Source organism: Apodemus sylvaticus, chromosome 8 (assembly GCF_947179515.1).
Source record: "Apodemus sylvaticus chromosome 8, mApoSyl1.1, whole genome shotgun sequence".
Taxonomy (NCBI): domain Eukaryota; kingdom Metazoa; phylum Chordata; class Mammalia; order Rodentia; family Muridae; genus Apodemus; species Apodemus sylvaticus.
In genome coordinates, this window is record NC_067479.1 from 76,496,569 (window position 1) to 76,557,516 (window position 60,948).

The window sequence follows — 60,948 nt, forward strand, 5'->3', positions numbered from 1 at the left end:
TTGAAGCCTTCTTGATCATGATGAATGATTGTTTTGATGTGTTTTTGGACTCAGTTGGCAAGAATTTTATTGAGTATTTTCGCATCGATATTCATAAGGGAAATTGGCCTGAAGTTCTCTTTCTTTGTTGGATCTTTGTGTGGTTTTGGTATCAGTGTAATTGTGGCTTGGTAGAAAGAGTTGGGTAGTGTTCCTTCTGTTTCTATTTTGTGGAATAGTTTGAAGAGTATTGGTGTTAGGTCTTCTTTGAGGGTCTGATAGCATTCTGCACTAAAACCATCTGGTTCCGTGGTTTTTGTGGTTGGGCAACTTTATATAACCCCTTTTATTTCTTTAGGAGTTATGGAACTGTTTAAATGATCTATGTGATGTTGATTTAATTTTGGTGTTTGAATCGGCAACCAACAAATTGGGAAAAGATCTTCACCAATCCTACATCAGATAGAGGGCTAATATCCAATATATATAAAGAACTCAAGAAGTTAGACTCCAGAAAACCGAACAACCCTATTAAAAAATGGAGTACAGAGTTAAACAAGGAATTCTCACCTGAAGAAATTCGGATGGCGGAGAAGCATCTTAAAAAATGCTCAACTTCATTAATCATTAGGGAAATGCAAATCAAAACAACCCTAAGATTTCATCTTACACCAGTCAGAATGGCTAAGATTAAAAATTCAGGAGACAGTAGGTGTTGGAGAGGGTGTGGAGAAAGAGGAACACTCCTCCACTGCTGGTGGGGTTGCAAATTGGTACAACCACTCTGGAAATCAGTCTGGCGGTTCCTCCGAAAACTGGGCACCTCACTTCCAGAAGATCCTGCTATACCACTCCTGGGCATATACCCAGAGGATTCCCCACCATGTAATAAGGATACATGCTCTACTATGTTCATAGCAGCCCTATTTATAATTGCCAGATGCTGGAAAGAACCCAGGTATCCCTGAACAGAGGAGTGGATGCAAAAATTGTGGTATATCTACACAATGGAGTACTATTCAGCCATTAGAAACAATGAATTCATGATATTCTTAGGCAAATGGATGGAGCTAGAGAATATCATACTAAGTGAGGTAACCCAGACTCAAAAGGTGAATCATGGTATGCACTCACTAATAAGTGGTTATTAACCTAGAAAACTGGAATACCCAAAACATAATCCACACATCAAATGAGGTACAAGAAGAAAGGAGGAGTGGCCCCTGGTTCTGGAAAGACTCAGTGAAACAGTATTCGGCAAAACCAGAACGGGGAAGTGGGAAGGGGTGGGTGGGAGGACAGGGGAAGAGAAGGGGGCTTACGGGACTTGCGGGGAGTGGGGGGCTAGAAAAGGGGAAACCATTTGAAATGTAAATAAATTATACCGAATAAAAAAATAACAAAAAAAAATTTTGGTGTTTGATATCTGTCCACGAAATTGTCCATTTCCTCCAGATTCTCCAGTTGTGTTGAGTATAGGCTTTTGTAGTAGGATCTGATGATTTTTTGAATTTCCTCAGTTTCTTTTTTTTTTAATTTTTTAAAAAATTTTATTCGATATATTTTTTATTTACATTTCAAATGATTTCCCCTTTTCTGCTCCCCCACTCCCCGAAAGTCACATAAGCCCCCTTCCCTCCCTCTGTTCTCCCACCCATCACTTCCCACTTCCCTGTTCTGGTTTTGTCTTATACTGCTACACTGAGTCTTTCCAGAACTAGGGGCCACTCCTCCGTTCTTCTTGTACCTCATTTGACGTGTGAATTTCCTCAGTTCCTGTTGTTATATCTCCCTTTTCATTTCTAATTTTGTTAATTTGGATACTGTCTCTGTGCCCTTTGGTTAGTCTGGCTAAGGGTTTATCTATCTTGTTGGTTTTATCAAAGAACCAGCTCCTGGTTTTGTTGATTCTTTATATGGTTCTCTTTGTTTCTACTTGATTGATTTTAGCCTTGAGTTTGATGATTTCCTGTCTTCTACTCCTCCTGGGTGAATTAGCTTCTTTTTATTCCAGGGCTTTCAGGTGTGCCATTAAGCTGCTGGTGTTGCCTGTCCTGTCTGTCTGGGAGCAAATATGGTGGCTGGGAGCCCCTCCAAGTGCTATTTACTCTGCAGGGCAAACAACCCATGACAGGCCTGGCATATAGACAAACCGCAGAGCTGACCAGGTCTTGGGCACCGGCAGAAGCCTGGCGGTCTGTGTCTCATGTGATGTTAAACTCGGGATATCTCTGTGTACTTGGTGCTGCCTGTCCTGTCTGTCTGGGAGTGAAGATGGTGTTAGGAACTATTTATGTCCTTCTTAAAGTCTTCTATCATCATCATGAGATGTGATTTTAAATTATAGTCTTGCTTTTCTGGTGTGTTGTGGTATCCAGGGCTTGCTGTCGTGGAAGTACTGGATTCTGATGATTTCAAGTAGCCATGGTTTCTGTTGCTTAAGTTTTTTCCCTTGCCTCTCGCTGTCTGGTTATCTTTGGTGTTAACTGGTCTTGCTGTCTCTGACTGTGGCTTGTCTCTCTTCCAAGCCTGTGTGTCAGTACTCCTTGGATACCAGTTCTTTCCTGAAAGATTTGGGTATGGAGAGCTGTGGCACAGGGTCAGCTTCAGGGGCAGAGAGAAACCAGAAAGATCCTGTGTGTCTGGCTGTTCCTTGGTTTCTGTGACCTGATGGTTCTTGGTGGTTCCTTCTTGGGCCAGGAAGTTGAACAGAAGTGGTGGTGTTACCTGTGATCACAGGTGTGCCAGCATTCCTGGGAGACCACCTCTCTCCTTATGGTATTTGTGTATGGAGTGCTGTGGCACAGGACCAATTCTGGGCACAGACCCGCTGGGAGGTTTTTTAAATGATTATTGGAGGAGACTCTACAACCACTAATTTACAAAACTGTGCAATTTCTAATGACAATTTATAGACATCTTCCTTATACCCACAAATAACTGTAGTCTTCACCTATCATCAAGGACACTTATCTTGCTATATGCTCCGGAGTGGTACAGCAGGGTCCTCTGGAAGTATCATTCCCGATTTTCTGAGGAATCGCCAGACTGACTTCTAGAGTGGTAGTACCAGCTTGCAACCCCACCAGCAGTTGAGGAGTGTTCCTGTTTCTCCACATCCTCACCAGCACCTGTTTTCTCCTGAGTTTTTGATCTTAGCCATTCTGACTGGTGTGAGGTGAAATTTCGGGGTTAATTTGATTTGCATTTCCCTGATAACTAAGGATGTTGAAAATTTCTTTAGGTGCTTCTCAGCCATTTGATATTCCTCAGTTTAAAAATTCTTTGTTTAGCTCTGTACCCCATTTTTAAGGGGGATATTTGGCTGTCTGGAGTCTATCTTTTTGAGTTCTTTGTATATCTTGGATATAAGTTGGATGTAGTATTGGTAAAGATCTTTCCCCAATTTGTTGGTTGCCATTTTTGTCCTTTTGACAATGTCCTTTGCCTTACAGAAACTTTGTAGTTTTATGAGGTCCCATTTGTCAATTCTTGATCTTAGAGCATAAGCTATTGGTGTTCTGTTGAGGAAAATTTCCCCTGTGACCATGACCTCAAGGGTCTTCCCCAGTTTCTTTTCTATTAGTTTCAGTGTGTCTGGTTTTGTGTGGAGGTTCTTGATCCACTTGGACTTGAGCTTAGTATAAGGAGATAAGAATGTTTCAATTTGCATTCTTTTGCATGATGACCTCCAGTTGGTCCAGCACCATTTGTTAAAAAGGCTATCTTTTTTTCCACTGGATGGTTGTAGCTTCTTTATCAAAGATGAAGTGACCATAATTCTGTGGGTTCATTTCTGGGTCTTCAATTCTGTTCCATTGATCTACTTGCCTGTCACTGTACCAATACCACACAGTTTTTAACACTATTGCTCTGTAGTACTGCTTGAGGTTGGGGATACTGATTCCTTTACTGTTGAGAATACTTTTAGCTATCCTGGCTTTCCCAGCATGTAATAAGGATACATACTCCACTATGTTCATAGCAGCCCTATTTATAATAGCCAGAAGTTGTAAAGAACCCAGATGTCCCTCAATGGAGGAATGGATACAGAAAATGTGGTATATATACTACAATGGAGTACTATTCAGCCATTAGAAACAATAAATTCATGAAATTCTTAGACAAATGGATGGAACTGGAGAATATCATCCTCTGTGAGGTAACCCAGTCTCAAAAGAACACTCATGGTATGCACTCACTGATTAACGGATATTAGCCTAGAAGCTTGGAATACCCAAGACACAATGCACATATCAAATGATGCCCAAGAAGAAGGAAGGCGTGGCCCCTGGAAAGGCTCAGTGCAGCAGTGTAGGGGAATACCAGGACAGAGAAGTGGGAAGGGGTGGATTGGGGTATAGGGGGAGGAAAGAGGGCTTATGGGACTTTTGGGGAGGGGGGATCTAGAAAAGGGAAAAATCACTTGAAATGTAAACAAAGAATATATCGAATAAAAGATAATATTAAAAAAAACCCGGCAACTTATTTTACAACAGATGGAAACTACTAGAGGAAACTCCAATCAATCAACATTATTCAGAGTTGTGGAGTTAAGACCTCGTAGATAAATCCTCAAAATACTCCTGTATCTGTACAGGAACAGTAGGGCAGGCTTTGTATAAACACTGGGGGCTGCACAGCCACAAAGCATCTCCTACAGGAGACAGACTGCGTGAGAAACCAAGGATTGCTGGTGTTGACAATGCCAGCCAATTGTGAATTTTGAGAGCCATCAGCACCTGGAGGGTTGCCTTATTTATGGAAAGCTGCCTGGAGATACGCTGTTCAAGATACTTAAACAAAATAAATATCAGTATGACAGTTCCTCCCATCATAGCATAAGTAGCTTTCCATGAGGAGTCAAAAAGCCTCTTAATATTGCCCCATACTTATGGGACCATTAAAGGCAGTCTGGTTTCTGGTTGAGCTAGATTTAAAACCTTGGTGACCCAGCAGGAGATAATCCTCCAAGGGACAATAGGCTTTTTGCCATGCTCCTAGATGCTAGATTCCTGACAAGAGGCTGCAGCTCTCCACTCCATAGGTCTGTGGCCATCAGTTACATAAGAGCAATGCCCCAAGCCCCTCCATAAGTAGAAGATGTGACCAAAGATCATGTAGCTGCAAGACAGATCTCCATTTTAATGAATTACCTGAAGGCCTGAAGGGCTTGGCCAATTAAGTTCTCCTTCCTAGACATTTCTCCCTGCAAAAGTTATTTAGCCTCAGGCCCACCCAGAGAAAGCTGGGTACAGTTTTACTTATCTTTCCACCATGAAAATAAATGCTTTAAAACCATGGACTGCCTCTTCTCATTGGGATCTGCTGTGGGGAGCAATGGAACAGGCCTTTGTCTAAAGAGCCACATCTAGCCTCCTGAAGAAGGCCTCTCAGTGCTCCCAGCCACAGTCTCCACCAAGCCAACTGCCTGCAGAAAGCCAAGGACTCTCTTGTCCCCATGGGACCCAGCCAGAGCTCTCTTCCCACATTTTCCTTCCTCCCCAGGCTCGATCCACCTCTGCAGGCCCCCACTCTGTTCTCAACTCTCCTGAGAACCTAACATTGTCAGCCTCCATGCAGGCCTGGGGACACCAGAGTTGGCCCGGCTGTCCCCAGGGAACTGAGACTGTACTTCCCCACCCCTGGAGCAGGGTTCTGTGGCTTCTCACAGCCCAATGCCTGCCCAGAACTAGCGAGGTCATGGGCTTCTAAAAAGAATCTATTACTGCCACTTTGCTAGACCAGCATAATTATTTGCTTCATCCTCAATTTTATCCTTATATTTACAGGTAAATATAACTCCTACTCTTCATAAATAAGCCACTCTTTACATCAAATGGAGACCATCAAAACCAGATACAATGAAAATCATAAGCAGATACAATGCAGAGATGAACAGCTCATGGAGAGTCCAAATGGATTCATATGTATCACTGTTCTTCATATATGGCTCAGATAATAACATGGAAGAAGGAGCAGATCAATTGTAAGAGACCAAATACCAGGAACTCTGTTGTGAGCCAGCATCTTGAAATAGCTGAATAAATAAAAGCAGGACACTGGCACTATTTATGAACATGTTAGTGTGGAAAGAAGAAAATTCTGTGGAGTCCTACCTCTAGACAAAGAACTACAGGCAAATAATGCCTGCTGAGAGAATCCAGCCTCTCCATCAATAAACTACCTTATTGTTTGCCCAATGCAGAATGGTCAGCTTTGAAATCACACACATGAAAACAACAAAATGGACTCATAAGATTGTATACAAACATATCTATGTGACAAGGATAAAAAACAGAGGTTTTCATATTGTAAACATAGGGAGCATGAGAGGGGTTAAATAATGGGTGACTGGGAGTGAATGGAAGAACAAAAGGGAGGGTGAAAAGTAATGTAATCCTATTTTAATAAAAATACAATTAAAATATTAAAAAACCTCTCATGGCATATTATTCTTTTTTTTTGTTGTTTTTTTTGTTTTTTTTTTATTCAATATAATTTATTTACATTTCAAATGATTTCCCCTTTTCTAGCTGCCCCACTCCCCGAAAGTCCCGTAAGCCCCCTTCTCTTCCCTTGTCCTCCCATCCACCCCTTCCCACTTCCCCGTTCTGGTTTTGCTGAATACTGTTTCACTGAGTCTTTCCAGAACCAGGGGCCACTCCTCCTTTCTTCTTGTACCTCATTTGATGTGTGGATTATGTTTTGGGTATTCCCGTTTTCTAGGTTAATATCCACTAATTAGTGAGTGCATACCATGATTCACCTTTTGAGTCTGGGTTACCTCACTTAGTATGATATTCTCTAGCTCCATCCATTTGCCTAAGAATTTCATGAATTCATTGTTTCTAATGGCTGAATAGTACTCCATTGTGTAGATATACCACATTTTTTGCATCCACTCTTCTGTTGAGGGATACCTGGGTTCTTTCCAGCATCTGGCAATTATAAATAGGGCTGCTATGAACATAGTAGAACATGTATCCTTATTACATGGTGGGGAGTCTTCTGGGTATATGCCCAGGAGTGGTATAGCAGGATCTTCTGGAAGTGAGGTGCCCAGTTTTCGGAGGAACCGCCAGACTGATTTCCAGAGTGGTTGTACCAATTTGCAACCCCACCAGCAGTGGAGGAGTGTTCCTCTTTCTCCACACCCTCTCCAACACCTGCTGTCTCCTGAATTTTTAATCTTAGCCATTCTGACTGGTGTAAGATGAAATCTTAGAGTTGTTTTGATTTGCATTTCCCTAATGACTAATGAAGTTGAGCATTTTTTAAGATGCTTCTCCGCCATCCGAAGTTCTTCAGGTGAGAATTCTTTGTTTAACTCTGTACCCCATTTTTTAATAGGGTTGTTTGGTTTTCTGGAGTCTAACTTCTTGAGTTCTTTATATATATTGGATATTAGCCCTCTATCTGATGTAGGATTGGTGAAGATCTTTTCCCAATTTGTTGGTTGCCGATCTGTCCTCTTGATGGTGTCCTTTGCCTTACAGAAACTCTGTAACCTTATGAGGTCCCATTTGTCAATTCTTGCTCTTAGAGCATACGCTATTGGTGTTCTGTTCAGAAACTTTCTCCCTGTACCGATGTCCTCAAGGGTCTTCCCCAGTTTCTTTTCTATTAGCTTCAGAGTGTCTGGCTTTATGTGGAGGTCCTTGATCCATTTGGAGTTGAGCTTAGTACAAGGAGACAAGGATGGATCAATTCGCATTCTTCTGCATGCTGACCTCCAGTTGAACCAGCACCATTTGTTGAAAAGGCTATCTTTTTTCCATTGGATGTTTTCAGCCTCTTTGTCGAGGATCAAGTGGCCATAGGTGTGTGGGTTCATTTCTGGATCTTCAATCCTGTTCCATTGATCCTCCTGTCTGTCACTGTACCAATACCATGCAGTTTTTAACACTATTGCTCTGTAGTATTGCTTGAGGTCAGGGATACTGATTCCCCCAGATTTTCTTTTGTTGCTGAGAATAGTTTTAGCTATCCTGGGTTTTTTGTTGTTCCAGATGAATTTGATAATTGCTCTTTCTAACTCTGTGAAGAATTGAGTTGGGATTTTGATGGGTATTGCATTGAATCTGTATAGTGCTTTAGGCAGAATGGCCATTTTAACTATATTGATTCTACCGATCCATGAGCATGGGAGGTTTTCCCATTTTTTGAGGTCTTCTTCCATTTCCTTCTTCAGAGTCTTGAAGTTCTTGTCATACAGATCTTTCACATGTTTGGTAAGAGTCACCCCAGGATACTTTATACTGTTTGAGGCTATTGTGAAGGGGGTCATTTCCCTAATTTCTTTCTCAGCCTGCTTATCCTTTGAGTATAGGAAGGCCACTGATTTGCTGGAGTTGATTTTATAACCTGCCACTTTGCTGAAGTTGTTTATCAGCTGTAGGAGCTCTCTAGTGGAGTTCTTTGGGTCACTTAGGTAGACGATCATGTCGTCTGCAAATAATGATAGTTTGACTTCTTCCTTTCCAATTTGTATCCCTTTGACCTCCTTATGTTGTCGAATTGCCCGCGCTAGTACCTCAAGTACAATATTGAAAAGATAAGGAGAAAGGGGGCAGCCTTGTCTGGTCCCTGATTTCAGTGGGATTGCTTCAAGTTTCTCTCCATTTAGTTTGATGCTGGCTACCGGTTTGCTGTATATTGCTTTTACTATGTTTAGGTATGGGCCTTGAATTCCTGTTCTCTCCAAGACTTTAAGCATGAAGGGATGCTGAATTTTGTCAAATGCTTTTTCAGCATCCAATGAAATGACCATGTGGTTTTGTTCTTTGAGTTTGTTTATGTAGTGGATTGTATTGATGGATTTCCGTATATTGAACCAACCCTGCATTCCCCGGATAAAGCCTACTTGATCATGGTGGATGATCGTTTTGATGTGTTCTTGGATTCGGTTGGCAAGAATTTTATTGAGTATTTTTGCATCGATGTTCATAAGGGAAATTGGTCTGAAGTTCTATTTCTTTGTTGGATCTTTGTGTGGCTTTGGTATCAGCATAATTGTGGCTTCGTAGAAGGAATTGGGTAGTGTTCCTTCTGTTTCTATTTTGTGGAATAGTTTGAAGAGTATTGGTGTTAACTCTTCTTTGAAGGTCTGGTAGAATTCTGCACTGAAGCCATCTGGTCCTGTGCTTTTTTTGGTTGGAAGACTTTCTATGACTCCTTCTATTTCTTAAGGCATTATGGGACTGTTTAGATGGTCTAGTTGGTCCTGATTTAATTTTGGTATTTGGTATCTGTCAAGGAAATTGTCCATTTCCTCCAGATTCTCCAGTTGTGTTGAGTACAGGCTCTTGTAGTAGGATCTGATGATTTTTTGGATTTCCTCAGTTTCCGGTGTTATATCTCCCTTTTCATTTCTAAGTTTGTTAATTTGGATACTTTCTCTGTGCCCTTTGGTCAGTCTGGCTAAGGGTTTATCTATCTTGTTGATTTTCTCAAAGAACCAGCTCCTGGTTTTGTTGATTTTTTGTATGGTTCTCTTTGTTTCTACTTGATTGATTTCGGCCCTGAGTTTGATGATTTCCTGCCTTCTACTCCTCCTGGGTGAAATAGCTTCTTTTTGTTCTAGGGCTTTCAGGTGTGTCATTAACCTGGTAATGTATCCTCTCTCCATTTTCTTTTTGGAGGCACTCAGGGCTATGAGTTTTCCTCTTAGCACTGCTTTCATTGTGTCCCATAGATTTGGGTATGTTGTGTTTTCATTTTCATTGTGTTCTAAAAAGTCTTTAATTTCTTTCTTTATTTCTTCATTGACCAAGGTATCATTGAGTAGAGTGTTGTTCAGTTTCCACGTGCATGTGGGTTTTCTGTTGTTTCTGTTGCTATTGAAGACCACTTTTACTCCATAGTGATCAGATAGGAGGCATGGGATTAGTTCTATCTTCTTATATTTGTTGAGGTCTGTCTTGTGACCAATTATATGGTCGATTTTGGAGAAGGTACCATGAGGTGCTGAGAAAAAGGTATATTCTTTTGTTTTAGGATAGAATGTTCTATATATATCTGTTAAATCTAATTGGTCCAAAGCTTCAATTAGTTTCATTGTGTCCCTGTTTAGTTTCTGTTTTCCTGATCGGTCCATTGAGGAAAGTGCAGTGTTGAAGTCACCCACAATTATTGTGTTAGGTGCAATGTGTGCTTTTAGTTTTTTTTTTTTTTTTATGTTTTTTTTTTATTTGATATAATTTATTTACATTTCAAATGATTTCCCCTTTTCTAGCCCCCCCCCACTCCCCGAAAGTCCCGTAAGCCCCCTTCTCTTCCCCTGTCCTCCCTCCCACCACTTCCCAGTTCCCCGTTCTGGTTTTGCCAAATACTGTTTCACTGAGTCTTTCCAGAACCAGGGACCACTCCTGCTTTCTTCTTGTATCTCATTTGATGTGTGGATTATGTTTTGGGTATTCCAGTTTTCTAGGTTAATAACCACTTATTAGTGAGTGCATACCATGATTCACCTTTTGAGTCTGGGTTACCTCACTTAGTATGATGTTCTCTAGCTCCATCCATTTGCCTAAGAATTTCATGAATTCATTGTTTCTAATGGCTGAATAGTACTCCATTGTGTAGATATACCACATTTTTTGTATCCACTCTTCTGTTGAGGGATACCTGGGTTCTTTCCAGCATCTGGCAATTATAAATAGGGCTGCTATGAACATAGTAGAGCATGTATCCTTATTACATGGTGGGGAATCCTCTGGGTATATGCCCAGGAGTGGTATAGCAGGATCTTCTGGAAGTGAGGTGCCCAGTTTTCGGAGGAACCGCCAGACTGATTTCCAGAGTGGTTGTACCAATTTGCAACCCCACCAGCAGTGGAGGAGTGTTCCTCTTTCTCCGCACCCTCTCCAACACCTGCTGTCTCCTGAATTTTTAATCTTAGCCATTCTGACTGGTGTAAGATGAAATCTTAGGGTTGTTTTGATTTGCATTTCCCTAATGACTAATGAAGTGGAGCATTTTTTAAGATGCTTCTCCGCCATCCGAAGTTCTTCAGGTGAGAATTCTTTGTTTAACTCTGTACCCCATTTTTTAATAGGGTTGTTCGGTTTTCTGGAGTCTAACTTCTTGAGTTCTTTATATATATTGGATATTAGCCCTCTATCTGATGTAGGATTGGTGAAGATCTTTTCCCAATTTGTTGGTTGCCGATCTGTCCTCTTGATGGTGTCCTTTGCCTTACAGAAACTCTGTAACCTTATGAGGTCCCATTTGTCAATTCTTGCTCTTAGAGCATACGCTATTGGTGTTCTGTTCAGAAACTTTCTCCCTGTACCGATGTCCTCAAGGGTCTTCCCCAGTTTCTTTTCTATTAGCTTCAGAGTGTCTGGCTTTATGTGGAGGTCCTTGATCCATTTGGATTTGAGCTTAGTACAAGGAGACAAGGATGGATCAATTCGCATTCTTCTGCATGCTGACCTCCAGTTGAACCAGCACCATTTGTTGAAAAGGCTATCTTTTTTCCATTGGATGTTTTCAGCCTCTTTGTCGAGGATCAAGTGGCCATAGGTGTGTGGGTTCATTTCTGGATCTTCAATCCTGTTCCATTGATCCTCCTGCCTGTCACTGTACCAATACCATGCAGTTTTTAACACTATTGCTCTGTAGTATTGCTTGAGGTCAGGGATACTGATTCCCCCAGATTTTCTTTTGTTGCTTAGAATAGTTTTAGCTATCCTGGGTTTTTTGTTGTTCCAGATGAATTTGATAATTGCTCTTTCTAACTCTGTGAAGAATTGAGTTGGGATTTTGATGGGTATTGCATTGAATCTGTATAGTGCTTTAGGCAAAATGGCCATTTTAACTATATTGATTCTACCGATCCATGAGCATGGGAGGTTTTCCCATTTTTTGAGGTCTTCTTCCATTTCCTTCTTCAGAGTCTTGAAGTTCTTGCCATACAGATCTTTCGCATGTTTGGTAAGAGTCACCCCAAGATACTTTATACTGTTTGTGGCTATTGTGAAGGGGGTCATTTCCCTAATTTCTTTCTCAGCCTGCTTATCCTTTGAGTATAGGAAGGCCACTGATTTGCTTGAGTTGATTTTGTAACCTGCCACTTTGCTGAAGTTGTTTATCAGCTGTAGGAGCTCTCTAGTGGAGTTCTTTGGGTCACTTAGGTAGACGATCATGTCGTCTGCAAATAATGATAGTTTGACTTCCTCCTTTCCAATTTGTATCCCTTTGACCTCCTTATGTTGTCGAATTGCCCGAGCTAGTACCTCAAGTACAATATTGAAAAGATAAGGAGAAAGGGGGCAGCCTTGTCTGGTCCCTGATTTCAGTGGGATTGCTTCAAGTTTCTCTCCGTTTAGTTTGATGCTGGCTACCGGTTTGCTGTATATTGCTTTTACTATGTTTAGGTATGGGCCTTGAATTCCTGTTCTCTCCAAGACTTTAAGCATGAAAGGATGCTGAATTTTGTCAAATGCTTTTTCAGCATCCAATGAAATGACCATGTGGTTTTGTTCTTTGAGTTTGTTTATGTAGTGGATTGTATTGATGGATTTCCGTATATTGAACCAACCCTGCATTCCCGGGATAAAGCCTACTTGATCATGGTGGATGATCGTTTTGATGTGTTCTTGGATTCGGTTGGCAAGAATTTTGTTGAGTATTTTTGCATCGATGTTCATAAGGGAAATTGGTCTGAAGTTCTCTTTCTTTGTTGGATCTTTGTGTGGCTTTGGTATCAGCGTAATTGTGGCTTCGTAGAAGGAATTGGGTAGTGTTCCTTCTGTTTCTATTTTGTGGAATAGTTTGAAGAGTATTGGTGTTAACTCTTCTTTGAAGGTCTGGTAGAATTCTGCACTGAAACCATCTGGTCCTGTGCTTTTTTTGGTTGGAAGACTTTCTATGACTCCTTCTATTTCTTTAGGCTTTATGGGACTGTTTAGATGGTCTAGTTGGTCCTGATTTAATTTTGGTATTTGGTATCTGTCAAGGAAATTGTCCATTTCCTCCAGATTCTCCAGTTGTGTTGAGTACAGGCTCTTGTAGTAGGATCTGATGATTTTTTGGATTTCCTCAGTTTCCGTTGTTATGTCTCCCTTTTCATTTCTAAGTTTGTTAATTTGGATACTTTCTCTGTGCCCTTTGGTCAGTCTGGCTAAGGGTTTATCTATCGTGTTGATTTTCTCAAAGAACCAGCTCCTAGTTTTGTTGATTTTTTGTATGGTTCTCTTTGTTTCTACTTGATTGATTTCGGCCCTGAGTTTGATGATTTCCTGCCTTCTACTCCTCCTGGGTGAAATAGCTTCTTTTTGTTCTAGGGCTTTCAGGTGTGTCATTAAGTTGGTAATGTATGCTCTCTCCATTTTCTTTTTGGAGGCACTCAGGGCTATGAGTTTTCCTCTTAGCACTGCTTTCATTGTGTCCCATAGATTTGGGTATGTTTTGTTTTCATTTTCATTGTGTTCTAAAAAGTCTTTAATTTCTTTCTTTATTTCTTCCTTGACCAAGGTGTCATTGAGTAGAGTATTGTTCAATCTCCATGTGTTTGTGGGTTTTCTGTTGTTTCTGTTGCTATTGAAGACCACTTTTATTCCATAGTGATCAGATAGGAGGCATGGGATTAGTTCTATCTTTTTATATTTGTTGAGGTCTGTCTTGTGACCAATTATATGGTCGATTTTGGAGAAGGTACCATGAGGTGCTGAAAAAAAGGTATATTCTTTTGTTTTAGGATAGAATGTTCTATATATATCAGTTAAATCTAATTGGTCCAAAGCTTCAATTAGTTTCATTGTGTCCTTGTTTAGTTTCTGTTTTCCTGATCGGTCCATTGAGGAAAGTGCAGTGTTGAAGTCACCCACAATTATTGTGTTAGGTGCAATGTGTGCTTTGAGTTTTAATAAAGTTTCTTTTATGAAAGAGGGTGCCCTTGCATTTGGAGCATAGATGTTCAGGATTGAGAGTTCTTCTTGTTGTATTTTTCCTTTGACCAGCAAGAAGTGTCCCTCAGAGTCTCTTTTGATGACTTTGGGTTGAAAGTCAATTTTATCTGATATTAAAATGGCTACTCCAGCTTGTTTCCTGAGACCATTTGCTTGTAAAATTGTCTTCCAGCCTTTTACTCTAAGATAGTGTTCGTCTTTGACCCTGAGGTGTGTTTCCTGTAAGCAGCAAAATGTAGGGTCCTGTTTACGTATCCATTCAGTTAGTCTGTGTCTTTTTATTGGGGCATTAAGTCCATTGATGTTAAGAGATATTAAAGAATAGTGATTGTTACTTCCTATCATTTTTGACGTTATTTTTTAAATTTGAATGCTTAACTTCTTTTGGGTTTGATGAAAGGTTACTATCTTGCTTTTTCCAGGGTGAAGTTTCCCTCCTTGTATTGGTGTTGTCCTCCTATTATCCTTTTTAGGGCCGGGTTTGTGGATAGATATTGGGTAAACTTGGTTTTGTCATGAAATATCTTAGTTTCTCCATCTATGGTGATTGAGAGTTTTGCTGGATATAGTCGTTTTGGTTGGCATTTGTGTTCTCTTAGAGTCTGCATGAGATCTGCCCAGGACCTTCTAGCCTTCATAGTCTCCAGTGAAAAGTCTGCTGTGATTCTGATAGGTCTTCCTTTATATGTTACTTGGCCTTTTTCTCTTACTGCCTTTAGCATTCTTTCTTTGTTTAGAACATTTGGTGTTTTGATTATTATGTGACGGGAAGTATTTCTGTTCTGGTCCAGTCTGTTTGGAGTTCTGTAGGCTTCTTGTATATTCATGGGCATCTCTCTCTTTAGGTTAGGGAAGTTTTCTTCCATAATTTTATTGAAGATATTTGCTGGCCCTTTAAGTTGTAAATCTTCACTCTCATCTATGCCTATAATCCTTAGGTTTGGTCTTCTCATTGTGTCCTGGATTTCCTGGATATTTTGGGTTACAAGCTTTTTGCATTTTGCATTTTCTTTAACTGTTGAGTCCATGGTTTCTATGGAATCTTCAGCATCTGAGATTCTTTCTTCTATCTCTTGTATTCTGTTGTTGATATTTGCATCTCTGTCCCCTGATTTCTTCCCAAGGCTTTCTATCTCCAAAGTTGTCTCCCTTTGAGTTTTCTTAGTTGTTTCTACTTCTGATTTTAGATCCTGGATGGTTTTGCTTAGCTCCTTCACTTGCATGTTTGTGTTTTCCTGTAATTCTTTAAGAGATTTTTGTGTTTCCTCTTTCATGAGCTCAGGCTGTTGACCAAAGTTCTCCTGTATTTCTTTAAGAGATTTTTGTGTTTCCTCTTTCATGACCTCAGCCTGTTGACCAAAGTTCTCCTGTATTTCTTTAAGTGTTTTTTGCATTTCCTCCTTGTTGGCTTTTGTATTCTCCTGGATTTCTTTCAATGATTTTTGTGTTTCCCTTGCAAGGGCTTCTAACTTTTGATCCATTTTCTCCTGAATTTCTTTAAGTATGTCCTTCATGTGTTCCTGTACCAGCATCATGACCAGTGATTTTAAATCCAAATCTTGTTTTACTGGTGTGATGGGGTATCCAGGACATGTTGGTAGAGGAGAATTGGGTTCAGATGTTGCCATATTGCCTTGATTTCTGTTAGTGACGTTCCTGCGTTTGCCTTTTGCCATCTAGTTCTCACTGGTGTTAGTTTGTCTTGTCAGTGCTGGACTCACCAGTGCAAGCTGCCCCTTCCCAGTTGGCCTCTGGTGCACAGCTTATCTCCTGCACTGCTTGTAGACAGGGTGCTGCTGCCCAGGCTGTTCAGATCCCAAAGCAGGCACCCGAAGGCTCCCGCTGGGGTCCGCTGGATTCACTGGAGCACACTGACTTCTCCCAGCTGGCCGCCCGGAAACCCAGTTAGCCACTTGCAGGACTTGGAGATGTGGTGCTGCCGCCCAGGCTGATCTGGGCAGCAGAACTCCCAACCGGGTTGGTGCACACAAGGCTAGCCTAGCTGCTCAGGCCCTGAGTCTAGGCAAAAGCCTGGCAGGCCAATGTTGGTGCAAAGTTCCCCTCAGCTGTGGGTGTTAATTGGATGTGTCAGGTGGCTAGGATGGTGGCGTGCGCGAGTTCCCTGAGAGTGCTGGGAGAGTCTGCTGGGCTAACAACCTCCTGGCTGTGTCAGCACACAGGTGGCCCAACGAGCAGCCCAGGGCCTGGGGGCAGTCCAGGGCCTGACCGTCTGAGACCCCTGCTATGCCCGCCTCGGGCTATGCCTGTTAGCTGGTTTGGTTTTGCCTGCTAGGTCTCTCTGGCTTCCCGTAGGCAAAATGGCGGTGGTGCGCAAACTGGCCCGGATAAACAACCTCCTGGCTGGGTCGGCACACAGATGGCCCACCGAGCAGTCCTGGGCCTGGGGGCAGTCCAGGGCCTGACCGTCTGAGACCCCTGCTATGTCCGCCTTGGGCTATGCCTGTTAGCTGGTTTGGTTTTGCCTGCTAGGTCTCTCTGGCTTCCCGTAGGCAAAATGGCGGCGGTGCGCGCTGGCCCAGGCAAACAAGCTCCTGGCTGGGTCGGCACACAGATGGCCCGCCGAGCAGCCCAGGACCTGGGGGCAGTCCAGGGCCTGTCCGTCTGAGACCCCTGCTATGTCCGCCTCGGGCTATGCCTGTTAGCCGGTTTGGTTTTGCCTGCTAGGTCTCCCTGGCTTCCCTTAGGCAAAATGGTGGTGGTGCGCGCTCTGGCCCGGGAGGAAAAAAACCTCCTGGCCGGGTTTGCACCCCGGTGGACCCCCGATCAGCCCAGGGCCTGGGTGCAGGCCAACGCCCGTCGGGCTTAGACCCCCGCGATGTTGGTCTCGGGTTATATTTGCGTACCTCAGTCTGATTTCTCTGGCGACCGAGAACCAATATGGAGCCCTCGTAACTGATTGGCGGAAGGCAGAGTTCTGATGTGGCTTCTGTGTGGTGAAAGGCACCGTAAATCCGCCGCTGCTTGCAGCCTGGCTGGCCAGCGATGGCCAGTGGTCATGGGCGCCGGGTCTGCCTGGACCCTGTCCGCTTGGTTCTACTGCTGATGGCCCTTCCTCTGGACCAGCCCCAGACGTTAGTCTTTAAACCAACCTTATTTGAGGCTGGTATCCTGGTGATTTTTCCACTAGCTGGCTCAGAAAGGAATTAACCTTTCTTAACCACTATTGCATATTATTCTTTAAACACCAAATATGTAGAACAGGAGAGGATATTGAAAGCAGCTAGAGGAAAACCATAGACACATACAAAGGAAAACCAATGAGAATAACAGTTTGTTAATAGAAACATTAAAAGCCAAGAGAGCCTGGATGAAGGCACTTTAAACTTAGACCAACATAGACAATGGTACTAAGCAAAACTATCTCTAATAGTTAAAAAATAAACAAAAGCTTTCCATGATACAAACAGGCTACAAACTTTCTTGTATACTAAAGCCATTTCAATGAAGAATACTGGAAGCAATAATTCTAAGTGAAGAGAGAAATGAATATAAGAGATATTATAGAAAGAAAACAAATGAGGCTATAAGTACTGAAACATAAAATAGGACTTAGAGCATAAACAGTGAACAACAAAAAATAAGTATAATCAATACATACAGACAGGGAAACATAACAGCAACCAAAGAAATTATGAATATTCTAAATTATATAAAACCTAGAAAGAACAATTCTCAAATTCATCTGGAATAACAAAAAACCCAGGATAGCTAAAACTATTCTCAACAGTAAAAGAACTTCTGGGGGAATCAGTATCCCCGACCTCAAGCAGTACTACAGAGCAATTGTGTTAAAAACTGCATGGCATTGGTACAGTGACAGGCAAGTAGATCAATAGAATAGAATTGAAGACCTGGAAATGAACCCACAGAATTATGGTCACTTGATCTCTGACAAGGGAGCTACAACCATCCAGTGGAAAAAAGATAGCCTTTTCAACAAATGGTGCTGGTTCAACTGGAGGTCAGCATGCAAAAGAATGCAAATTAATCCACTCTTATCTCCTTGTACTAAGCTCAAGTGCAAGTGGATCAAGAACCTCCACATAAAACCAGACACACTGAAACTAACAGAAAAGAAACTGGGGAAAACCCTTGAGGACATGGACACAGGGGAAAAGTTCCTCAATAGAACACCAATAGCTTAGCTCTAAGATCAAGAATTGACAAATGGGACCTCATAAAATTATAAAGTTTCTGTAAGGCAAACGATATTGTCAAAAACAACAAATTGGGAAAAGATCTTTACCAACACTGCATCTGACAGAGGGTTTATATCCAAGATATACAAAGAACTCACGAAGGTGGAGAAAGAAGAACACTCCTCCACTGCTGGTGGGGTTGCAAGCTGGTACTACCATTCTAGAAATCAGTCTGGCGGTTCCTCAGAAAACTGGGAATGATACTTCCAGAGAACCCTGCTATACCACTCCTGGGCATATACCCAGAGGATTTCCCAGCATGTAATAAGGATACATGCTCCACTATGTTCATAGCAGCCCTATTTATAATAGCCAGAAGCTGGAAAGAACCCAGATGTCCATCAACAGAGGAATGGATACAGAAAATGTGGTATATATACACAATGGAGTACTATTCAGCCATTAGAAACAATGAATTCATGAAATTCTTAGACAAAGAGCTGGAACTGGAGAACATCATCCTAAGTGAGGTAACCCAGTCTCTAAAGAACACTCCTGGTATGCACTCACTGATAAGCGGATATTAGCCTAGAAGCTTGGAATACCCAAGACACAATTCACATATCAAATGATGCCCAAGAAGAAGGAAGGCATGGCCCCTGGTCCTGGAAAGGCTTAGTACAGCAGTGTAGGGGAATACCAGGACAGGGAAGTGGGAAGGGGTGGATGGGGGAACAGGGGGTGGGAAGAGGGCTTATGGGACTTTCGGGGAGGGGGAATCCAGGAAAGGGGAAATCATTTGAAATGTAAATAGAGAATATATCAAATAAAAAAAAGAAAATCTAAAGGAAATGAATTAATATTTTGCTTCACTTAAACCACCAATGTTAAATCAAGAGGAGATCAACAACTTTTCATACCTATAACATATGAAGATTTCAAAACACTAATTAAAAGACCATCTGACTAAGAAAAGCCAAGTCCCAAGTGTATCTTCAGTAAAATTTAAGAAGATTTACAAACAAAAGTAATTAGAGAATCTAGAATACTTTCTTTTTTAAAATTAAATTTATTTATTCACTTTACATCTTAGTATCAGTCCCCCTCTGCTCTCAGTACCCCCTTATGCAAATCCTCTACCCATTCTACCCTGTCATTCCCTCCTTTGTTGATGGGGAAACATGCTCTGGGTGTTAAATCCTGCCTCTAGTATATCAAGTTGCTGTGGTAGTGGGAATTCTTTCCCACTATTGTTGTTGAGAGACTTGCATGAAGATCAACCTACTCATATGCTACATATGTGCAGGGGGTTTAGGTCCAGCCTTTTTGGTCACACACTCTTTGCTTGGTGATTCAGTCTCTGGGAACCATCATGGTCCAGGTTAGTTTATTCTGTTGGTCTTCATATGGAGTCCTTCTGGAAGAGCACTTTCAAACACCTTTTATAAAGTTATTTTTTTCCCAATGTAAAATTCAAAACAACAAAACCTCCAAATTATTGGTAGTAAGCATAAATGCAAAAATTTTAAAAATAAAATAGTTACAACAAAATTTAGGTATATATAATAAAGATCAACCAACAATCAAGCTGGATTTATCCTAAAGATGAAGGGATAATTCAGCATATGTAAGTCAATAAATGGGCTTAAAAACAAACAAACAAGCAAACACACAACTCCAAACAACAATAACAAATGATCACCTCAATAAATGCACAAAAGGCCTTGGACAATATCCAAAATGCTTTCTTGCTAAAATTCCAAAAGAGTGTGGAGGAAACATATCTCAACATAATTAAGGCTGTATCGAACAAACCCACAGCCATACCATCCTAAATGGAGAAAACCTTGAAGCAATTCCGCAAAAGTTAGGAATGTTACAGAGCTGTCCACTATCTATACGTGATTTCAATACAATGCTCTAAGCCCTAGCGAGAACACTAAGCCAAGAGAGGAAATTAAATGAATACAAGCAGGAAGAGAAGTCAAACTCTCCTTAGAGACGAGGTGACATTGCACATAAAAAGTCCAAAAATTCCACCAGAAAACTTCTAAAAATAACATTTTCAGAATCATGGCAGGTTATAAAAATCAATGTACAGAATCAGTAGCTTTTCTATATACCAATAATAAACATACTAAAAATATAAGGTTATGGAATGCCATTCACTAGATCTTCAAAAAATAATCTAGGACTGAACTTAACGATGAAGGTAAAAGACCCCTACAATGTAAAGTTTAAATTTGTAAAGTAAAAGGTCAAGACAGTAGAAGACTGAAGGGCCTCTTGCATTCATGGATTGATGGAATTAGTATTGTGAGAATGGCCATTCTATCAAAAGCAATTTTCACATTCAGTTCAATCCCAATCGAACAGGAAGAGGAAAAAGAACATAAAATTCGTATGGAACCACAAGAGATCCAGGACAATTAATGCAATCCTGAACTAAACAAATAAGATTGGAGGTACTAGCATATTAGATTTAAAGGTGTATTACAGAGACATATCAATAAAAAATGGTACCAGCACAAAAACAGACATGTAGAGCAATGGAATAAACTATATGCCCTCAATGAATGGAATGCTGTCAATTTTGTATTTGATATACATGTGAAGAACCTACACTTGAAAAAAATAGCATCATCATCAAATGGTGCTGGGATTACTGGGTGTTCTTTGAAGAGTAAATTAGACCCACATCTATCTCCCTGCACAAAAATAAATTCCAATTTGATCAAATACCTCATTGGTTGCCTTCCACAACCTGAAAATCCCAGTTACCTGAGACACTACTTATTTATATATATCACTGACCATGGAGAAACTGAGCTGTTGACCAACTAGAAGTTTCACTCTTTTTTTAAAAACAGTTTTCCTTACTTTATTAAACCATACTAATATTCTTTCAAGTACCAACATACAGCCAAAGGATGCTACAGTGAGAGAATCTTATTTTTATGCAAGGGACATCACGAGGTGCTCTTTAGTGATGCTTCTTATCACCATTCTGGGAATCCAGAAAATACTCAGCCCCTAAAGCCACCACAAACGCAGCAAACTCCCATTTGAATCCTTTTAATATTATGTTCGTGAAGGTGACATTGCCTGCAAAGCCACCCAGGTATCTCCAAGCCTCATTGTGAGCCCACTGATCCTGCGGTCCTCAGAAGTTTCACTCTTACTGACTAGCTTGCACCTGTAGTGCTGGAAGACACTTTGCATGCTATTGGACAAGAAAAGCCATCATCAATTTCAGCCGGATGCAAACTCTGTAGCCTACAAAAGCAACATACAAATGATATACCCTGGTGCAATATTGGCAGAAATCTTAAGGGAGCAGCATTTTTTATTGTATTTAAGGTCTATTCCATAAAATGGCACCTATACCTGACAGTGCTAAATTATTCACAAATCTGAGACTGGGTAGACTGAGGGCCTAGGGGAAAACCTACTAGTATAATTTTGCTAAAAGCATAGCAATAGAATAACTCTTAAAAACATACCCATAGATCACATCAGAGCATTGCCCACGCTTCATCAGAGAGGAATCTTAAAGCAGTAGATGATAATGCAGAGACACACAACTGGATGAAGAGCAGAGAGTGAGAGACTTTGAAGCATTCATCCCGAAATGGGAAGTTTTTAATCAAACCTCTCTCCTCAAGGCTCAGGGATTTGGGCAAACAAGGAAGTAGATTTTAGCATAACAAATGACTCCCATGGAGAAGTAAGGAGAGGGTCCTGATCCTGAAAAGGCTTGATCTAGCATTGGAGGGGAGTACCAGGACAGAGAAAAAGGAGGGAGGTGATTGGAGAATGGGTAGAGAGAAGAAGGTTTATGGGACATATGGGGAGGGGGATTTCCCATTCTGGGAAAGGGGAAATCATTTGGAATGTAAACAAAGAATATAGAAAATAAAAAATAAATAAAAGGGGCGGCGGCGGCGGCAGCAGCGGCAGCAGTGGCTGCTCCAGCTGAAGGGCCATCAGCAGTGGAACCAAGGCGTCACAGGGACCAGTTAGGCCCTGCGCCCACGACCACTGACCTTCGCTGACCAGGCGGACAGCAAGCAGCTGCAGTTGTGCGGCGCCTTTCCTGCACGGAGGCCACTTCAGAACTCGGCCTCCCACCACTCAGGAGAGGAGCATCCATCTTGGTTCCGTACTCCAGGAATCGGACAGACTGAGGTACACAAACATAATCCGAGGCCAACACCGCGGTGGTCTGAGCCCGACGGGCGTTGGCCTGCACCCAGGCCCTGGGCGGGTCGGGGGGCCATCGGGGTGCCAACCCAACCAGGAGGTTTTTTGCCCAGGCCTGCGAGCGCGCCACCGCCATTTTGCCTGCAGGGCGACAGAGAGCTCAGGCGGGCAGACCTGTAACAGGCATAGCCTAAGGCTAACAAAGCGGGGGTCCAGGCCCCAAAAGGCACAGGACTGACCCCAAGAACTGGGCGGCTTGGTGGGCCATCTGTGAGTCAACCCGCCCAGGTGATTGTTAGCAAAGCAGACTCTCCCGGCACTTTCAGGGAGCACGGGCGCGCACGCCCGCCATCCTAGTCACCTGGCAAACCCAATTAACAGTCAAAGCCTTAGGAGAACTTTGCTCAGACCTTGGCCTCCCAGGCGTTTGCCTGGACTCAGGGACTGGGCGGCCAGGCTAACCTTGTGTGCGACAGCCCGGTTGGCAGATCGGCTGCCCAGCGGAGTGAGCGGAACACAGGGGAGGTCACAGTAGCATACACCGTCGGCACTCCCTGGGAGTGCACACGGGCTCCATCTGCTCCGCAGACACAATCTGGAGCAAGGCCTCAGGCAGAAGCCCTTAGCTCTACTCTCTCCGCTTCCGGATCCAGATCAGTCTGGGCGGCAGCATTACATCTCCAAGTCCTGCAAGTGGCTAGCTGGGCTTCCGGGCGGCCAGCTGGGAGAAGTCAGTGTGCTCCAGTGAATCCAGCGGGCCCCAGCGGGAGCCTTCGGGTGCCTGCTTTGGGATCTGAACAGCCTGGGCAGCAGCACACTGTCTACAAGCAGTGCAGGAGGTAAGCTGTGCACCAGAGGCCAACTGGGAAGGGGCAGCTTGCACTGGTGAGTCCAGCACTGACAAGATAAACTAACACCAGTGAGATCTAGATGGCAAAAGGCAAACGCAGGAACGTCACTAACAGAAATCAAGGCAATATGGCAACATCTGAACCCAATTCTCCTCTACCAACATGTCCTGGATACCCCATCACACCAGTAAAACAAGATTTGGATTTAAAATCACTGGTCATGATGCTGGTACAGGAACACATGAAGGTCATACATAAAGAAATTCAGGAGACAATGGATCAAAAGTTAGAAGCCCTTGCAAGGGAAACACAAAAATCATTGAAAGAAATCCAGGAGAATACAAAAGCCAACAAGGAGGAAATGCAAAAAACACTTAAAGAAATACAGGAGAACTTTGCTCAACAGGCTGAGGTCATGAAAGACGAAACACAAAAATCTCTTAAAGAAATACAGGAGAACTTTGGTCAACAGGCTGAGCTCATGAAAGAGAAAACACAAAAATCTCTTAAAGAATTACAGGAAAACACAAACATGCAAGTGAAGGAGCTAAGCAAAACCATCCAGGATCTAAAATCAGAAGTAGAAACAACTAAGAAAACTCAAAGGGAGACAACTTTGGAGATAGAAAGCCTTGGGAAGAAATCAGGGGACAGAGATACAAATATCAACAACAGAATACAAGAGATAGAAGAAAGAATCTCAGATGCTGAAGATTCCATAGAAACCATGGACTCAACAGTTAAAGAAAATGCAAAATGCAAAAAGCTTATAACCCAAAATATCCAGGAAATCCAGGACACAATGAGAAGACCAAACCTAAGGATTATAGGCATAGATGAGAGTGAAGATTTACAACTTAAAGGGCCAGCAAATATCTTCAATAAAATTATGGAAGAAAGCTTCCCTAACCTAAAGAGAGAGATGCCCATGAATATACAAGAAGCCTACAGAACTCCAAACAGACTGGACCAGAACAGAAATACTTCCCGTCACATAATAATCAAAACACCAAATGTTCTAAACAAAGAAAGAATACTAAAGGCAGTAAGAGAAAAAGGCCAAGTAACATATAAAGGAAGACCTATCAGAATCACAGCAGACTTTTCACCTGAGACTATGAAGGCTAGAAGGTCCTGGGCAGATCTCATGCAGACTCTAAGAGAACACAAATGCCAACCAAAACTACTATATCCAGCAAAACTCTCAATCACCATAGATGGAGAAACTAAGATATTTCATGACAAAACCAAGTTTACCCAATATCTATCCACAAACCCGGCCCTAAAAAGGATAATAGGAGGACAACACCAATACAAGGAGGGAAACTTCACCCTGGAAAAAGCAAGATAGTAACCTTTCATCAAACCCAAAAGAAGTTAAGCATTAAAATTTAAAAAATAACGTCAAAAATGATAGGAAGTAACAATCACTATTCCTTAATATCTCTTAACATCAATGGACTTAATGCCCCAATAAAAAGACACAGACTAACTGAATGGATACGTAAACAGGACCCTACATTTTGCTGCTTACAGGAAACACACCTCAGGGTCAAAGACAAACACTACCTTAGAGTAAAAGGCTGGAAGACAATTTTACAAGCAAATGGTCTCAGGAAACAAGCTGGAGTAGCCATTTTAATATCAGATAAAATTGACTTTCAACCCAAAGTCATAAAAAGAGACCCTGAGGGACACTTCTTGCTGGTCAAAGGAAAAATACAAAAAGAAGAACTGTCAATCCTGAACATCTATGCCCCAAATGCAAGGGCACCCTCTTTTGTAAAAGAAACTTTATTAAAACTAAAAGCACACATTGCACCTAACACAATAATTGTGGGTGACTTCAACACTGCACTTTCCTCAATGGACCGATCAGGAAAACAGAAACTAAACAGGGACACAATGAAACTAATTGAAGCTTTGGACCAATTAGATTTAACAGATATATATAGAACATTCTATCCTAAAACAAAAGAATATACCTTTTTCTCAGCACCTCATGGTACCTTCTCCAAAATCGACCATATAATTGGTCACAAGACAGACCTCAACAAATATAAGAAGATCGAACTAATCCCATGCCTCCTATCTGATCACTATGGAGTAAAAGTGGTCTTCAATAGCAACAGAAACAACAGAAAGCCCACATACACGTGGAAACTGAACAATACTCTACTCAATGATACCTTGGTCAAGGAAGAAATAAAGAAAGAAATTAAAGACTTTTTAGAACACAATGAAAATGAAAACACAACATACCCAAATCTATGGGACACAATGAAAGCAGTGCTAAGAGGAAAACTCATAGCCCTGAGTGCCTCCAAAAAGAAAATGGAGAGAGCATACATTACCAGCTTAATGACACACCTGAAAGCCCTGGAACAAAAAGAAGCTATTTCGCCCAGGAGGAGTAGAAGGCAGGAAATCATCAAACTCAGGGCCGAAATCAATCAAGTAGAAACAAAGAGAACCATACAAAAAATCAACAATACGAGGAGCTGGTTCTTTGAGAAAATCAACAAGATAGATAAACCCTTAGCCAGAATGACCAAAGGGCACAGAGAAAGTATCCAAATTAACAAACTTAGAAATGAAAAGGGAGATATAACAACGGAAACTGAGGAAATCCAAAAAATCATCAGATCCTACTACAAGAGCCTGTACTCAACACAACTGGAGAATCTGGAGGAAATGGACAATTTCCTTGACAGATACCAAATACCAAAATTAAATCAGGACCAACTAGACCATCTAAACAGTCCCATAATGCCTAAAGAAATAGAAGGAGTCATAGAAAGTCTTCCAACCAAAAAAAGCACAGGACCAGATGGCTTCAGTGCAGAATTCTACCAGACCTTCAAAGAAGAGTTAACACCAATACTCTTCAAACTATTCCACAAAATAGAAACAGAAGGAACACTACCCAATTCCTTCTACGAAGCCACAATTACGCTGATACCAAAGCCACACAAAGATCCAACAAAGAAAGAGAACTTCAGACCAATTTCCCTTATGAACATCGATGCAAAAATACTCAATAAAATTCTTGCCAACCGAATCCAAGAACACATCAAAACGATCATCCACCATGATCAAGTAGGCTTTATCCCGGGAATGCAGGGTTGGTTCAATATACGGAAATCCATCAATACAATCCACTACATAAACAAACTCAAAGAACAAAACCACATGGTCATTTCATTGGATGCTGAAAAAGCATTTGACAAAATTCAGCATCCCTTCATGCTTAAAGTCTTGGAGAGAACAGGAATTCAAGGCCCATACCTAAACATAGTAAAAGCAATATACAGCAAACCGGTAGCCAGCATCAAACTAAATGGAGAGAAACTTGAAGCAATCCCACTGAAATCAGGGACCAGACAAGGCTGCCCCCTTTCTCCTTATCTTTTCAATATTGTACTTGAGGTACTAGCTCGGGCAATTCGACAACATAAGGAGGTCAAAGGGATACAAATTGGAAAGGAAGAAGTCAAACTATCATTATTTGCAGATGACATGATCGTCTACCTAAGTGACCCAAAGAACTCCACTAGAGAGCTCCTACAGCTGATAAACAACTTCAGCAAAGTGACAGGTTATAAAGTCAACTCAAGCAAATCAGTGGCCTTCCTATACTCAAAGGATAAGCAGGCTGAGAAAGAAATTAGGGAAATGACCCCCTTAACAATAGCCACAAACAGTATAAAGTATCTTGGGGTGACTCTTACCAAACATGTGAAAGATCTGTATGACAAGAACTTCAAGACTCTGAAGAAGGAAATGGAAGAAGACCTCAAAAAATGGGAAAACCTCCCATGCTCATGGATCGGCAGAATCAATATAGTTAAAATGGCCATTTTGCCTAAAGCACTATACAGATTCAATGCAATACCCATCAAAATCCCAACTCAATTCTTCACAGAGTTAGAAAGAGCAATTATCAAATTCATCTGGAACAACAAAAAACCCAGGATAGCTAAAACTATTCTCAGCAACAAAAGGAAATCTGGGGGAATCAGTATCCCTGACCTCAAGCAATACTACAGAGCAATAGTGTTAAAAACTGTATGGTATTGGTACAGTGACAGGCAGGAGGATCAATGGAACAGGATTGAAGATCCAGAAATGAACCCACACACCTATGGCCACTTGATCCTCGACAAAGAGGCTGAAAACATCCAATGGAAAAAAGATAGCCTTTTCAACAAATGGTGCTGGTTCAACTGGAGGTCAGCATGCAGAAGAATGCGAATTGATCCATCCTTGTCTCCTTGTACTAAGCTCAAATCCAAATGGATCAAGGACCTCCACATAAAGCCAGACACTCTGAAGCTAATAGAAAAAAAACTGGGAAAGACCATTGAGGACATCGGTACAGGGAGAAAGTTTCTGAACAGAACACCAATAGCATATGCTCTAAGAGCAAGAATTGACAAATGGGACCTCATAAAATTACAAAGTTTCTGTAAGGCAAAGGACACCATCAAGAGGACAAATCGGCAACCAACAAATTGGGAAAAGATCTTCACCAATCCTACATCAAATAGAGGGCTAATATCCAATATATATAAAGAACTCAAGAAGTTAGACTCCAGAAAACCGAACAACCCTATTAAAAAATGGGGTACAGAGTTAAACAAAGAATTCTCACCTGAAGAACTTCGGATGGCGGAGAAGCATCTTAAAAAATGCTCAACTTCATTAGTCATTAGGGAAATGCAAATCAAAACAACCCTAAGATTTCATCTTACACCAGTCAGAATGGCTAAGATTAAAAATTCAGGAGACAGCAGGTGTTGGAGAGGGTGTGGAGAAAGAGGAACACTCCTCCACTGCTGGTGGGGTTGCAAATTGGTACAACCACTCTGGAAATCAGTCTGGCGGTTCCTCCGAAAACTGGGCACCTTACTTCCAGAAGATCCTGCTATACCACTCCTGGGCATATACCCAGAAGACTCCCCACCATGTAATAAGGATACATGTTCTACTATGTTCATAGCAGCCCTATTTGTAATTGCCAGATGCTGGAAAGAACCCAGGTATCCCTCAACAGAAGAGTGGATGCAAAAAATGTGGTATATCTACACAATGGAGTACTATTCAGCCATTAGAAACAATGAATTCATGAAATTCTTAGGCAAATGGATGGAGCTAGAGAATATCATACTAAGTGAGGTAACCCAGACTCAAAAGGTGAATCATGGTATGCACTCACTAATAAGTGGATATTAACCTAGAAAACGGGAATACCCAAAACATAATCCACACATCAAATGAGGTACAAGAAGAAAGGAGGAGTGGCCCCTGGTTCTGGAAAGACTCAGTGAAACAGTATTCAGCAAAACCAGAACGGGGAAGTGGGAAGGGGTGGGTGGGAGGACAGGGGAAGAGAAGGGGGCTTGCAGGACTTTCGGGGAGTGGGGGGGCTAGAAAAGGGGAAATCATTTGAAATGTAAATAAATTATATCGAATAATAATAAAAAAAAATAAAAAACACAAGAGCTAGAGGTAGGGAATGATTCTAAGGAAACAGTGTCTTTCAGGCACAACAGATCTGATATATGCAATACACAGAGACACACACACACAGACACAACAGACACAGACACACAGACACACAGACACACACACACACACTCACAGAGATTGAGAGAACAGGCAAAAACCTGTACAAGTTCAAATAAAACAAAACCCTGGAATTGAAAAGGGGAAGTAGATACAAAGTCCTACCACTAACTAAAAAGCTGTTTACAATTGGTATTGCTAGGAAAGATAATATCAATTTTCTCAGAGTGTCACTGGATGTATTAACCATAACTCAGAACAGGCCCATGCCCAAGAGTAGTTGGCCAACACAAAATGAACTCTGTGTGTGTGTGTGTGTGTGTGTGTGTGTGTGTGTATGTGTGTGTGTGTATGTGAGTGTATGTGTGTGTGTGCATATGTGCGTGTGCCTGTGCGTGCATGTGAGTGTGTGTGTGTGTGTGTACATGTGTAGAGTGTGCTGTTCATTCATTCATTCATTATTTGTTTTTTGTATCTTCTTGGGTTTTCATTTGGTTTGCTTCTTTGTTTTTGTCTTTTTGAGAGAAGGAGCGAGCCCATAAATTTCAGTGTGTTGAGAGATTGAAGGGATTTGTGATTGGGGAAAGCAACATTGTCTAAATACTTAGTACAATTTTTTGAAAATTAAAAACCTCATTGTGAAACTTAAAAAACTGAAACTGCTAGAAGAAAACAAAAGGAGTACCCTATAGGAGCCAAAAAGGGCTTTTTGATCAAACTCCATCTGATCAGTAATTAAAGTTAAGAATTGACAAAAGGAACCTTACAAAACAGTAAAAGAAATAATCAATGGAATGAATACTCAGCTATGCTTCTGATAGAGAATTGATATCCAGACTATCCCAAAATTCTAAAAGGTATAGAAAACAAATGGTTCATTGGTTTAAACAGAGAATTTTTGAAAAGACAAAAATGGCTAAGAAATATCTCAAAAAGCTTTCATCATTTTAAGAAATTGGGGAATCCAATTTATTACTACTATGAGAGTTAATCTTATCATATCAGAAAACTAAGATCCAGAAACAACTGACAGTGACAGAGAAAGAGAAACTCTATTCATGGGACTGCAAATTGATGCAGCCCCTCTGGAAATTAGTGAGGAGAATTTGCAAAAGTCTGTACTGATCCTTGGCATGCACCCTAAGAACTTGACATTCTGTTCTCTAGATAACTTAGACAGCCATGACCATTCTACCTTATATAAATAAGCTTCTATATTAGTAATTATTTCATAGCTGCAATGATACTTTATATACAAAGCAACACATAGAAGGGAAAGGATTTTTTGTCTTATGGTTCCAGAGTGATAATAGTCTATCCTGGTGCAGAGGCATGAGAACAAGCATCAGACGTGTTTAGCAGGAGCACATTGCTGAGTGCTCGCATCTTCAAATTGCAAACCAGAAACACTGAGAGTAAACTGGATGTAAGTGAGGGTTTTAAATATGGAAGCACACCTCCCATGATTCACCTTTCCTAGCAAGGCTGTGTTACATAAACCTACCCAAACAGTGCCAACAACTGAGAACAGTGTTAAAAAACCCAAGTCTATTGAAGACATTTCTTATTCAAAGCACTCTATCTATAAAATGGAAACAACCTAAGCATCTTTCAATGGATAGATAAATAGACAAATAAAATGAAATACATATATCCAGTGGAAATTTATTTAGCTTCAAAGAAAAAGGAAATCATGGAATTTGTAGCTTAATGGATAGAACTAAATCGAATTTCACTGAGTGAAGCAAGTTAGACCCAGAAAGACAAATACCATATGTTTTCTATTTGTGGATCCTAACTGCACTTTTGGATATGATTATATAACCTAGATTTAAAAAGAGGTGGTAAGGTGCTCAAAAGAGTAATATAGTAGAATATAGGTTCTATAATGGAAGAAATGGAGAAAATGGGACAGGATGGGAGAGGGAGGGTAATGCTGAGGGAGTTGGGTAAAGAAGGAATAAAGAACACTAATGATGATTGAAAAAAACAATAGGAAAACATCCTACACTTAAAACATTGGAGTTGGATGATCTAAGCTGGAACTGAGCTTCAATCTGTATTCCTGAGGATACATTCTCTATCATTCTGTATCATTCACGGTATTGGAATAAGCTGTGAAAGCACCCAAGGGAGAAAAGCAATCAGTAGTTTTGCCAAACTATAAAGACTATGAAATACAACAATGACCATGTCAAGATAAGCCAAGATTTCAATAGAAGCACTATGTCTTTGGGGGTAACCAGTAGTTACCTAATTGAATTTTAGGCCTGTTAAGTAGAAGGGAACTCATGCTTGATACTACAAATCTACCCAACTACTTAGCTGATGAGGCCATGTATCTGGAAGAAAATTTAACATTATCTCTTTAGTAAAGAAGTATACTATTTGGCTGCTTTCTAACTACCTATCTGTATATACACATATACACAAATAAACATAGCTCTCAACACACACATATGTGTATATATACATATACATATACATATACATATATATATATATATATATATATATATATATATATATATATATATATATCCATCTTTGTCACCTTGTACAAAGCTGAAGCACAAGTAGATCAAGGACCTCAACATAAAGTCAGATACATTGAATCTAATAAAAAAGAATATTTGAAAGAACCTCAAACTCATTGGTACAGTAGGAAATTTACTAATAGAACACCAGTGGCTCAGTCACTAAAGTAAAAAAAAATGATAAATGGAATCTCATGAAGCTGAAAAGCTTCTTTTTCTGTAAGGTAAAAGACATCATCATAGGTCAAATCAGCAACCTACAGATTGGGAAAAAAATCTTCACTAGCCCTACACCTGAGAGAGGTCTAATATCCAAAATATATAAAGAACTCAAGAAGTTAACCTACAAAAAACCAAATAACCCAATGAAAATATGGGGTACAGAACTAAGTAGGGAATTCACAACAGAAGAATCTTGAAAGGCCAAGAAGCACTTAAAGAAATGTTCAAAGTCCTTAGTCATCAGGGAAATGCAAATTAAAATGATCCTGAGATTTCACCTCACATCAATCAGAATGACTAAGATAAAAAACTCAGGCAATGGCACATGCTGGCAAGGGTGTGGAGAAAGAGGTGGGATTGCAAACTGGTACAACCACTTTAGAAATAAATCTGGCAGTCCTTCAGAAAATCAGAAACAGTTCTACATTAAGACCCAGCTATAGCACTCCTGGGCATATACCCAAAAGATGCTCTACCATATCACAAGTACTTATGCTCTACTCTGTTCATAGCACCCCTATTTATAATAGGCAGAAGGTGGAAATAACCCAGATGTCCCTCAACCAAAGAATGGATACAAAAAATGGGGCTCATTTACACAATGGAATACTATTCAGCTTTTAAAAATGAAGACATAATGAATTTTGTAGGCAAGTGGATGGGAGTAGAAAATATCATCCTGAGTGAAGTAACTCATACCTAAAGAACATAAATGGTATGTACACACTGATTAGTAGATATTAGCCAAAATATACAGACTACCAAGGACACCACCCACAAACCTTAAGAAGTGTAAAAACTAGAAAGGCCCAAGCTAGGATGTTTTAATTCCACTTAGAAGGGGGAAGGAAATAATCACGGGAGGCAGAAGGAGGGAGGGACCTAGGTAGGAGAGGGGAGTGGGATGGGAAAAGGGGAACAGAATCAGGTATGAGAAGCTCAGAGGGCCAATAGACTGAATGGGCATAAGCAGAATGGGGGCAGGGTGGTACTGGGAGTATAGGACCCCCTAGAAAGTACCAGAGACCCAGGAGGTGAGAGACTCTAAGGACTCAATGGGCTTGACCTTAGCCAACATGCCCAATATTCGTGTGAGGGTACTCAATGAACCCACTTCCAGTAGATAGAAAGGGCCTCCAGCAGAGGGATAAGGTTACTAACCCACAGTCAAAATTTCTGACCAAGAATTGTTCCTGAAGGGACAAAATAGAGAAGAGACTGAAAGAAAGATGGTCCAATGACTGGCCCAACTTGGGATCCATTTATGGGAAGGCACTAAGGCCTGACACTATTACTGATTCTATGATGTGCTTACAAATAGGAGCCTGGCTTGGCTGTCCTCTGAGAGGCCCTACCAGCAGCTGACTAAGACAGATGCAGATACTTACACCCAACATTTGAGCTGAAGTTGGGCACCCCTATGGTTGAATTAGAGGAAGAATTGATGAAACTGAAGGAGAGAGAGCAACCCCATTGGAAAACAAGCAATCTCAATTTACTCAGACCCTAGGGAGCTCCCAGAGACTGAGCCACCAAGCGGGATCATACACAGGCCAGTTCAAGGGCCCTGGCACAAATATAACAGAGGTCAGCCTGGTCAGGCCTTAGTGGTAGAAGATTTACCTAATCCTTGAGAGACTTGAGGCCCAAGGGAAGGGTGAGTCCTGGTGTGGGGGATGGGGTAGAGGAAGGGAAGGGGGAGGTGGAATGGGATGATGAACTGTGAAAGGGAGGACTTAAAGGAGGGCAACTAAGGGAATGTAAATAAATAAAATAATAAAATTGAAACAATGAATAAACAAAGGAAATGTTACTTAATGGTAATGTGTTTATGTGTCAAGTTGGCAAGTGATCATATGTATTGGTTAGTTTTTGTCTACTTGACATAAATTATAGTCACCTAGAATTAGCCTCAGTTGGATTGGCTTATGGGCATATCTGTGTGGCATTTTCTTAATTAATGATTAATGGGTGATGTGGGAGGGTCTATCCCACAGTGGGTGGTGGTGGTGGTGGTCCTGGTTTGCAGACAAAAGCAAATTAAGCAACTCATGGAAAGCAAGCCAGAGTTCTTCCATGGTCTCCAGTCCAGTTCTTGCCTCCAGTTTCCTGCTTTAAAATCTTGTCTTGGCTCCACAGAAAATTGCTTTTGGTCATGGGTTTTACTATAGCAATAGGAAATATGTCACAGGCCACAGGCACAGACCATAATGCTCTTCTATTTTGTTTTATGAAACATGATCTTGCTGTGTATCCAACCTCTCTTTAAATTCTGATCCACCGGTCCCATGTTTCAGGTTCTGGGATTATAGACATATTCTAATATGCAAAGTTCTAAATTTTTATTTTAAATTTAATTTTATTTAATAATTGTACATATGTATAAGGTACAAAGTGACATACAATATCAAAGTACAATGCATATAACCTCAACATAATTGTCATGTATATTACTTAAAATGTTTATCATAGTTTTATGTTGAGAACACACAAAATTTCAGTCTTTTTGCTTGAAACACAATTAATGTTAGACATACATATTTACCTTATTACGTTATAAAACACAGATGTTGAGTAACTATCCAAGTGTACCAGATAAAATGCTAACCATATCGCTTCTTCTTACATAGTGTTCTCTGGTAAACATTTTCCTATTTATTTTGAAAAACTTTTTACACATACATGAGAACATGCAAAATTTGACTTTGCATAACTGACAAATTTTACTTCACATAAGGTTTTCTCATGGTATTCATGTTGCTGTAAATGGTACAATTTAGTTATTCTTATGGTTGAATAATATTCTTATATATACATACATATATATATATATATATATATATATATATATATATACTTGAATATACTGAACTAAGTATATTGAAATATATATACCCACATATATATAATTTTTATTTTCTTAAAATCTTCTGCAGGGCATTTTTCATATCTTTGTTCCTCAGACTGTATATCACAGGATTAAGGAGTGGAGTGCCCACAGAATAAAACAGAGTCACAAGCTTCTGCATTCCAGCTTCATGCTCAGATGTTGGGCTCAGATACATTATCATCACTGAGCCATAGAAAAGAGAAACCACAGTCACATGTGACCCACAAGTGGAAAAAGCCTTTTTTTGTCCATCTCTTGAAGGAAGTCTGAACACAGTTCTCAGGACCAATATATAAGATCCCATGATGAAGAGGAAAGGAACAATTAGGAGCAGAGACATTATGATTGTCCAGAAAACCTCCATCAATGGAGCTCTGGAACAGGCTAGGGACAACAGAGGACCTGCGTCACACAGGAAGTGGTCTATAACTCTGGACCCACAGAAGGACATCTGGGAGATGATGATGATGGGAACAGGGAACCAGAGGAAACCAAGCACCCAGCAACTGATCACAAGGATGTTGCAGAGGCGTCCAGTCATGAGAGCAGGGTAATGTAGAGGCCTGCAGATGGCAAGGTAGCGATCAAAGGCCATGACTGCCAGGAAAAAGCATTCTGTAGAACCAAAGGAGAAGAAGAAATAGAACTGCAGGAAGCATCCAGAGAAAGAAATGACCTTGCTTTCAGAGAGGAAGTTGGCCAACATGTTGGGTACTGTGGAGGTGACATACCAGATCTCCAGGAAGGAGAAATTGGCCAGCAGGAGGTACATGGGTGTGTGGAGTCTCTGGTCACAGCACACAGCACAGATGATGGAAGTGTTGCCCATGAGGATAAGTAGGTAGACAATGAAGAAGAGCACAAAGAGGAGGATTTGCCCCTCTCTGGGATAGGGGAAGCCCAAGAGGATGAAGCCAGTGATGGTGCTGGAGTTTATGGGGCTAATGAGGGTTTTCATCTGTCTGTGACCTGTGAAAGCACCAGAAATTGTTGAAAATTCTTGAAATAGCAAAGGGAGTTTAATTTTTACCCAAAGAGGAAAGAGAATGGTTTGTTCATCATCATCTCAATGTTTATTGGAGTTTAACAGTTTGCTAGGTATTTTTTCTGAGCACTGGATATTAAGCAACAAATGGAAAAGTTTAAGCCCCTACTCTATGCTGCATAACCAGCCACTCCTTTTTTGTCTTCCATTGATATAAATAAACTAGGTTTACCATTTTCTCATCAAGCACCATTGTAAGCATAGATTGGCATAATTGGTATGTCAAGTAATATTATTTTGTGTGTAATGGAAGATACACATGACTTTTATATTTAGAAATATTTCCTAGTTAAGAAATGAATGGAACTTGTTAATGTTTGTACATACCTCCAAGCTCAGGACTTGAAAGATTGAAGCAGGAGTGTTAGGAGTTCAAGGCCATCATCAAATATATACTAAATTTGAGTTTAGTTTGGGCTACAGAAGATCCTGTTTCAAACAAACAAACAAACAAACAAGCAAACAAACAAACAAACAAACCCAGAAATGAACAAATGAAAAGAAAAGGAAAAAATGAATCAGTATATTTCATTAGTACCCATTAAATAATCACCAGATATATTTGCTCTTAAATGAGTTACTTGATGACTCTTAGTAACAATGTGACAGTTTGTAGCTCAGTTTGTAGAACAACCACCCAGAATTCCTTTAGTTCTCACTTGATCCTAAAGTCTACCAAAACTGGAAATGGAATTTTAGTGTAACCTAAATTTAATCTGAAATACAGAAAAATTGTATTTCAGAGTAATCTATTGGGTCTTTATTTTAAGTAGCATATTCATATATAAATACATCAAAAATTCTATTGGTAATTTATGAATAACTAGAACTTAATGACATAAGCAAAGCTAAATTTAATATCATTAAATTTAATATCATGAAGCTCATCGGTAGACATCATCTGAGACGCTCTAAGATGTTTGATCTTTATCACTAAAATCCCAGAAATAAAGTGTCCTTCCTCAACCCCAAAACTAGGCACCAAAAACAGCACTTAATCCTCAGTCAAGGACACTTACATTATTCAAAAAAAACAACCAAGATTCTAGCTTTTCACCCCATTTGTATGGGCTTCCTGGGATTGGATGGGGCAGAAGGGGAAAGATATCTGCAGGTAGAGAACTGTCTTCTATGTGTGTGCTGAGAGCTACACTCAGCTTCAAGTTTCAAATGGCAAGTGTTTACTTCCTGTGAGAAAGAACTAAAAATTAAAATTAATTAAGAATTAAAATTCCACAAGTGTCTCATATTTAAAAAATAAAAATATCACTCAGAATATTCATCATTTTAAAAGATAAAAATTACTTTAATTTTCCTTGCCTTTTGTATATGTTTCAAGAATGAATCTTAGGTTTTTTTGGTACAGTCTTTACTGATAAAATGGCAAAAAACCATTTAAATAACTTATGAATTCAAGCTATTTAATCACAAAAACTGAGATGACACACTCATACACACACATGCACACAAATCATTAAATGTACTTGTGGTTAAAGAGAGAAATGGTAACTTAAAAAAAAAACAAAACAACTTGAATAATTTATTGCCTAATAGTGGCTGTGTGGTTTGGCATAAATAGTTTTACCATGTTTTCCTGAATTCTCAGTGTATGGACCAACATCTATTTGGACTATTTATTTTTGAAAGCATAGATAACTGAGTAAACATTTGAAGGCTGTCTCTCTCCTTTGCAATGTCTATCTATTCCATTTCCATCAACTTCATGCACAACAACATAGATGTCACTTTTACAGGCTCTCTTTTCAATCTGTCCCTTGATTCCTTGGCTGTTTTTTTTTTTTTTTTCCTATGCCACTCTATGTACCTCGGGTTTAAGCCTCCGTTGTCAAATTTTTGGATTGTTAAAAAATTCCTGCACGATCCCTCTGTTTTTTAACAGTCATGCTATAACCATAATGACTTTTTATAATTTGATTGGAGAACATAATTTCTTTGGATTTAATAACTTTTGTACCCCAGTGTAAAATCTAAGCACCAATTTATTGATCATGGACCTCTATATAATCTGGCCTTTGCCTATGTTTATTCATTTCCTTACTCTATTTCCTGGTCTACTCCCCATTTCCCATTTTTTTTTCAGCTCCACAGGACTTCTTTCTCTGGAAGATGCCTGTTTTGTTCCAGCTTAGGATTTTTCCTGTAGGTTTTTTCCTTGCCTAGAAATCTCACCTAATCTACATTTTATTGTAGTCTCCAGGTCAATATATCATGAAGGATTTCTGGCTCCATTTAATTTTTGCTACCCTGAAAAATACACTTGGAAAAGCAATCTTACTGTTGGAGGTTAGAGCTGATCACAGTGGAGAGGTCAAGGTACAAGAAATTGAGGCTGCTGTACATATTACATCTACAGTCAGAGGAATGCCATAAATGCATGATGTCAGGATTCAGCTGACTTTCTCCACTTGTACACAGTTTAGAAACCTGTGCCTATGGAGTGGAACCACCCACAGTGGCATAATCAAGACAGCACCCCACACACTGAACATAGGCAACACCTCAAAAAAAAAAACCTCTCTTCCCAGTTGACAATTAAGGCTAGCCAAATATAAACAGAATTCTCAATGTTGCAATCACAAATGGCTTAGAAACACTAAGGTGTTTCTAAATGTACAATGTCCTTAACCATCAGCCAAATTCAAATCATAACTATTTTAAGATTCTAAGTAACAGTTGTCAGAATGGCTAAGATGAATGGCATTTGTGACAGGTCATGTGACTAGGGTGTGGAGCAAGGGGACTACTTCTCTATTGTTGGTAGGAGTGTAAACATGTACACTTTTATGTAAATCAATATGTTAGCGTCTCAGAGAATTGGAAATAAATTTACTCAAGGCTTAGGTATACCATTCTTGGGCATATACCCAAAGGACACTGCATCCTATCACAGGGACACTCACTTAAATATATTCATTGTAACTTTATTCATATTATCCAGAAAGTGCAAACAACCCTTATATTCCTCCACTGAAGAATAAACAGAGAAAAAGTGGCACACAATGAAATGTTACACAGCTGTTGAAAAAATGGCATTATGAAATTTGAAGTCACATGGATGGAATTTGAAACAAATGATCCTGAGTGTGGTAACCCAGACCCAAAATGGCAAATACATCATGCCATCATTTATGAGTGGATATTAATCATTAAGTAAATGATAAACAATCTAGAATCCACAGACTGAGACATGTTAGGTAAAGGGTAGGGCTCTAGGGAAGATGCATGGATCTCCCTGGAAAGGAGAAATAGAAAAGGTTTTGTGAGTGGACTGAGGGCAGGTGGATATGTGAGCAGAAGGGATCAGGTGGGGGGTGGGGAAGGGATCAATAGAGAGTGAGGGTAGAGACAGCTGGCTCTCTCTCTCTCTCTCTCTGTGTGTGTGAGTGCATGTATGTGTGTGCATGTGAGTGTGTGTGTGTGTGTGTGTATAAAACTAGAGCAATGGAAGCTTCCTGGAATCTATGAAGGAGATGCTAGTGAGCAATAGAGTATATGGAGCCTGTACTGGGAACATTTTGTGGCTTGACAAGGTTTCCAGTGGTGGGACTGGGCTGAGTGGTTGACTGAGAGTGCTCCAGTGGAAATCCCTAAACAACTCAGGGCGATGGTAGGACATAAAGTTGCTCCCTGAAAACTGACTCCAAGGTGCCATTGCAGAGAGTGATATCTATACAAGGCCCTGAAGGTAAAGAGGTCAGGCTGGTGGCTGCTTGTAGCATTCACTCCTTTGTTCTAGTCTCTTTGCAGTGAGAAGATACGCTGTAGTCTATGGAAAGAGAGGCCTGCATATCAATCTAGCCACAAAACACTTGAGCTACAATCTGTCTTGCCTGCAAGGTATGCTGAGGTAATGGTGGCACAGAACTTATGGTAGTGATCAATGTTTGGTTTAACTTGAGCCCCATGCCATGAGAGGGACCCAATGCCCTACACTGCTTAGATAGCCAGAAACTGTAGACTGAATAGCCTAGGGACCTAGGTTGGAACCAAACATGAGTGGCAGACAATCAATCAATCATCAATCAATCAATGAAAACTATTTCTAATGGCATTCTGCTGTACTCAAAGATTGGTGCCATGGCCAGTTGTAATCAGAGACACCTATTCCAGCAGTCGATAGGAGTGAGTTCACAGATGTCCAGACATGCAGAGTCTAGGTTAGAGCTCTTCATTGGGTTTCTTCCCTGGGAACTCAGGAAACACAGTAGGGAAGGAGGAGCAATTGACGGAGTCAGGGTGGATGGAGAACAACCAGGAGAACATGACCCAGTGAATCAAATTTTCAGGGCTCACTTGGTATAATAGAGACAGAAACTGCAACCACAGGACCTGCACCATGTCCTTTGCACATATGTCAGTTAGCTTTGTGTTTTTGTCAGACTCCTAACAGTAGGAGCAGGTGTGTCTCTGACTCTTCTACCTACCCTTGTGACTCTTTTACTTCTGTTGAGTTGCCTTGTCTGGCTTTGATATGAGGCCTTTTGCCTTGTCTTTTGCTATATTGTTTTGTCCTGTTTGGCTGTTGTTTCTTGAAAGCCTGCCATTTTATGAAGAGGAAATTAGAAATAGTGGATTTCATAAAGGGAGGGGAAATTGTGTTCAGGATGTCTTGTATGAGAGAAAAATCTATTTTTAATTAAAAAAACTGAAAAGCTAGCCAGAACACTTGAACATTGTGTATAAAGAACTCTAATATTTCTATGTTCGTAACTTACTATCTGTTTTATTTCTGGGACTTTACATTTTTGATTGTTTTATTCTTCCTCATTTATCTCCCCTTACCATCTGATATTTTGTCAATTTATTATGTATTATGTTTGTAACATCCAGAAGTGTTTAATAAATAAACAGCTCTGTTTTCACTTAAATTTTTTTCTGTGCTGGGAACCGCTAAGGTCAGCCATGCACCACAGCAACTATGATGGGTTCACTCCTATGGCATCACCCCTGATCCAGGAACTGAAGGTATCATAGAGAAAGTGGGGTCTTTTCAATGCAATGACTGTTTGACAGGTGCTCTAGATCTCAGAGTATTCTAATGATGGTTGCACTAAGAAGCCTATTTGGCTTACTGATTTCAGCTTGTTACCAAGTTCATGATTGGGGCATTTAATAAAAATAATTTGAAAACAGCTACATTTTAAACTTCTACAGCAATGAATGAATTTTCTACTTTGTGGCACAGACAGAGAGGACATGAACAACTGGGTCTTTTGTGTTTGTGATATCTGTCCTTCCTGGCATCCAGGTCCTCACCAATTCTTGCTAAAATACATATGGTTAATTGTGTTACTTAGGACCAAACTGGAGAAAAAATGGTTATGGAAGGGCATTATCTTATCTTAGGCACAGAAAAATGCACACACTAAAATATTAACACATATATCACATTTTCCAAAGCTCCAGAACCTTACAAAGGAGGGGGTAAAAAGGAATGTAAGAGCCATACAGAGATGAGGAGCACAGCGAAATGCTATCCTCTGGGAACGACATGGCTGCCTCATAGTCATGAACTCGCAGCTCTGGGATTGCCTACTAGAGCATGCACATGACTAGGTTGAACAAAATGCAGTCATGGATAAGTATGAACTCTTGAGTTCTAGCCCCTCCAAGGGCAGTAGTTACCAGCTGATGAATGTTGAGGGAGAAGAATTCAGTTTTGGAGCCCATGTTCCAATCCATAGCTCCAAACACATCCCCACATTGGTGCCCTGGTTAAGCCCAGTTGGCCACACAGCAAAAAGATACAGGAGTGGCAGTAGGACTTGTTGATAAGAAGGAGGTTTTTGAGAAAGGGGATAAAAGAAGGTGGAGAGCTGAGTGTGAACAGAGTCTATTAAATACATGTATGTAATTGAAAACAATAAAATAAAATCTCTAAATATTTAATATATTCATAAGATTTTGCATATTGTACAAAATTTCAGTGCGTCTCTGATCATCTGATATCTTTCAGAACTACCTTTCTGAACTTCTAAATTAAATACATAAATGATGCTGCATTTTAAAAATGGCTAAAATTATGCTATCTTAGCCAAAATCATTCCCATAATTTGTCTGATTCAAAGATCTGTCCCTTTTGCAAAAGTTGGATGTTTCCTCAGAAAGTAACTGCTTGATGCTTCATACAAATACATTACTGGAATAAAGGATATAGCACTGCTATTATAGGTAGACATGCTCTATTATAGAGGTTTTAAATAATAATTAAAAGTTCAGAATTGGTTGCAGACTTTCCACCATGAGTTCCTGGGAGACAAATAACTACATAAATAAGAATTAAAACAAGGTGATTTCAGGGATTGAAAAACACTCCATTATAGACTTCCTTCAATATACAGGAAAACAATCTTATAACGCATATATAACCACTTCCAATCATACAACATTTAGGGAGAAAAACTCTTAGGTTTGTATTTCTTTCCTTAAATTTGTTCTCAGTGTTTGCATGTTATATCCACATAAGTTCAAAAATCTGGGTGATATTCAATGTTAACAATATCAACACTTGAATACCCTATTAACTAAAGTCAAAGCGCCTCTTGAAACACTTCTACTAATTCTGATTTTTTATAGTTCCTAAATCCATTAATATTTAGATTTTCAACAAAAATTTTCTAAGATATTTTGGATTTCCCTTGGCATGCTCCTAACTAATAAAAATGATGCTAATTTTTTCTAATCTACATTTATGGTTTTATGCATTTACTTTGTGTTTATATGTGTGTGTGATATATGAATGTACACATAGGTGCATGTATGCATTTATGTGTGAGTTCATACATGATATGGTAAATAGGTGGATATCAGAAGACAATCTAAATGAGTTGTTTCTTTTGTTCTACTGTTCATGTCCCAGGTATCAGACTCAGGTCACCAGGTTTGACAGCAACACCTTTACCCATAGGATTATGCAATGGGTATTGCTCCCACATAGCCTTATATTCAATAAAGCTACAAATGGGGATATAATATTGTTTCAATAATCATGTTTTTGCAACAATTATGTGCTTCCTTCTCACCTATACTAATTTTATTAAAGATTCAAGTTTTTTTATTACATTTCATAACAACTCTCTTATTATTCAAAATAACTTGAATAAAAGTATAGTTTTAGAGTTGACCAAGACTTTTAAATCTTCTAAAGGAACCCTGTTTTGGGGTACCTCTTTCTTACATCCAAATTTATAGAGAGAAACCCAAATGAACTTACTATTAGGAAAGAAGTAAGAACATTACCAAGTCCATAAAAATAGATTACTTTTATAATGGTTAACTTATGGGGGGTAAGAGAGACAACTCAGTATTACCGGTATCTCCAGTTTCAGCAGGATCAAAGAATTCTAGCCTCTGGAAGTACCTGCACTCATTTACACATCTTGCAGCATACACAAAATTATAAAAACAATAATGAGTTAAAATTGTCTGTGATAAGTGCAGCAGATGCAGTAAATAATTATAAATATGATGCTAAATGTTTTCAAATTTACATTTATTTTTATGTATTTAGTTAGTGTGTGTATATGCATGTGTGTGCTTGTATATACACATATGTGCATGTATGTATCCATGTGGGAGTATATACATGCCACAGTGCACATGTGGAGAAGACCAGACATCTTACAGGTGTTGGTTCTCTCCTTCCACTGTTTAGGTTCTCAGGAATCAGACTCAGGTCACCAGAGTACAGAGACATGGTTCTGAGAAACAGTATGACACATTTAGATTCCTGCCACCTCAGAGTAACTTTAGGCTTTAAAAAAATAATCAAAGATTTAATTGACTCTTTTGTATCAGAACTGTACAAAGAAGTTTCATGGTATTTCATAACTAGAGAGCTCATGCCTGTATTTATTAAGTGATATATAATCCTTTTAATTGTTCTGAAACTTTAATAGTAATAAATAAGTAGTAATAAGTAATAAGTAATAAATAAGCAGTAGTTCAAAATTACTACTATTGTAGTACAATTTCCTTTTCTGATGATAAAATAAATAAGATTTGGTTAAACCACAAAGCTGTGCTATCTTGATTTATAAGTCTGGATTTTTGTTCCTATCCTTGTTTTTGGGAAAAGTAGAGCATGTTATAAAGTATTACTGCATTGTTATCTGAGTTATTTTGAAATATCCACAAATTATAACCTTATGCACTACCAACATAACAGGATACTTAAAATTACAACTTACAAGTAAGAATTATAATATCTTAGATACTATGGCAAATCTCTCTTGGAATTAGAAGTAATTACTCCTCATGAGTTTATAAATATAGAATCAAATTTTTTAGAAGGCTAATAGAACTAAAGGATAATACATTATTTCAAATACTCTAAACATCAACTAAAATATTTTATGTAGTACAGATAACTATAGAGAAGGGAGAAACATACAATCTAATCAAAGGCTATGATTGACTAGCCAAAGTGTCTGTTTTCCTTAACTGATATTTTTACTTCTTTAGGTTAGCCTGTGTTCTTGACTGTCTCAACATTAGATGTAATATTCCCATTATGTCATAGGTTAATGTTATGTTAGTTTCAGAGGGTAGAATAAAAACGAAATAACAATCCAAGCACTCTGGGAGGCAGAGGCAGGCGGATTTCTAAGTGTGAGGCCAGCCTGGTCTACAGAGTGAGTTCCAGGACATCCAGGGCTACACAGAGAAACCCTGCCTGGAAAAAACCAAATCCAACCCCCCCAAAAAGAAAAGAAATCACATCCAAATCATAAAGCCTGATAAATTTGATATCATTCAAGTATTAATTCTTTAGTGGAGTTATTTTTCCATCTCCTGAAGACTGTTTCCTGGCTTCTCAGTCCCACATTTACCAGACACAAGCTTTTCTAATGCTGCAGGACAAAAGATAGTTAACTTCCACATTCACAGAGTCTGATAAATGACTACATTTATAAATGTCTTTATTGTGCAATCAATTAAACATAATGTTGGCATTTTAAAAGTGTAATTTTCTTTTTGGGGCAGCCTGGGTTTGTATTTCTAGGCTATGGGCATTCAGGTAAGTAAACTATTTATCTGTATTGAGGTGGTGGATGTGGGTTTTTATTAACATCATGCAGTGTGTTGTTTTGTGCAGCTCCCTCTCAGAGTAGTTTCCCAAGGAAAAGCTTTAAGATAGTCTCCTGCAAAATAGGAAAATTTTGGCATCTTTTAATGTTAATGAAATTGTATGTGAGTTAAGGGAAAAATGTTTTCACTAGAGTGCTGTTACTCAGTTTTTGTCAGTTAGTGCTTAAATATGAAAGAATCTCCCCTGCTAACATGTTGTGAATTGACATGTTCCTTATGGTGTTGGCTACTTTGTGTTGTGTCCCAAGAAGTGGGACTTAGAAGTAGGACTTTACAGCTCTCTGGAATTCTGGACAATACTTTAATGTCTCAGGTGTTTTTTTATGGGTATTTTCTTTCCCCTTAAAGCTAAGTCCCCAAAACCAAGTACAGCTCATGCTTTTCATTTTTACTAGTTAACTTCCCTCCAATTCAGACAATAAATATATCAACATATATTCCATGACTTCACTGGCCTAAAAAGTATGCATGGAAAGGCCCAGATTCCAGAGCTAGTCTGTCTGGGTCAAGGTCAGCCTCTGTGGTATATATGTTAGATAAGTTATAACTTCTTCATGTTTTGGAAAATGGAGAGCAACAGTCCTGCCCTTGTCTTTTGTTTTGAGAATTAGATAAATAGCATTTGTTAAGCAGCTGGAGTCCAGTTAGTGCTCTCTATTGTATTTATAAAATTAAACTCTTAAGAATAGCTGTTTGTGTGATAAAGCAGTGCTATCATGGAAAATGAGACCCCAGCATGGATTTCTCAAATACACATTAGGAAAAAATTCTATGAGAAAATATTTATTTCTTCTTTTTTCCCAATATCGAGTGGGTATGATAATGCCTTCCTGATAGTGCTATCTGGTAGGAGAGGAGAGTGGTCACTCATGAGTGAGATCGTGAATACACAAGGTGCACTGTGCCTGTATTTGACACATCAGATGCTCTCACAATGTGAACATTGGACTTTTTTCAGGGGCATAAATTCATCAACTATATTTTACTATTTTCCTTATTTAAGCACTACATTACCGTTTTTTGAATTGGAAGAGAGGATATGAAGAGAAGCATCTTCAATAGCTTCTTCTAGGATCTTCTGATGGCAGAGATAGCCAACTTCGTAATAGTCAGCTTGAAGATCAGGTGCAAAAGTAGATCATCAAAATCAGTGGAGTGTTTTCTCTAGGATCATGGGATTTTAAACAGAGCTTCTCTGCTTCTCAAACATTCTTAATGCTAGAGAACAGCACCAGGACACAGTGCTCTAATACTTATTCCCTTGCCTATTCCCTTCCTCTGGGCCTTAATTTCTGATTGCTATTTTCACCCAAGGGTAAGGAAGTCATTCATTTTTGGGAGGCTTAATCTCTTAGAGATCTTTAGGGAGCGAGTTCTTAAGTGTATCAGTCACTCAGCAAGCCTGTTCTAGATACTTGTCATATGCTCATCAAGGCCAGGATGTGCTGGTATTGGTGCTACAGAGAATTCTTAGTCATGTGACAAATTAACTTCTCTTGTGGCTTGTGATGACAGGTCCTGCTCCCTTCAAGATAGATTTATGGGGGAGTACTGGAGGTGTCTGTGAAGTTTCACCATAAATCACACACTTCATGGACCACTATAGTGATGTCTCCCTCCTCGCAACCAAAGTTCCTGGATCTGCAAATACTTAGGGGATCAGACAGCGTCATTTTGCAGGGAGGTTCGCAGAAACTACAATTTGGGGTGGTTGAGTTTCAAGACTTCTTCATCCCTAATAAAGGTAGCTTTCTATTTCAGTATTTTCTCATTTTTATTAGTTCTTTGGAAATTTTGGTAGTATATTTTGATCACACTCACCACTCCAAGTGCTACAAAATCAATCTCCTTCCCCACTCACTCAAATTCTTTGTCGCAATAGTTTAACTCACCCAGTTTAATTTGCACTTCCCTTGTACTCTTGGACTTGTGGCCTTCCAGTCTAGCATGATTTGACTCCCAGGTGCCACATCCTTAAAGAAAACTGATTATCCCTGTCCCAGCAGCTATCGCTTGCCAATAACTCCTCATCTAGGGACAGACTTCACTCCCAACTTCTTTCTCCGTGCTAGAATTTTTGTCCATCTTGAGCAGGCATGTCTTATGCATGCTATCACAACTACTGTGAGTTATTATATGCAAATATCCTGTCACATTTGGGAAGCACTATTTCCTTATAGTTATCTACTACCTCTGTCTCTTGCAACTTTTCTGCCCCCTCTGCCCTGATGGCCCTTGAACCTTTTGAGGTGGGGGTGTGATATAGATTTACCATTTAGGAAGGAGAATTGCACTCTCTTATTTTCTATATCTTGCCCAGCTGTGGATCATTGTGTTAATAATGATCTACAAAAAGCTAGCTTTTCTGATGTGGGTTGAGAAATGTACTAGGATATGGGTATAACAATAATTCATTCAGAACTAGTTTAATAGTATATTTATTTAGCAGAATAATAGTAGGTTCTCCTTATAATCTGTCTAGATATAGTTTTTTTTTTTTTTTTGGCCTTCACACCATGTTAGGTATAGGTTTTATCTTGTGGATCAGGTCTTAACTAGAAAGTTGTTGGTACTTGGGACTTTGTGCCAGTACTGCACCAGGCATTGTGTCTTGCCAGACTGATCATTATTTCACCAGAAAGTCATCCCAGCTGTGTAAGACTGATGATTAGTTAAAATTGAAGATTATCATGAAAAATAATGCAGATAAAATGGTATACAAAAATTACTAAATTAATTGAAAGAGGAATTACAAACATTTTCTGATAAAATTGAAGATTTACATGAAAAATATTTCTGTTAGTCTATGTCTTTTTATTGGGGAATTGAGTCCACTGATGTTAAGAAATATTAAGGAACAGTGATTGTTGTTTCATTTTAACATGTTTTTCTATATATTTCTTCTATTTTATCAGAAATGTTTTCCATGTAAATCTCTGATTTTATCACAAAATGTTTTTAATTCCACCTTCAATTAATTTAGAAATGTTTTTTATGTCTACCATTTTATCTGTATAATTTTCCATAAAATTGTCAATTTTGACCTGTTTTTCTATATATTTCTTGAATTTTATCAGAAATGTTTTCCATGTAAATCTTTAATTTTACCAGAAAATGTTTATAATTCCACTTTCAATCAACTCAGAATTATTTTTATGCCTACCATTTTATTTGTATAGTTTTCCATGATAATCTTCAATTTTAGCATGTTTTTCTATATATTTCTTCAATTTCATCAGAAATATTTTCCATATAAATCTTCAATTCTATCAGAAAATGTTTATAATTCCACTTTCAATCAACTTAGGAATACTTTTATACCTATATTATTATATCTATATAAAATTTTTCATGATAATCTTCAATTCTAACATGTTTTTCTACATTTTTTCTATAATTTTTTTCAGAAATATTTTCCATGTAAATCTTCAATTCTATCATAAAATGTTTCTATCCCATATTTCAATTAATTTAGCAATTTTTTATGTCTACCACTTTACCCTTCAATTTTCCACGAAAATTGTCGATTTTAACATGTCTTTCTATATATCTCTTCTATTTTATCAGAAATATTTTCCATATAAGTCTTCAATTTTCTTGTAAAATGTTTTTACTTCCTTTTTCAATAAAAGAACATGCTTTTCAAAAAAAAGACTGATGATTAGTTTTCTCTGGTAGCTTGCTCAGCATGTTTCTGCACAGTGAAAGCTAGCGAGTAGGGATGAGGTTTCTAGGTCAGGACCAGCTCGATTTCTCCATGCTTTCTAACGCAGAACACAGTATGAGGTGTCTCCAATACTAGGGTCATCATGTTCTGGAAGATAAACATAAGCAATGGCTTCATCCTTTAAGATCCCCTTTCAGTGCTGGATTCCCTGAATCTGTGCAATAAAAAGGCTTATTACTTAAAAATTTAAAAAGGTTTATGGGGCTATGGGAACATTCTGACTAGCAACCTCAAAAGAAGTAGCTTATTAGTGTCACTAGTCTTTCCTACTGTTAATCTGTGGTATCTAGGAGAAATGTTTTTATCCCATATGGAGCCACTCCACTTTAGCACTTTTTTATTTTATAAATATGTATGTACATAATTTAGGAAGATTCTAGAGTTGTAAGTTTCCTTCCTTCCTTCCTTCCTTCCTTCCTTCCTTCCTTCCTTCCTTCCTTCCTTCCTTCTTTTCTTACTTTCTCCTTTCCTTTCCTTCTTTGTTTCTTCTCTATCTATTGCTTTGCAAATGAAATTTCTTGTGACAATGTTTTGTGTAGCCCACGGAAGTCTTGAACATAGTAGGTATCAGCAGATGGCTTTGCAATTCTGACCTTCCTGCCTCCACTGTGAGAAGAATAACATAAATGTACTGCTTAACCTAATTTTATGTAATGCTGGGGACAGAACTCTGAGATCTCTGCTTGTTAGGCTCCTGCCTGCAACTCTATCAACTCACCAATAGTCAAAATCTCTTTCTGGATTTCTTCAACTACTTCAATATGCACTGATGTAATTCCTTAAATGTATGCAGACATACACTGCCTGTATTGCTTCTCCAACTTCTTTCTATTCCCTGCCTTTTCTCCATTTTTGTATGTATGTATGTATGTATGTATGTATGTATGTATCTATCTATCTATCTATCTATCTATCTATCTATCAACTTACATCCTAATCACAGCCCCTCTTCCAACTTTCCTCCTTCCATTGTCCTCTGTGAAGGCAGAGGCCCTACTGGGTTTGCCCAACCCTGGCACATCAAATCTTTGCAGGGCTAGGTTTATACTTTCCAACTGAGGCCAGACAAGGCAGTTGAGTTAGGGGAACAAGATCCCCATGCAGGCAGCAAGTTCAGGGACAGTCTCTGCTCCTATATTTGGGAGAGCTGCATGAAGACCAAGGTACATATCTGGTACACATGTGTGTGGGGGTGTCTAGGTCAAGCCCATGGTTGCTCTTTGGTTGGTGGTTCAGGTTCTAGCAGCCACTAAGGGTCCATATCCATTGGCTCTACTGGTTTTTTTTAAGCAACTGTATCCCCTTTGGGTCCCTCAATCCTTCCCTCAACTCTTTGACAAGACTCTCTGAACTTGATCCTATGGTTGGCTCTTCCCAAACATCTGCTTCTGTTTACATTCGCTGTTGCATAGAACCCAACAGAGTATCAATTGTTTAAAGAACTGGTTCTCCTCCATGAGATGGATCTCAAATTAGGCCAGTCTTTAGTTGGCTATTCCCTTTGTCTCTGCTCTATCTTTGTCCCTGCACATATTGTAGGCAGGACACATTTTGAGTTGAACGTTTTGTGTTTTATCCCTCCACTGGGAATCATGCCTGGATACAGGAGATGGTCACTTCACGCTTCAGGCTCTATACTGTTAGGAGTCTCAAGTAGAGCCATACCTATAGACTCCTTGGGTCTTCTCCTGGTATCTAGTATATCTGCCCCACCTGTGGCAGATTTCCTTCTCTCTCTTACTACTAAGCACCTGTGTCATTCACCACTTTCTCCTGTATCAAATTTAGTGTATCTGGTTTTATGTTGAGTTATTTTATCCACTTGGCTATTAAAGGTTATTAAGTAGTGATGTGTTTGTGTTTGTGTGTCAAGTTGGCACATGATCATACATATTGGTTATTTTTTGTTTACTTGACATAAATTTTAGTCACCTAGAATTAGCCTCAGTTGGATTGGCCTATGGGCATATCTATGTGACATTTTCTTGATTAATGATTGGTGTGGGAGAGTCTATCCTGGCTGGTGGCATTCCCGGGCAGGTGGTTCTGGTTTGCAGAAGAAAACAAAGCAAGTTAAGTAAGTCATGGAAAGAAAGCCAATAAAATATATTTCTTCATTGTCTCTGGTTCAGTTCTTGCCTCCAGTTTCATGCTTTAAAGTTTTGTCTTGGTTCCACAAAATGATGGATTATAATCTGTATTCAAAGTAATCCTTTTCTTTCATAAATTGTTTTTGGTCTTGGGGAATATATAAGTATCACAGGCATGGACCATTTTGTTTTATGAAAAATGGTCATGCTATGTACCAAAGCTCCCTTGAAATTCTCATCCTCTAGTCCCAGTTTTCAAGTTCTGATTTTACAGACATATCCTAATGTGCATAGTTCTATATTTTGTTTATAATCGATGTAGGATTGTACATACTAATGAATTACAAAGTATATTCACTATATAAACACAATTCATATAATATCAATGTAATTGTCATAAATATTATTTAAATGTTTAACATATTTATTATGTTGAGAACACACAAAATCTCAGTCCTTTTGTATGAAACAGAATATTTGACACACATACTTACTGTATTTTATTATCAAATACAGATGTTAAGTAACTATCCAACTGCACTAGCTGCAACCACTAACTTTATTGTTCTCCTTATACTTCCTAGTCTCTGGTAAACATTGTCCTATTCATTTTTTAAACTGTTACACACATAAATGAGAGCATGCAGTATATGAATACCCATAGCAGACATATTTTACTTAACACAAAAGTTTTTCATTTTATTCATGGTGCTGTAAATGGCACAATTTAATCATTCTTGTGGTTGAATTATATATATATATATATATAAGTATATCTAAGTATATATTTAATTATATATTTAAAATTGAATATATATACTTAAATATGATTTATTTGCTTAAAATCCCAATTTTATGTTCTTAATATCTTCTGCAGGGCATTTTTCATATCTTTGTTCCTAAGACTGTATATCACAGGATTAAGGAGTGGAGTGACCACAGAATAAAACAGAGTCACAAGCTTCTGCACTCCAGCTTCATGCTCAGATGTTGGGCTCAGATACATTTTCATCACTGAGCAATAAAAGAGTGAAACTACGGTCAGATGAGACCCACAAGTGGAGAAGGCCTTTTTTTGTCCATCTCTTGATGGAACTCTAAACACAGTTCTCAGGACCAATATATAAGATCCCATGATGAAGAGGAAAGGAACAACTAGGAGCAGAGACATTATGATTGTCCAAAAAACCTCCATCAATGGAGCTCTGGAACAGGCCAGGGACAACAGAGGGCCTGCGTCACATAGGAAGTGGTCTATAACTCTGGACCCACAGAAGGACATCTGGGAGATGATGATGATGGGAACAGGGAACCAGAGGAAACCAAGCACCCAGCAACTGATCACAAGGATGTTGCAGAGACGCCCAGTCATGAGAGCAGGGTAATGTAGAGGCCTGCAGATGGCAAGGTAGCGATCAAAGGCCATGACTGCCAGGAAAAAGCATTCTGTAGAACCAAAGGAGAAGAAGAAATAGAACTGCAGGAAGCATCCAGAGAAAGAAATGACCTTGCTTTCAGAGAGGAAGTTGGCCAACATGTTGGGTACTGTGGAGGTGACATACCAGATCTCCAGGAAGGAGAAATTGGCCAGCAGGAGGTACATGGGTGTGTGGAGTCTCTGGTCACAGTACACAGCACAGATGATGGAAGCGTTGCCCATGAGGATGAGTAGGTAGACAATGAAGAAGAGCACAAAGAGGAGGATTTGCCCCTCCCTGGGATAGGGGAAACCCAAGAGGATGAAGCCAGTGATGGTGCTGGAGTTTATGGGGCTAATGAGGGTTTTCATCTGTCTGTGACCTGTGAAAGCACCAGAAATTGTTAAAAATTCTTGAAATAGCAAAGGGAGTTTAATGTTTTTATTCAATATATTTTTATTTACATTTCAAATGATTTCACCTTTTCTAGCCTCCCACTCCCCGAAAGTCACATAAGCCTCCTTACCTCCCCCTGTTCTCCCACCCACCCCTTCCCACTTCCCTGTTCTGGTTTTGCCTTATACTGCTACACTGAGTCTTTCCAGAACCAGGGGTCAGGGAGTTTAATTTTTACCCAAACAGGAAAGAGAATAGTTTGTTCATCATCTCTCAATATTTATTGGAGTTTAACAATTTGCTAGGTATTTTTTTCTGAGCACTGGATATTAAGCAACAAATGGAAAAGTTTAAGCCCCTACTCGATGCTGCATAACCAGCCACTCCTTTGTCTTCCATTGATATAAATAAACTAGGTTTACCATTTCTTCATCAAGCACCATTGTAAGCATAGATTGATATAATTGGTATGTCAAGTAATATTATTTTGTGTATAATGGAAGATACACATGACTTTTATATTTACAAATATCTCCTAGTTAAGAAATGAATGGAAGCTGCACAAACAGGAAAGAGAATAGTTTGCTCATCATCATATCAATATTTATTAGAGACGTACTGTTTTCTAGTTATTTTTCTGAGCACTGGATATTCAGAAATGAGCAGAACAAGTTTAAGCCCTTATTCTATGCTGCATAACCAGCCACTCATTTGTTTTTCCATTGATATAAATAGACTAGGTTGACTGTTTCTTCATCAAACACCATTGTAAGCACAGATTGGTAAATCATGAAATAATATTTTGGGTGTGATGGGAGATATGAATGATTCTTATATATATATATATATATAAGAATATATAGAGAATATAGAAATATTCTAGTTAAGAAATGTGAATGGAAGTTGCTAATGGTTGTACATACCAGCAAACTCAGCACTTGAAATGTTGAGTGTTAGGAGTTCAAGGACAGAGTCAAGCATATACTAAATCTGAGTTTAGTTTGGGCTACAGGAGATTCTGTTTCAAACAAACAAACAATGAAACGAACAAATGAAAAGAAAGAAAAAAAATGAGTGAATACATTTCATTAGTATTCTTCAAATAGTCACCTGGTACATTTGTTTTTTGGTGAATACTTGATGACACTTCACAGGAAAACTGTGAGTGTCTTGGATTACAGTTGTAGCTCAATGGGAGAACACACACCTAACATTCATTATGTCCTGGCCTTGTTCTCAAGACTGCCAAAACAAGAAATGTAATTTTAGTCTCTGGACAGCCTTTCCTTCCGTCTCTGCTCCACACTTTGTCTCCATATTTGCTCCCATCAGTATTGTTACCTCTTCTAAGAAGGACTAAAGCACCCACACTTTGTTCTTCCTTCTGTGAATTATTCTTGGGTATTCCCAGCTTTTGTGCTAATATCCACTTATCAGTGAGTGCATACTGTGTGTGTTCTTTTGTGATTGGGTTACCTCACTCAGAATGATATTTCCTAGTTCCATTCATTTGCCTAACAATTTCATGAATTCATTGTTTTTAATAGCTGTGTAGTACTCCATTGTGTAAATGTACCACATTTTCTGTATCCATTCCTTGGCTGAGAGACCTCAGTAGTTTCCAGATTCTGGCTATTATAAATATGGCTGCTATCAACATAGTGGAGCATGTGCCCTTATTACATGATGGAGCATCTTTTGGATATATGCCCAGGAATGGTATAGCTAGGTCGTCAGGTAATAAATTGTATGCCCAATTTTCTGAGGAGCCATCAGACTGATTTCCAGAGTGGTTTTACCACCTTGTCATCCCACTGGCAATGGAGGAGTGTTCTTCTTTCTCTGCATCCTTGCCAGCATCCTAGGTTACCTGAGTTTTTTGATCTTAGTCATTCTGACTGGTATGAGGTAGAATATCAGGGTTGTTGTGATTTGAATTTCCTGATGACTAAGGATGTTGAACATTTCTTTTTTTTTTTTTAATTTGGATAGCCTTTATTCTCTATGACTTTTGATTATTTTCCTTACAAATTACCTGAGAAAACTTTAGGTATTTTAAAAATAGTTGTGTAGTTAACTACTTTTTTTTTGATTTTTGTATTCTATATATTCTTTATTTACATTTCAATTAGGTGCTTCTCAACCATTTGAATTTTCTCAGTTGAGAATTCTTTGCTTAGCTCTGTATCCCATTTTTTTATTGTATGTATATGAGTTCTTGAGCTGTACAGATGGTTGTGAGACACCATGTAGTTGCTGGAAATTGAACTCAGGACCTTCGGAAATGCAGTGGGTACTCTTAACCGCTGAGCCATCTTTCCAGCCCCCCAGTACCCCAATTTTTAATAGGGTTATCTGATTGTCTGGAGTCTAATTTCTTTTTTCAAAGATTTATTTATTTACTATGTATAGAGATTTCTTTTTGCAGGCTGGAAGAGGACATTAGATCTCATTACAGGTAGTTGTAAGCCACCATGTGGTTGCTGGTAATTGAACCTCTGGAAGAGCAGACAGTGTTCTTAACCTCTGAGCCATATCTCTAGCCCCTGGAGGGCTAATTTCTTGAGTTCTTTGCATATATTGGATATTAGCCCTCTATCAGATGTAGGATTTGTAAAGATCTTTCCCCAATCTCTTGGTTGTTGCTTTGTCCTATTGAGAGTGTCCTTTGCCTTACTGAAACATTGCAATTTTATGAACTTCTATTTATCAATTCTTGATCTTAGAACATTAGACATTGTTAATGCAGATACTATTGAGGATGCCAAGAAGTGCATGCTGACAGGAGTCTGATATAGCTGTCTCCTGAAAGACTCTGCCAGAGCCTGACACATACAGAGGTGGATGCTTGCAGCCAAAGATTGAACTGATCATAAGGTCTCCAATAGTGGAGTTAGAGAAAGGACTGAAGGAGCTGAAAGTGTTTGTAACCCCATAGGAAGAACAACAATATCAACCAACCAGAGATCCCAGAGTCTAAAGCACCAAGCAAGGAGTACACATGGAGGAACCCATGGCTCCAGTCATATATGTAGCAGAGGATGGCCCAGTTGAGCATCAAGGAGAGAAGAGGGCCTTGGACCCATGAAGGCTCAATGTCCCAGTGTAGGGGAATGCTAGTGTGGGGAGGCTGGAGTCATTGGGTGGAGGGGGAAACATCCTCATAAAGCAGGAGGAGGGGGTATGAGATGGGGAACTTATGGGAGGGAAAATCAGGAAAGGCAATAACATTTGAAATGTAAATAAATAAAATATCCCATAAAATTAATAAATAAGACAGTACAAAATACAGAAAGAAAGAAAAAAGAAATAGAATTTTAATGTAACCTAATATTATTGGCAAATATCTGTACTTCAGCCTAAATATTGAGTCATTTCTTTAAGTAACAAATTTTTGTATAAATACATAAAAACTTATAGTAGCTATTTATGAGTAACTAGAACTTAAAGATGCAGGCAAAGGTAAATTCAATATCAATAATCTGATGAAGTTGACATGGGCTCATTAGGAGCTGTGCACCTCTCTCAGAAGAATATTAATTTGGGATTAGGATGCACCTCAGTGGTAACTGGGATGCAGCCTAATAATAGAGTACTTATCTATCAAGTAAGAAGCTCTGAGATTGATCTCTAACAATAAAAATCCAGAAATAATCTACACTTCTTCAACCTAAAATTAGAAAACAAATACTATTCTTAATACCCTGTTAAGGACATTTATATTATCCAAATAGAATAAACAAGATTCCAAGATTCTAGTTCTCACCCCCTTTGTATTACTGTATGGATTTCCTTGGATTGGATGGGGCAGAGGGGAAAGATGTCTACAGGTAGAGAACATATAAGAATATGTGTGTGCTGAGATCCACACTCATCTATCCTTGGCCTCAGATTCAGGTTTCAAATGGCAAAGTATTTATTTCTCCCGAGAGAGAGAGCTGAAATAAAATTCCATAAGTATCTCATATTTTTTAAAAAATTAAAAATATCACTCAGGATATTCATCATTTTAAAGGAAAAAATTACCCTGATTTTTGTTGCTTTTTGTATATGTTTCAAGAATACTAGGATCTTTTGGTACAATCTTTACTGATAAGTGGTAAGAAGGACATCAACAAGATTTTAAGTAGCTAATGAGTTCAAGCTATTTAATAACAAAAGCTAACACTCTCACACGCATACACACAAATTATTAAGTGTCCGTATTTTAAATTTAACTTAGAGAAATAATAACTTAAAAAAATCAACTCTTCTCTCAGCTAGGACCCTGCCTCCCTCTGTATCCAGTAATTGTTTTGTACCCCCTTCTAAGTGGATTGAAGCATCCATACTTTGGCCTTCCTTCTTGTTAAGCTTCATACTGACTGTGTGTTGCATTATGTGTATTCTGAGCTTTTTGGATAGCGGCCACTTATCAATGAGTATATATCATGCATGTCCTTTTGGGTCTGGGTTTCCACACTCAGAATGATATTTTCTAGTTCTATTCATTTGGATGCCTCATTTGTTATGTCCTTGTTTTTAACAGGTTAATAGTATTCTATTGTGTAAATGTACCACATTTTTGGCATTCATTCTTCAGTTGAGGGACATCTGGGTGGTTTCCAGCTTCTAGCTATTATAAATAAGGCTGCTATGAGCAAAGTGGAACATGTGTCCTTGTGACATGGTGGAGCATCTTTTGGGTATCTGACCAAGAGTGATATAGCTGGGTCTTCAGTAGGAATTATTTCCAGTTTTCTGAGGAACTGCCAAATCAATTTCCAGCATGATTGTACCAGCTTGTAATCTCACTGGCAATGGAGTAGTGTTCGTCTTTCTCTACATTCTCATCAGCATCTGCTGTCATCTGCATTTTTGATCTTAGTTACTCTGATTGGTATAAGGTAGAATCTTAGGGTTGTATTCAGTTGCATTTTCCAGATCGCCAAAGATGTTGAACATTTCTTTAGATGCTTCTTGTCCATTCAAGATTTCTCAGTTGAGAATTCTTTGTTTAGCTTTGTACTCTATTTTTTAAATTGGGTTATTCTGTTTTCTGGATTCTCTTCAGTTTTTTGTATATTCCAGATATCAACCTTCTTTCAGATTTAGAATCAGTAAAGATCTTTCCTCAGTTTGTAGGTTGTGGCTTTTTTCCCCCATTGACAGTGTCCTTTGCCTTACAGAAGCTTTTCAGTTTTATGAGGTCCCATTTTTCTATTGTTGATCTAAGAGCCTGAGCCATTGAGTGATATTCACAAAAATTTCCCCTGTGCTAATGTGTTAGAGGGATGAGGTTACCCACCTATCTCAAAATTTTTAAATCAGAATTGTTCTTGTCTAAAGGAATCACAGGGACCAAAAGTGGAGCAGAGATTGAAGAAAGAGCCATTCAAAGACTGATCTCACCGTGGGCTCCATCCTATGTGCAGACAACAAACCCCTGACATATTGATGCCAAGATGCGCTCGCAGACAAGAGCCTGCCATAGCTGTCCTTTGATAGGCTCAGCCTGTACCCAACTAGAACAGATGTAGATACTCAAACAAACCATTGGTCTGAGTGCAGGGACTCCAGTAGAAGAGTTAGGGAAGAGCTGAAGGGGATTGCAACTCTATAGGATGAACAACACTATCAACTAACATGATCCCTCAGATCTCCTGGGGACTAAGACACCAACCAAAGAGCATACACAGGCCAGTCCTTGGCTCCTGCTACATATGTAGCACAGGACTGCCTTATCTTGCTTCAGCTGGAGGGGATATGCTTTGCCCTGTGGAGGTTTGATGCCCCAGAGAAGGAAGATGCAAGAGGGATGAGGTAGGAGTGGGTAGGTAGGTGGGGTAGCAAAGGGACAAAGGGGAGGGAGTATGGGGTTAGGGGATTCATGGAGGAGGGACTGGAAAGGGGGACAACAATTGAAATGTAAATAAATAAAATCAACTAAAATAATCTATTGCCTAATATTGACTGTGTGGTTTGGTATAAGTAGTTTTACCAATTTTTCTAAATTCTCAATATATGGACCAACATCTATTTTGACTATTTATTTTTGAAAGCATAAATAACTGAGTAAATATCTGAGGACTGTCTTTCTCTCCTATATAGTGTCTTGTCTATTCTCTTTCTCTTGACCTTTTTTTTTTTTAATTTGATATATTTTTTATTTACATTTCAAATGGTTTCCCCTTTTCTGGCTCACCACTCGCCGAAAGTCCCATAAGCCCTCTTCCCTCCCCCTGTTCCCCCATCCACCCCTTCCCACTTTCCTGTTCTGGAATTGCCCTATACTGCTACACTGAGTATTTCCAGAACGAGGGGCCACTCCTCCTTTCTTCTTGGACATCATTTGATGTGTGGATTATGTCTTTGGTACTCCCATTTTCTAGGCTAATATCCACTTATTAGTGAGTGCATACCATGATTGATCACTCAGTAAGATGTTCTCCAGCTCCATCCATTTGTCTAAGAATTTCATGAATTCATTGTTTCTAATGGCTGAATAGTACTCCATTGTGTATATATACCACATTTTTTTGCATCCATTCTTCTGTTGAGGGATACCTGGGTTCTTTCCAGCTTCTGGCTATTATAAATAGGGCTGCTACGAACATAGTGGAGCATGTATTTTTATTACATGCTGGGGAACCCTCTGGCTATATGCCAAGGAGTGGTAAAGCAGGATCCCCTGGAAGTGATGTGGCCAGTTTTCTGAGGAACCACCAGACTGATTTCCAGAGTAGTTGTACCAATTTGCAACCCCACCAACAGTGGAGGAGTGTTCCTCTTTCTCCACATCCTTGCCAACACCTGCTGTCTCCTGAGTTTTGAATCTTAGCCATTCTGACTGGTGTGAAGTGAAATATCATGGTTGTTTTGATTTGCATTTCCCTAATGACTAGTGATGTTGAGCATTTCTTAAGGTGTTTCTCAGCCATCTGAACTTCTTCAGGTGAAAATTCTTTGTTAAGCTCTGTACTCCATTTTTTAATAGGGCTATTTGGTTTTCTGGGGTCTAACTTCTTGAGTTCTTTGTATATATTGGATATTAGCCCTCTGTCAGATGTAGGGTTGGTGAAGATCTTTTCCCAATTTGTTGGTTGCTGATTTGTCATTTTGATGGTGTCCTTTGCCTTACAGAAACTTTATAATTTTATGAGGTCCCATTTGGCAATTCTTGATCTTAGAGCATAAGTTATTGGTGTTCTGTTCAGGCACTTTGCCCCTGTACCAATGTTTTCAAGGGTCTTCACCTTCATACACAACAACACAGATGTCACTTTTACAGAAACAATCTGTTCCTTAGTTCCTTGGCTGGTCTCTCTCCTGTGCCACTCTGTGCACCTCAGGTTCAAGCCTCCATTATCATATCTCTGAATTGTTACAAAATCTTCTTGAATAACCCCTCTGATTTTTCACAGTCATGCTGTAGCCATACTAACTTTTCATAGTTTCATTAGAGAACATAATTTCTTTGGATTCAATAACTTTCCTACCCTAGTATAAAATTTATTATCCAGAGACCCCTAAATAATCTGGCCTTTGGACCACCCAATGCTCCCAGGGACTAGACCACCAAACAAGGAGTGTACATGGAGGGATCCATGGCTCTAGATACATATGTAGCAGAGGATGGTGTTGTCTGACATCAGTGGGAGGGGAAGACCCTTGGTCCTATGGAGATTTGATGCCCCAGCATAGGGGGATGCTGGAGGGGTGGGGTGGGGGAGGGTGGATGGGGGAGCACCCTTATAGAGACAAAGGGGACAGGGGAGAGGGCAGATGTGGGATGGGAGTAGTAGACAGGTAACTGGGAAGTGGCATATCATTTGAGATGTAAACGAATGGAATGACTAATAAAAAGCAATCTGGCCTTTACCTATGTGTAGCCATTTTCTAACTTCTGTTTTCTGGTGTCCCAGCACATTTTCCATCTTTTTCAGCTCTACAGGGCTTTCTGTAGAAGATGCCTGTTTCATTCCTGCTTAGGTTTTTTCCTGTAGGTTTTATCTTTGCCTGGAAATCTCATCTAATCTACATTTTTTATTCTGTCTTAGTATCTCATGAAGGCTTTTGGTTCCATTTCATTTCTGTTGCCATGAAAAATTACCCTGAGAAAAGCAACCTCATAGTTGAAGGTGGTAGTTGATTATAGTGAGATGTAAAGGCACCAGTAACTTGAGGTTGCTGATCCTATTACATCCAGTCATGCTATGAATACATTGATGTCAGCATTCAGCTCATTTTCTCCACTCATACACAGTTTAAAATCCCTTGCCTATGGAGTGAAGCCACCCACAATGACATAATCAAGACCCTACACTCTGGACATAACAGCTCATAGAGACTCTCTTCCCAGATAATTCTCATCAAGTTGATAATTAAGGCTAGCCAAATATAAACAGAATTCTCAAAGGCACAATCATATATGGTTGGGAAGCACAAAGAAATGTACAATGTCCTTAGTTATAAGCCAAATGCAAATCAAAATTATTTAGAGATTCTATCTAACAATTGTCAGAATGGCTAAGATCAATAGCATGAGTGACAGGTCATATGGCAAGGATGTGAGGCAAGGGGAATACTCTTCCATTTTTGGTAGGAATGTAAACATGTACAGCCATTATGGAAATCAATATGTTGCATTTTTAGAAAATTGGAAATATATTCAATCCTTACTTATACCACTCCTGGGCATAACCCAAAGAATGTTGCATTGTATCCTACCACATTGTCTATCTATTCTTCAGTTGACAACTAGGTTATTCCATAAATAAATAAATAAATAAATAAATAAATAAATAAATATATAAATGTTATCATGAAATTTTCAGACAAATGGATAGAATTAGAAAA

At 39.3% G+C, this 60,948-nt stretch overlaps 2 protein-coding genes across 2 annotated transcripts; both read right to left on the reverse strand.

Annotated features, from left to right (window-relative positions):
- Positions 1-34,345: 34,345 nt before the first annotated feature.
- LOC127690971 (olfactory receptor 11G2-like) lies at positions 34,346-35,296 on the reverse strand. Its single transcript, XM_052190543.1, has one exon. The coding sequence runs from the start codon at positions 35,279-35,281 to the stop codon at positions 34,346-34,348; it is 936 nt and encodes a 311-aa protein (XP_052046503.1). The 5' UTR covers positions 35,282-35,296.
- Positions 35,297-51,149: 15,853 nt separating this feature from the next.
- Positions 51,150-52,100, reverse strand: LOC127690972 (olfactory receptor 11G2-like). The gene has a single exon (XM_052190544.1). The coding sequence runs from the start codon at positions 52,083-52,085 to the stop codon at positions 51,150-51,152; it is 936 nt and encodes a 311-aa protein (XP_052046504.1). The 5' UTR covers positions 52,086-52,100.
- Positions 52,101-60,948: the final 8,848 nt, after the last annotated feature.

Coding starts and splice junctions, on each gene's coding strand:
- LOC127690971 (XM_052190543.1), bottom strand. CDS start 35,281: ATGAAAACCCTCATTAGCCCCATAAACTCCAGCACCATCACTGGCTTC.
- LOC127690972 (XM_052190544.1), bottom strand. CDS start 52,085: ATGAAAACCCTCATTAGCCCCATAAACTCCAGCACCATCACTGGCTTC.